Raw genomic sequence first — 72,089 nt, forward strand, 5'->3', positions numbered from 1 at the left:
CACCACTTGTCCAGCCATGCTGAGGCCGCATCCCACATACAGCAACAAGAAGGATGTGCAAATATGACATACAACTATCTACTGGGGCTTTGGGGAGAAAAAGGAGGAGGATTGGCAATAGATGTTAGCTCAGGGCCAGTCTTCCTCAGCGAAAAGAGGAGGATTGGCATGGATGTTAGCTCAGGGCTGATCTTCCTCACACACACACAAAATGGATGTGTTAAAAACATTTGCAAAATTGATAAACCCCCAGCTAGATTAATCGACAAAAAAGAAATAAAGCATAAATAATCAGTGCGAGAAAATTTAAATGGACACATGAATAAATATCTTACAGATAACATTAAGATGAAAATGAGATATTATGAATAACATATGCCAATAAAGTCAACAACATAAGTGAAATGTTAAAATTTCAATGAAAATGAACACAAGAAGAAATAGCAAATCTGAAAACACATAGAACATATATATTTACATTTTAAAAAGAGACCTATAAACAAAGACAGTTTGAGGTCTAGTTGGCTTCACTAATGAATTCCATCAAAGATTTAAAGAGAAATATTACCATTATTGCACATTTTTCTTCCAGAAAAGGGAGGAGGAGGAAGCATTTCCCAATATTTTTATGAGACCAGAAACCTGACAGAGACATTACTAAAAAAGAAAATTACAGATTACAATCCTTCATAAACATGGTGATATAAACAGAACAGTAGTTTCTTTTGTAGGATTAATTCGTGGAGAGAGGATATTTTCTGGGTGTGGTAAGGTTCTATGTTTCGATGTTCTTGGTAGTTACGTGGAGGTATACAATTGACAAACTCAATGAACGATGCAGTTAAGATGTCTGTATTTTATTACATGAAAATTATACCTCAACAAAATCAAAATGAAGCAATTATGAAAATGATGTAATTTTCAACAACGAGAAATTCTTGTAGAGTCTTCATAAGCACACGGCACTTAATAGTAATATGTGTAAACTGCTTTATTAAGCACTTTCACATTAATGCTCTAATTTAATTCTTAAAATAAATGCATTACATTTGTGGTATTATTCCCAAGCTCTGAGAGGATAAATGGCTCACTCTTGGCTTTAGACAGTTAATGTGTGACAAAATCAGGACTGAAACTCGAGTTCCTTGCCTCTTAGTTTTTGCTTTTCCAAGAAACAACAGAAACTTAGCTGTTGCACTGCCTTTACCTCAGAAAACTCCTGCTGTAGCAGCTTTTGTGTTGACATCTCAGAAATACCTGTCTTATTCTGAACCTCTGAAATGTATTGGCTCAAAATTGCGATGACAGGGCCGGCCCCGTGGCTTAGCTGTTGAGTGTGCGCGCTCCGCTACTGGCGGCCCGGGTTCGGATCCCGGGTGCGCACCGACGCACCGCTTCTCTGGCCATGCTGAGGCTGCGTCCCACATGCAGCAACTAGAAGCATGTGCAGCTATGACATACAACTATCTACTGGGGCTTTGGGGGGAAAAACTTGCGATGACAGCCTCTAACACATGATTATAATTTTATAATAATGAGTGAATTTAGATTTCTGACTTAATTAAGATTCACCCAATTATCTGAATTAAAATATTTTCTTTGCCTTCACTACCGGGCTTTGGGGAACCACCGGGAGCCACCTCACCCCCTTCCCCTGGGAAGGGGGTGCTTCAATATGCCCCACAGCACCATGAGCTTCCCACCACCGTAATATCCATCACACGAAACTGTACTTTTCTGTTCATATGTCTGCCTCTATCCTTCACTAGTCTCAGAGCATTCCTGCTTGTGGGTAGAGGAGAAATTATTCTTATTCATGTTGTATCCTAGTGCTTATTAAAGTGTCTGGTCCTCAAGAGCCAGTCAATAAATATTTACTGAATGACTGAACAAATAGTGCAAATGCCTTAGAAGGAATAGTCACCTCCTGCCCCGCCACATTTCACCACGATTACATTGATATGTTGATTAATAATTTGTATGGAAATAAAGATTCCTTATGATGGAGTTGATGATATTAAAAGTAATATTTTCCTTATGCTTTTAAGTGAAGTATTGTTCAGCCTGCCTGCATATCTGTTGATACACTGTACAGGGCAGAGATTGTGTCAGTTTTTGTTATACGATCTACAGTGGTTTGGAGAGTTATCGGCAGGTTGTATTTGCTCAGCTTGTTGAAGGAATGAATACATTTTTATGTTGATTATATGGTACATGTATAGTTCTGCAAACATAAAATGTATGTATTTATATAAATTCAAATTTATCCATCTTTTTCTTCATTGATGATAATTTTTGTGTCTTGTTTAACAATTCCTTTTTTACCCTAAGGCATTGTCTTCTATATTTTTGGAAAATTTTAGGGTTTGCTTTTTACATATTGATACCTAACTATTTAAAAAATTATTTTTATTTATGGCATGACTTAGGTATCAGTCTTTTTACATATGCATAATCAGTTTTATCAGCACTGTTTATTGAATAACTTAGCATTTCCCTTCTGAATTGTAATGTCATTTATCAACGTTCTATATATTAATAGGGAATTTTCTGTACACTTTTTTCTTTTCCATTATCTTTATCGGCATTGATATCATAGTGTTTTCATCACTACAATTTTGTAATTAAGTCTTGATACCTAGTAAGAAGTTTTTTGTTCCATTTCTTTTTTCTTCTTGATCTTTCTTCCTAGAGGTTTTAAAAAAGCAAATTTTTGTTTTTTTGAAGCTCCTTTATTTCTTTCTTTTTCCATTTTATTAATTTACTACCTATTATGTCTGCCCCATTTTTAAAAACTTATCGTAAATTTTTAACTTCTTAAGACATTTATTTTTAGAGTCTTTCTTTGATTAATGCACAGGTTTCCCTTTTTTTTGTCCTACTTTAGAGGACTATGATATGGTACGCTTCTTGTCATTCAGTTCTAAATATTTCATAGTTTCCTGTGTGAATAACTTTTAACTCATGAGTTATTTGAGAGAGTCCATTTTTAAGTCTACGTTTGTTGCTGATTTCTAATTACTTGCATTTTGCTCTGAACATCTGATCTGAATGTGTATCAGTTACAATCCTAACAGGAAACAGATTCCACACTCAAGTGGGCAATTGAGGAAAGCTTAATGAAGAGGCTAGTTACTAACGTGTAAGCGGGGTTACAGGAAACCAAGAAGGGACAGTGGAGACACTCTAAACCTAGTGACAGTGGGAAGAATTACCACCCTCAAGACTGAAGGTTAAGAAGAGGAAAAGTCGACCAGAACTCAGCTGTTGTTGTGGGAGAGAGTCTCCTGAGAGGGGCTGCGGTCTTGGGAGAGAAACTTACTCAACCTATAGCATCCCATTATGGAGGAATCCAGAGAATAAGAACCCTGATTTCACTCTGTTCCCCAATTCAATCTCCCGCCAATATTTCCCATTAATCTAAACCAGCCAGAAGCCAGATGGCAAGGAAGCCTTAGATGAAGTCCATACAGTTCAGCCTCCCAGGGTACAGGGCAAATGGAAGGAAGACAGAGAATGGATTTGGATGCTGTAATGAAAGTGTCCAGTGCGGTTCATTCCTTCTGTTCCCTCAGAACCTTCTCTTATACATCTGTCATTCAGATAAAATAAATGTGTTCCCAACACAGGGGACAACAAACTTCCATGAACTGTCATTTCATTAAGGAGTGATGTCAATAACTGAAAACTAAAATATTTGCTAACCCGAACTGCCCACCATCAACTGCATTTTTTTCTGATCTACCAAAACATGAGGTCGGATATTAACAGTAATATTGAATTACTGCTTGGAAATGGTCTATAACAGAATAGGCACAAGTTAACTGTGCAAGTAGCTGGGTTGTTCGCTCACCTGGTACCTGTCCCTGTCGCTGTGTCTACTGCTTTGCCCTCAACACACAGATGTGGCCTCATGGGGGTTCCCTATGAAAAGTTAACAAAAAAGGGTAGATCTGGTTTGCAGATGGATTTGCATAATACGTACATAACCAACCAAATGTAGCACAGCTCCACACGGGGATGGTAGATCAGAAAAACGCAGTTGATGATGGGCAATTTGGCTTGATCACTCAGTTGATGGCTTATGGACAAGCATTAAGTCTCTACCAGGGTCAACAGGGGGCCAGAAACTGCTTACCAAGTTGAGGATAGGTGCTGGCAGAAGAGGGCAAGCTTCATTCCAAAACCCAAGGGACCATGCAGTGATTCTCTCAATGAGATTTGTCAGAGTCTCTATAAAATATATTATCTGTCTTACACACAGGAAATACCATGGCATATGTTGACGCACAGCCCTAAGTAACCACAGCTTGAACTACTGACTGGACCTGATATGGAGATCTAAGCAGTAGACCTTCTTTCTCTTCACTCTCTCTACCCCCCAAACTGGCCGTCTTAAAGGTTACTCAGTAATTGTGTTATAGGAGCACGCCTACATAGCCTATATCTAGCCTCCAAAATGCAAAAAGTCCATTGAGAGTTATGTCTATTTCTTTGAAATGGGTGCTACAAGGTGTAACAACATATCTCTCACTTTAGAGGGGATATTCTGACTTAGCTATTGCATCTCTAGAAACTTTACCAATATAGTAGGTCTCCAAACTTCTGTGAGGTTTACCTTTCACCTTCTCTCACGCTTGCTGCCTCCTCTCATCAGATCCAGTTAGCAAAATGCCATCAATGTAATGTGATACTTGATGAGATACTAAGACACACAATTCTCTGGTCTGTCTTATGACAGAAGCAGGAGAGCTAGCACAGCCATGAGGTGGGATCATGAAGATGTGCTGATGCTCCATCTGTGTGAAGGCAGATTGTTTCTGATCATCTTTACTGACAGAAATGGGGAAAATTACATGCCAGGTCCACAGCTGCATACTTGGTGGTGGGGCAATGTTGATTTGCTTCAGTAAAGATACCACGTGTGGAATCACAGCTACGATGGAAGTCACCACCTCATTAACTGTGTGGTAACCCACAGTCATTCTCCAAAACTCATCTGGTTTTTGCACCGTTCAAACAGCTAAGGCATATGGGGATGTAGTTTTTTTCACCCTGCAGGCTCTGGTGCTCTGATGCTTAAATTCCCCTGGGCAGGTGGTACTGCTCTTGGTTTACTGTTTTGGCAGAGGAGAGGCAGTTCTGGGGCTTCCTCTACCATATGGCTTTTGCTACTGTCATAGTCATAGTCTTCACGCTATAGGTTGGGGGATCAGAGTGGGGATTCTGCCAGTTACAAGGCATACTTACTCTCGATACATCTCCCAGGACTGCGGAACTACACACAAAATGTGTCCGTTATTCCACTGGACTCCCGTGATAAGCATATCTATGGCCTGACCTCCATAATCCTCCCAGGGGAACATTTTTTAGCTTATCTGATAATTAGCATCAGCCCAGAGCCAGAATCTAATAACTTTCAGAGGGCTCTCTGTCTTGCTTTTGGGCCAGTGAATAGCCATCCTTGTAAAAGTGTTTCAAGTCCCACTTTCATGGCTCAGAGATAATTTTCTATATATTCCTGTGACCACACATGTGTAGGAGGCCAGGAGAGGCAACAGAGAGAGCGCACATCACACTGGAGTGCATGTGGCTTTAATTGAACATCTCACGTGGGAGTATTCCCAGACTTGCCCCTTACCAGTCCATCAAAGGGTCTGACATTTCGGGTGGGCTCTTCCCCCTCCCCACACTGCAGAGAGTGTCTTCCAGGCCAGGCAGGAGCCTTAGGCACTGTGAGCACAGGTGAATGAGGAGAGAGATGGACAGGACTGGAGCCGGGAGAAGAAAGATAGGACAGAAGGAAATGGGTTATCTTCACAAATAAGACCCGAGAGGGAGGAAGGCCAGGGTAGGTCAGGACTGAGAGGTGGCAGGGGGTGAGTAGAGTGGGAGGGAGTGTTATCCTGTTGGTTTTGGGACATGGGAGTGGAATGAAAGAGAGTAGTATCGGGGGCAAAGGATGAGGGAGAATTTTGGAGGAGGTAAAAAGACATATGAGAGGCGTTATGAAGAATCAGAAGTTAGTTTACCTTTAACAACCTTTGAGAGTTGCCAGTAAAGACTAAAGTTAACTCTTCCTCAATTAATTTTCCTCCTGTTTGCACAATGTTCTAAAAAATATCTGTGATGGAGTTTTCCTGGCGTGAACCACATGGGTTATGGCTTCAATAGAAGCCAGAAGTGGTGGATTCTAGGTCCTCACTGGGAGAAGGTTTGTATATGGGGGGAGACCCTAACTGGGGGATGGGCAGCATCCCCACGTGGAGGTGAGGATCAGAACAAGGATGCCGGGCACCAGAGCCAACTTGGCAGACATCTCAGCTACACTCACAGTTTGTCCTTCTCCTCTCCACCTTTATTTCCCAAAGAACTGAGGGAACTGTCTGTCCTTTCCCTTTCTGAATTGATAGAGTGGGACAGACTGGTTTGCCCCTCTGTAGAGCCTCGAGTTGGCCACCAGGAGGCAGTGTTGTCTCTTCTCATAGGTGAGGTTAGAGGGTACCACCTGGGACCTGCCAGGGAAGGCTGGGTCTCAGATTATTACTAAGAGAGAGAAAGGAAGAGACGAGGGAGCCGGGATCCAAGGTAAGTGCCTGGGTAAAGTGCGGGAAATGTGAGGAGAGAGAGAGATGGAGACAAATTACGGCTTTCTTTAAGCATTCTGATGTAATGAAATAGGCTACCTCCAACACTGGAGAGTTCTGATCTTAAGAATTTAAGCAGAGACTAGATGCCCCCTGTCAGGGGATGGAGAACAAAGTCTCCCTCGAGAAGCTGATACCAGAAAACATCTGAGGTTCAATGGTTTAGTTGAATGAGTTCCATAAAGGCTACTGCCTCTTGATCTTTCTCCTAGCATTTGCATGTGTCTAACTTCCAAGAAGCTGTCCAGTGAGTGATTTAATAAAGCATCAGACCCTTCCTGAGATGCTACAGGTGGAGGCACGGAACCCGGGTTTTCATGTCAACCCTGCACCCTTAGCTGTGTGTCCTTGAGAAGTAACTTCTTCAGTCTGGGCCTCAGCTCCCCATGTGTAGCATCACTCACAGACGTAAAATGCCAGGACACAGCTATTGATGTACGTTTTTGAAAGGAAAAAATGGTTATAAATGAGAAGTTCAAGTTTCTTCTTTTATTACTTTAGACCTTATGGGGTAAAGTAAATTTTATATGTGAGGGCTCTTAGGTATTTGCCCAATGAACCCCAAAGGTGGGTTAAAACCGTAACAAACCATCGTCTGAGCTGAGGAAGCAAAATGACTGGAGAACCCGTCCAGGGAGTTTATGCCCCGGACAGCTGCCTTCATGCTTCATGAGGAGGCTTCCCTGCTGACCCATTGGAAGGCATGGCTGGGTTCATGCTGAACATCCCCAACTCTCCCTGACAGCCCTCAGGTCATTGGAATCCTAGATTGTAAGATTCTTGGGGGGTAGGAACAACGTGTCGTCCATCCCGACTGAGCTCTTGTTCAATCTCCTCCACAAACTCCTTGTCCACCTGACATCTTTGATTATCCGGAGTTGTGTCCTCCGGGTAAGCACACCACAGTAATCTCTCCATACTCAATAAAACCCATGCATGTGCACCACCAAACATGGATCTCAGGTCTGTATTTCTCTTTCACCTCAATCTGCTCCTTTTCTTATAATCCCCACCAGGAGCCACCATCTATCCAGTCATCCCACGCACGCCAGAAACACCACCAAATGCGGCTGGTACTTCTCGACTCCACTCTCCTTTCTGTTCCATTGTCCATTCCACTACCTTAATGATGGCTTATCTTCTTTTTTCTTCGGTCTGGAATATTGGAATAGCTTGTGACTTGACATTTTACCATCCTCTCTTCTTACTTTTCCAGCTCCTTCAGTGTTCTCTGAGCTCACTGAGAGCAGGAAATATCTTTGTATTCCCAGGGTCCTTTACTGAGCTGGCCACATAGAGCACTCAAATAAATGTTGGTAAAATAATTAGTAAAGGAATGGCCCATAAGCTCTGCAGCTGAGAATAAGACTGGATCCTAGGAAAACCATCTCAGTCAAGGATGTTTATTTTGTCCATTTTTGTTTGTTTTGATTTCTGGGAGAGGCATGCAAATGCCTACTTTGGGGAAAGTAGGTATTTTCATAGGCACTTGCTTCCGTAGAGTCATCTCTTAAATACATATAAAATTTTAATACATGTAATCACAGCCTTGTGAGGCAGGCAGAGCAAACATTACTTTTCTAAGGCTTTAGTTGTAAGATGAGAAAATTGAGCCTCAGATGGGTTAAGTGATTGCCACGGTCACGTAGCTAATGCCTCATAGTGCTCAGAAAGAAACAGGATCTCTCAGCTTTGATTACATTGCCCTTTCTTCATTGTACCTCATACTCATGACTGGTGGAATGAAAGATGGATGGATGCCTGCCCATGGATGCTTATAATGTGTATCTCTGACCACTGCTCCAACAATTGATGGGGCAGAATCCTTTGAATTTGGGCTTAAGAAAGACAGATACTAACTGGGGTGAAATTAAGTTCTTTAAAATGCACGTTGAGATACTTCACCTGGAGACATGCTACTGACAGGTAAATAAAATGAATATGGAGAAACCTCTTCCTTGCTGATGAATAACACATTGCTTTTGGGCAAGTAGGTAAATTCAAGGAGGTTGTCTCTCCTTGCTACGCTTAAAAAGTTTAGTACATGAATAATTGAGCAACTTCCTGGCACACTCAATATTTATTTGTAAGTCTGCTCCAGGCAGAAAAAGAGAAAAAACATTTTGAAAACCAATTTTGCATTAGCTAGGAGTTCATTTGTTTGCCAGATTGCACAATTACATTTGCAAAGGAACATATTGGTGTGTCTCGTTATTTTCTTGTTGATACATTGATGGGAAATATATTAAACAAATTAGAAGGGAGAAGGGTAAAAATCTGCCTTGTTGTGTGCATGTGTGCACTGCAGGAGATTAGATTAGAACTTGCAGAAATCTGTTTGCACATCTATTATGATCCTTATCACAGTCTTTTAGCACTACTGTGTTAGAATTATTTTTGCATTTGCCTTTTCTCTCCAGTTAGGCCAGTAGCCAGTACAGCAGAGGGCACAGGGCTTTATGGGAAGTGGATACTCAATAACTGTTGAATAAATGTTTCCTATTCTAAAACGTTCATGACGTCCTCTTTATTAAATCTAAGTTATGGGCATGTATAGAAGTAGAGAGCATTACATATGTCCTCGGTCTAGTGGGGTAGGAAGTCCCATCTACAGAACTGCCTGATTCTGTTGGTTCTTTAGGTGCTTGCTGCGTCTGATGGAGAGCTAAGGTCAAACTTGTGTGGGGAGGAGACTGGCTGCTGGTACCATGAACCAAAAGATGGGATTCTGGGTAAGTCAACATTAGAGGTCTGGGAAATGGATTCTGCACCTATTATAGCACATATTGTAAACAATGTGCCTTAGTTAGACCTGGGGGTCTCACTGATCTTGCATTCATTTCATCATTCCCTGAATTGATAGTTTTTGAATTGCGTCTATGTGCCTGGCGCTGTTCTAGGTGTAGGAATACAGTGGGGAATGGAGGAGACAAACATCTCTGCCCCAGTGCAGCCTACATTCTATGGGAGGAAGGCAGCCAACAACAACACCAGGCATGTGTGATGCAATGTGATTGGAGACTGTATAGAGATTTGCTGTGAGACGCAGCTCATTTCCCATTGACTGGGAACACTGGTGAAGCAGGATCATGCAGTTATCTTTCTAGGGCAGGAATTAGACTTGAGTCTTCTGGGACTACATTATTCTCAGGGGGAAATCATCAGAATTGTTGCATTTATTTAAACTTTGATTAGAAAAAACTAACTTGCTTCATTTAAATAGCTTTAACCAAATGCAACTTGGTTTTTTTCTCATAGGAGGGTATTCAAACACAGTTCTGGTGCTAACTCAGGGCTTTGCCAAGCAAACTGCAGCAAAGAGGTTCAGACATGAGAAAATTGTTCCTTATACCTATGTGGCCATCACGTACTTTCTCTTCCTTTCATTTCCTCTCTCCTCAATGCTTGGCCCTGACTATGCTCTTGGCATAGGTGTTGACTCCAATTAGGTGAATGTTAGTGCATTTGACTTTTTTCTTTAATCTGAATTTACATTTCTGATAAGTGTGGCAGATAGAGACAGAATAGGAGGCAGATTAGCAGCCTTTCCTATCTTTTCCTTTCCTATTATTTCTAAAAATATAATAAATATTTGTGCTGATTATTCTTCATCCCTGACACTCTCATCCATTTTTTTGCCTTCTTGATCTTCTCTGTGTGCATATTGGGTAGGATGTGTGCATGCATCTCTGTACTTGCTTGCCCTGAGGTTATATCACTTGGTTCAGACACAGGCATGGCTGGGGGAGACAGACTGGGGGCTTGTTCTCCTGCCCCGCACCTTGCTCCTGGTTCTGGTAGTGGCTGGTCCCTCCACAAGTTCAGCTCTGTTGGGCGGTCCCCCTTCCACAGCTCCAGCTCTCACCAGGATGCACTGTTTCTTCTTTCCCTTTGGGTCTGGGAATGGTAGCCCCGCCCCACTGTAGTTAGTCTCTGGGGGTTTCGATGTTCTCAGCAATTCACTTCACCCTGCCCAGTCCTCTGTACACGGTCCCTACAGTCAGGCCTCTCCAGAATCCCATCGAATGTGCCTTCTGTTTCCAGCTGGGCCCCTGACTGGTGTTGTAATATTTAAGTAACTAAGCATTGAAAAATAAAAGTTACTATTTTGAAAAAAACCTCATGATTTAAAGGAGAAAAAGCATGAAGGTGTAATTCGGGTGTCCTGATTTTCCTTAATCGTCTTAAATTATTGCCTAAACTAACTCCATTTTCTTCCAGCTTCAAGGGATCACTACTTTAAAATCACTCTTCGTCTTTTGATTTAAGATCAGAAACCCTCCCCAAAGGATGTATTTGACTCCGGAGCGTCTCAGCATCAGAGAAAATTGAAATCTGAAATTCTTTCCCGACTTTGCTGAGTTAGGACAGGGTTCTCTCCCAGTTTCCGGTAACTGCATTAGCTGAGGAGACAGACACGCAAACCTCTGTAACAGGAAGTAGAATGTACAACCTTCACTGGGGAAAATTCACGGAGAAGTTGGGACAGGACCTGGAAGATGCAGAGGAAGGAGCGTGAGAAAGGCTATGTGTCTTCTACTTCACGACCTTCCTCCTCTGCAACCGGAGAAGAGGCAGGCAGAAGCAGGTGTACTTGGGGAGCGGTGAGCCGCAGTGAAATCGGAGCTGGGCTGGGGGAGTGTGGGGGCAGGGGGTAGCAGCAGGAAAGCCAGGTCACTTCTGAACTCACAGCCTGCTATTAAGGCAATTTTCCGAAGCGTCCGTTTCCCTCCTCAAGAATGCCGTTGGCTCTGCCTTCCCCTTACCGAACAGGAGGAGAGCACGTCTTCTACCTGCTGGTGCTGAAGCCTGTTATTAGGAAAAGAGTAATCTGAAGAAAATTATTTTCACATTTCTGATTAAAAGAAGCACCAAGGTACAATTTAGGTATCTACAATTCTAAATCTACCATTTAGAAAAGAGAATCTTGACCTTTTAAAATGTAGCGTTTGGGTTAATGCTAAGATTTAATGGATGATTCCACTAACTGACCAGTTGTCTCTCTCAGCATGAGCTCCCTCCTGAATTTCAAAGGTAAGTTTGGATGCATCTGTTTGATTTTGGAGGGTGAGCATAGCATTTGTGAAGAACATCTGACAGCATGAAAGCGATTTCTTACTCTGCCTCTGGCCTCGTCTGTTTGTCTCGTGTCTCCCTTCCCGTCCTTGCTCTTTTCGATTCCCTTTCTTGTTTCTCTCCTACAAATCCTGGCTCCTCCTCACCGTGTATCCCCACCTGGGGCATCTATCCTGCTGGCCCCGGAATGGAAGCACTTTCTGCCCTGCGCACTCTGTCCACTTGTCTTCACCAGCCTTTCCCTGAGCGAGCCCTCCACAGGAGTTTTCCTGGCCTTCCTGGTGGCACTGAAAGTGGACAAGGGCTGATGTAAAGGAAAAAGTGACTGGTGACAGGGCTCGGGCACTGACTGGGTGAAGTGCTGGGGGAAATTTGGTTGACCCTTAGCTGCTAAACCTTGATAAATAAATGACAGGCAATAGGATGTATTGGAGTATATGCAGAGGCCATTTGGGTTAAAACTAATCTGACCTGAACTTGTTTTTCCAAAAGGGCCTGACGTGGCCTGTTGAGCACACATTGTATATCTGCTTTAAGTACTTACTATGTCCCAAAGACAAGAACAATGCCCTTAAAGATAAGGATGTAACTCCCCCCACATCAGCATTTCCTTCAGGATAAGCATCTCTTCCTAAACTAAGGATTGATTGCTGACCTGCTGCACTCACCTTGTGACCACCCACCTTGCAACCACCGACCTGCTGTGTTCACCAAATTGCTGTGCCAGCAAAGCAATCTTGTGACAACTGTAAAAGGGACATTGCAATCATATGTGATACATGCTCTTTAATGGTATATAACCACTCTGCACACCCCCACTTCTTTGGAGTGCTCCATTCCTTTGTGAAAGGACTCTCCCGGGCTATATGGTCCTCAGGGTTGGCTCATCGTAAACTCACCCCAATTTTAATTTATAGATTGTTTATGGATTATTTGTGTCAACAGTCTCAGAGAGGAGGTTTCATTGAAAGGGAAGGGTGGTAAGAGGATGAGGACAGGAGGGTTGTTTGGAGTAAACATCACTTCAAATTCAGATACAGTAGTTCTAGCCAATCCTTGGATTCTAGGATTTATCTCAGGTTTCTCTCCCCACCATCCTCTACATGGGCCTGAAATTCTGTCTTGAAATATTCATCACACCTCTAGGAGCTTTGGGTTAAAACGCACCTTCTCCAGTAGGATGGCATCCTAGTAGGATGGTATGAGAGTAGGAAGGCACGATAGCACTTGTCATGGTAATGCTGGTTAGTCATCCAGCATGGCTCTGTGAGAAAGAGGCAGCAGAAGAAAGGAGGAAAGATCCGGGTTGACCCCTGGAGCCTGGAGGAAGAGGATGGAGGTAGGGGTGGGGCTGGCCTCAAAGTTTCATTCCTTGCACAATGGAGGATGGTAGGAATTGATGAGCATCTGTCTACTTTGTCCCAGAAATTATCCTTGAAAATTACTGCACACTTAAACTCTTGTAATAATACTATGTGGATTATATGATGAGTCTCATTTTGCAGAGGAGAAAACAGAGGCTCGTGAGTAACTCGCGTGTCAAGTGTCAGAACCAGAATTGGAATGCAAATCAGGCTGGTTCCAAAGCCTCTGCTGTTCTTTTTTTTTTTTTGTGAGGAAGATCAGCTCTGAGCTAACATCCCTGCTAATCCTCCTCTTTTTGCTGAGGAAGACCGGCTCTGAGCTAACATCTACTGCCAGTCCTCCTCCTTTTTTTCCCCCCAAAGCCCCAGTAGATAGTTGTAGGTCATGGTTGCACATCCTTCCAGTTGCTGTATGTGGGACGCGGCCTCAGCATGGCCGGAGAAGTAGTGTGTCGGTGCGAGCCCGGGATCCGAACCCCGGGCCACCAGTAGCGGAGTGCGTGCGCTTAACCGCTAAGCCATGGGGCCGGCCCGCCCCTGCTGTTTTCAGGAGCTCTATGAGGGCCCCTGGCAGGCAAGTCCCCCATGAGAAGTAGGAGGGCGGCTTTGTCACCTTGTGCCTCCTGCCCCCACCTCCCCACCACCCAGCAGCCTCCCGGCCACCACTGTGGATTCAGAACCACGGCCTGGTGACTCAGTGCAGACAAGCGGGAGTGGCCTGGAAGAGACCAAGGGATCATGGAGGACAAAGATCAGTGTTCTGCGCTTCTGTTTCTGAGTGAAGTCAGACTCCACTTCCACTTGCTAGTGAAAGGTGAGCCCACGGCAAGGGGGAGGGGTGCGCATACCTCCCACAAGGGCGTCACTTGGTGGCACTGGTAGATGGGCTGTAAGCTCCAGCCAGTGGATGGGATAAAAATAACCGGGCCTGATTCCTTAGGAAACAGAACAAAACCTAAAGATGCCCTTTGTGGCTCAGATGGGAAGTCTTCCAGATAGAAGCAGGCTTCACTGTGGGGTGGGGCTGTTTCCCTGGGCTTCTCCTTATGAGAAGTCAGACACTTTTCGTCTGGAAGGGTTTTCTGATCTATTTTCTTTTCCTGAAGTAGATGGTGTTTTTCCCCCAGTTTGACAAATGTGGAAACAGAGGCAGAATTATTACATGATTTTTATGAGAAATAGCAAAACTAAAACCAGATCTCAGGTCTCCTACTTCGTAGCCCACCTTGCCTCTGTGTAGTATCATAACACTAAAGTCAGACAAAAGCGCTCTCAGGAAAAGTATCTTGCTGCACTGCAGTAAGAGGGTCTCATTCCTCTTGGAAAGTGAGGAAGAACTGAGGCAGGGGAGGTTAAAGGACTGGATGAGATGCATGGGCTCAGGGCACAAGTCCTGCTGCTGGAATTCACTCCCCCAACAAGAGAGAGAACTGGTCAGTGCCCACCATGGCTACAGCCATCACCACAGAGCCCTCGTCCTCATGGAACTAAGGTTTTAGGGGAAAGTTTCAAAATAAACAAATTAGAAAATTTAAGACACTGGTAAATGTCCTGGAGAAAATACATTGTGGTGAAGGTATGGAGACGGGCTGGGTCAGTCTCACAGGATAGTTCAGGAAGGCCTTTCTGGGGATGTGACTTTTGAACCAAGACCTCCATGACGTTTGGGGCCCAGGGATGGAGAGGTCTGGGGAAGGTTTCTTCAGGGAAGCACAGGGGCAAGCCCTGGCGGGGAGATGGAGCTGGCTGGGCTCAGGGACAGAGAGAAGGCCACTGTGGCTGGAGCCCAGGAGTCAAGGGGCTACAGAATGTGGGCTGTGGGTGCGGGGAGGGAAGCACTGGTGTGTTGACTGGCTGTGTTCTCACTACCAGGGCTCCAGGATCCTCCTGTGCTCATCCTTGCCACCTACCTCCTCTTACCTCCAAACTCCTGACTGCAATGGGTCCTATTTTCCCTTTAGACAGAGATGAAGCAAGATGCTTTTTGCTGTCATTCGGAATGATCTTTAAGCCACACTGTGCCATGGCCCCTCCTTCCTTCCCCTTCCCCAGTCTGCAGCAGGCTGTTGACACAGGACCAGGTATGTTATAGGCATCTGTTTTTTGTTATTTTTTTTGTGATTGAGCTTGAATGGAATATTTGAAAACAAAACAACACTCGCAGATATTAACTATGAGTTTGGGTCTCCCAAGAAGAGGCTGAATCTTGACCCAAATCCCTCTCTTTCAGTTGGGGGGCAGCATATGGCGGCATGTTGCAAAGATCCCCTTTATGTGTTCCAACTCCTAAAAAAAGAGCTTGTTTATTGCTTCATTGGAGAAATTCATGTTAATCATAAAAATTAGGGAAACACAGAAAAGTAGAAAAAGCAATCATTGTTAATTACAGTTAACTTTATATTTACTTAAAAAAAAAGAAGCCTGAAGAAATAATGAGAAGGAAATATATCAAAATATTAAAGCTTGGCAAAAATTATTATACCTATCATTTTATGACTGCAAAATAGTCCATAGAACTGATGAATCATACTTTATAAAACATCTACCCTACTGTTGTATATTTAAATTACCTCCAAGTTTTCCATTATTAAGAAATATATTTAGTAATTACACTGCCCCGTGCATCCCCACCCCCGGCAATATCCTTAGAATCTCAGGGCAGATTCTCAGTAAGTGCCATTACAGGACGAAGAAGGATAAATGTTTTTAAAGCTGCTGATACTTTTTGCCAAAACAAGTGCCAGTTTATACGAGAGCCGCTGACTGACTTGTGAGGTGGATGCTGCCCGGGACGGCCGGGGCCGGTGTCTGTGCCTGTGACGGGGGCACCGTGGAGGGAGAGGTGAAGCAGAGAAACAGGCGCAAGGCGCGGAGGGAAGTGGCGAGAAGCCATCAGGTGGACATTGAGACCCCTGGCCAGAGGTCCTCGAAGGCAAGGTCATTCAGCGTGGGGACTGTGCTCATGGAAGCATCTGGAGGAGAGTTTCGACTGTTTCTGCCTGCAGAGCCCAGTGAAGTTCACTGGGTCTGGGAAATGTCTGGGGAAGAGACTCAGTGAGCTTTTGCCTGTCCTCAGGGCCTCTTGTCCCCACTCTCTGTGTGGGTGTTTCCACAGCAAAATGAGGCAGGTGTCCAGCTGTGCCACCACAAGTAGCAGTAGCGTCTACCTCCATTCCTAAAATCCAATCAACGTACGACTAGGATACACGACTAGATGCTGGGGCTGTGGGGGAAAAACATTGTTTGCTTGTTGTTGCCTCCCCACAAAAACACACTCATTCTTCAAGAAGAAATCCAATCAAACAATGAGAAATAGTTGATTGGGACCATTCCTTTCATCCGGAGAATTATGGTTTGAGCATTTTCCTTCAATTTTTCCTTCCATTTGGGGCTGAATTCTTGTTCCAGAAACTATAAAACCCATTCGTGCCAACACCGAAAATCACCCCCAAATGGCAGGATTCCACGTACGTGATATTATACCACTTAGGGAGAAACTGGTGTCGTGTGTGTCACCCTCCTGAGGCAAGGCTTTAGGGCTGTTTACCTCTGCACCCTAGAAATGGAAAGGAAGTGAGCCTGGGTGACATTATCCCCTCACCCCCGTGAGGGGAGTTTAACCACTGTCATATTGTGTGATGGTGTTTACTGAGGTCTGCGTGTGTTCTGCTGGTTGCTCTGCAGAATAGAAACATGCAGGGATAATGGCCATGACACACTCTGGCCAGGGCCGGTCCTGAGACTGACCGCAGTCTACATGCTCCATCTTCACTCCTTTCCTGGGCCTCTTTGTCTCTTTCTCAACACTCTCCTTTCTCCTGCCTGCTCGCTTCCTGGCTCTGAATAAAAGCCCTAGGAGGCCGTGACTCCCTCTCCACTCAGCTCAGGCAACAGTCAAGTCTGTCGTCATTTTTCATAGCAACAGTCTTGATTCAGAAATTCCAATGTGTGTGCCAAGATATTAAGGTAAATCTTGATCTTCCACCCCCACCACCAGCACGGATCCTCCCCCCTCACTCCTCCAGTCATGGGCTGTATTGAGCTCCTGTGGGTGGGGGGCGAGAAGGAAGTGTAAGGAGGAGGCTGGAGGGCCCTACTGGAGAAGTTTAAGGCTGACTGAGTCCTTCTTGCTCATCCCCTTACGCTGGGCCTTCTGAGATCCTTCAGCCCTCCACACAATCTAGTGTGGGGCCCAGACCCCAGAGGACTGCAGTCTAGCTCCTGCCCACTGGAAACACTCACCACTGGGTCAGCCAGCTGGCGGGGGGGGTATAGGCAGTCCCCACATCAAGGGCACTCTGGGCTCTGCGTGCCCCCCAGCTGGCCTTTAGTGTTCGGGTGGCCAGGAGGTGTCCTGTGAAGTCTTGGTCTGGATCAAACAGCAGACCTCCTTCCCTCCTGGGTCTGGGACTGCCTGTTGAAGCCAAGCGAGCACTCTCTTCCCCTGTCACCCCTGTGCTCTGGCTACACTGGTCTCAGGGCTGTCCTGGGTGCACTGGGCACACTGCAGGCTCTGGTCTCAGGACCTCTGCAGGAAAAGCAGTTCCCTTAGGGGCGTGCAGGGCTCATTCCTTTCCCGCTGCCCTTGTTCTTTGAGCAAGTTCTACTGACCACTCTTTCCCTTACTCCAGCCCCACGCCCGTCCTTCCCCCATGATCTGCTTTATTACTTCCACTTTCCAACCTACTAGAGAATTTATGATTTATTACATTTATGTTGATTATTCATGTCCTCCCGTCAGAATGGAAGCTATGAAAGGGCAAGGGTGCTTGTCTGTTCTGCTCACTGCTGAGAACCAAGTAATTACAACCATGAATGACATCAATGCTCAATATTCGTTGAGCTGCAGTCTTCTCTCAAATCCTTCCCTCTCTGTCTCTGACTCTCTACCTCATAACCTTTTAAAATGTTTGAAGTCCTGGATATTTCCTATTAAAATTTGCATAGTGTGTGGAGGTGACATGAGCAACATGGCAGAGTGAGCTGTTCCCTTTATCTCTGCCCCTTTGAACTACAACTAAGTCCACATTCATTGACCAATGGAGGATATCCATGCAGCATAACAGGATGCCTGAGGGACCCACACAGCTATACAACTGAAGGAGGGAGGACTGGGCCCCTTGGAAGTAGTGGAGATAGGTGAGCACTCCCCTACCCTTCCCCAGCAGCCCTGCATGTGCACGAATGGTTTCCCAGCCAGTGGGAGCACCCATCGTGCCACTGTGGTCCCACAGTGGGAATGTGCCTTAGTGTGACTGTAAGAAGAGGCGGTGGCAGCCCTGAGCCTGCATGTGAACACTTTCCTGGCCAGCAGGAGAGCCCACCATGCCACTGTGGTTCCAGTGAGTGGCCCAGGCTCAGACCCCACAAAGAAGCCCCATCCACCAAGCACAGCAGCTGGCATGACTGAAGAAGAGGCGGTGGCAGACATGAGCCCATGTGGAAATGCTTTCCTGACTGGTGCGAGTTCCCACTGTACCCCCACAACTTCCAGCAGACAGAGTGGGATCAGAAACACAGCTCCTGCTTCCCCCAGCAGGAGCAGGTGGAATCTGTGACCTGATACTACCACAAATGAGCCAGCAAAGGATTAGTTCATCAAACACCATGAGAAACTACAGCTACAATTCTGAGCAGAAGGAAAATGACAAGTCTCCAGAAACCAATTCTGAAGTCAAAGAAATTTATAATCTAAATGACAGAGAATTCAAAATAGCTGTCATAAAGAAACTCAATGAGTTACAAGAAAACTCAGAAAGACAGTTCAATGAGCTCAGGAATAAAATTAATGAGAAGAAGGAATACTTCACCAAAGAGATTGAAACTACAAAAAAAATCAAGCAGAAATTCTGGATATGAAAAACACAATTAATGAGATAAAAAATAACCTAGAATCCTTAAAAAATAGAGTTGACATTATGGAGGAAAGAATTAGTCATTTACAGGATAAAAATATAGAAATGTTTCAGGTGGAGGAGGAGAGAAAATTAAGATTTAAAAAAAATGAAGGAATTCTTCAAGAAATATCTGAGTCAATTACAAAAAGCAATGTAAGGATTATAGGTATTCCAGAGGGAGAAGAGACGGAGAAAGGAGCAGAGAGCTTGTTCAAAGAAATAATAGCTGAGAACTTCTCAAACCTGGCAAAGGAACTGGACTTACAAATACATGAATCCAATAGAACTCCTAATAACATCAATGCTAAAAGACCTTCTCCAAAGCATATAATAGTAAGACTGGTGAAAGTTGACAACAAAGAAAAAAATATTAAGGGCAGCAAGGCAGAAGAAAATAAAAGAAATAAAAGCTTTCCCAGATAAACAAAAGCTTAGGGAGTTCATTGCCACAAGACCTTCCTTACAAGAAATGATGAAGGATGCCCTCATACCTGAAACAAAAAGGCAAAGGTCTACAAAGGTTTGAGCAAGGAAATAAATAGACAGACAAAATCAGAAAACTGTAGCTCTCTTTCAGAACAGGGTAGCACATAAATAAATATAACTTAAAAAATAAAAGGAAGGAAAGCATCAAAAGTAACTATAAACACTTCAACTTAGTCACAAACTCACAACACAAAACAGAATAATTTGTGACAACAATAACTCAGAAGGGTAAAAGGAAAGGGATGGAACCTGCTTAGGCTAATGGAGACAAGAGGCAATCAGAAAAAGGACTATCTCGTCTATGAGATCTTTTAAACAAACCTCCTGGTAACCACTAAACGAAAAATCAGAGTAGAGCCACAATTCATAAAAAAAGAGAAAACCGAGAAAACCACCACAGAAAACCACCACAATGAAATGGCAGTCAGAAATACCAAGGAAGAGAAATAATGGAAATATAGAACAACAGGAAAACAAGAGATATATGGCAGAATTAAGCCCTCATGTATCAATAATTGCTGTAAATGTAAATGGATTTAATTCTTCAAGCAAAAGACACAGAGTAGCTAGATGGATCAAAAAACAAGACCTAACAATATGCTGCCTCCAGGAAACACATATCAGCTCTAAAGACAAACATAGGCTCAGAGTGAAGGGATGGAAGATGATACTCTAAGCAAATGGCAAACGAAAGAAAGCAGGTGTTGCCATACTTATATCAGACAAAGCAGACTCCAAGATAAAAAAAGACAACGAGAGACAAAGAAGGGCAGTATATAATAATAAAAGGTGCATTCCACCAAGAGGTGGAATATATATCCACAAAACACAGGAGCACCAAAGTATATAAAGCAACTACTAACAAACCTAAAGGGAGAAATTAATAGCAACACAGTAGTAGTAGCGGACCTCAACACCCCACTTACATCAATGGATAGATCATCCAGACAGAAAGTCAACAAGGAAATAGTGGATTTAAATGAGACACTTGATCAGATGGACTTAATAAATATATATAGAACATTCTATCCAAAAACAGCAGAATACACATTCTTCTCAAGTGCACATGGAATATTCTTAAAGATAGACCATATGTTGGGAAATAAGGCAAGCCTCAATAAATTTAAGATTGAAATCATATTAAGCATCTTTTCTGACCATAATGCTATGAAGCTGGAAATCAATAACAAGAAGAAAGCTGGGGAAGTAACCAATATGTGGAGACTAAATAATATGCTACTGAACAACCATTGGATCAATGAGGAAATCAAAGGAGAAATCAAAAAATACTTGGAGACAAATGAAAATGAAAATACACCATACCAACTCTCATGGAATGCAGCAAAAGTGGTTATAAGAGGGAAATTCATAACAATACAGGCCCATCATAACAAACAAGAAAAATCTCAAATAAGTAATCTTAAACTACACCTAACAGAACTAGAAAAAGAAGAACAAACAAAGCCTTAAGTCAGCAGAAGGAGGGAAATAATAAAAATTCGAGCAGAAATAAATGAAATAGAGACTGAAAGAACTGTAGACAGGATCAATGAAACTAAGAGCTGGTTTTTTGAGAAGATAAAATTGGCAAGCCCTTACTCAGACTCATTAAGAAAAAAAGAGAGAAGGCTCAAATAAATAAAATTAGAAATGAAAGAGGAGAAATTACAATGGATACCACAGAAATACATAGGATTATAAGAGAAGACAATGAAAAACTGTATGCCCACAAATTGGATAACCTAGAAGAAAAGGATAAATTCTTAGACTCATACAACTTCCCTAAACTGAATCAAGAAGAAATAGAGTATCTGAATAGACCAATCACAAGTAAAGAGATGGAAACAGTAATCAAAAACCTCCCCAAAAACAAAAGTCCAGGACCAGATGGCTTCTCTGGAGAATTCTACTAAACATTCAAAGAAGATTTAATACCTGTCCTTCTCAAACTGTTCCAAAAAGTTGAAGAAGATGGAACACTTCCTAACTCATTTTACAGGGCCAACATCACCCCGATCCCAAAGCCAGACAAGGACAATACAAAGAAGGAAAATTATAGGCCAATATCGCTGATGAACATAGATGCAAAAACCCTCAACAAAATATTGGCAAACTGAATACAGCAATACATTAAAAGGATCATACAACATGATCAAGTGGGATTTATACCAGGGACACAGGGAATGATTCAACATCCGCAAATCAATCAATGTGATACACCCCATTAACAAAACGAGGAATAAAAACCATGTGATCATCTCAATAGACGCAGAGAAAGCATTTGACAAGATCCAACATCTATTTATGATAAAAACTCTCATTAACATGGGTATAGAAGGATAGTACCTCAACATAATGAAGGCCATATATGACAAACCCAGAGCCCACATCACACTTAATGGTGAAAAACTAAAAACCATCCCTGAGAACAGGAAAAAGACAAGGGTGCCTACTCTTGCCACTCCTATTCAACATAGTACTGGAGGTTTTGGCCGGATCAATTAGGCAAGAAAAAGAAATAAAAGGAATCCAAATTGGAAAGGCAAATATGAAACTCTCGCTATTTGTAGATGACATGATTCTATATATAGAGAAGCCTAAAGATTCCATCAGAAAACTATTAGAAATAATCAACAACTACAGCAAAGTTGCAGGGTACAAAGTCAACTTATAAAAATCAGTTGCATTTCTATACACTAATAACGAGCTAGCAGAAAGAGAACTCAAGAATGCAATCCCAGTTATAATCGCAACGAAAGAATATAATATCTAGGAATAAATTTAACCAAAGAGGTGAGAGACCTCTACACTGAAGACTGTAAGACATTATTGAAAGAAATTAAAGGAGAATGGCACATCTCTTCCTGGTCGCCTTCCTCCACTCCCACTGAGTCAGTCTCTCTTGGCCCCCCTGGCACCTGGCCCCCACCTCTCTCACAGAGTTATTGTACTGCACGGGGCACTGTACAGTTTGTGTTGCTAAGCTGGGAGACCCTGAGGGGAGGGTCTGTGGGTCTCTCCCCCTCCTATTTGTAGGCCCAGAAGCTATCACAGAGCCTGGAAGGTACCCAGCATACCTGAGGGCGGAGTGTAAGGCTTGTTGTCATCTGTGTGTTTCCTGTACCTATCACGGTGCTCAGTTAATCTCCAACAAATAACTGACTGGGCAGTTTGTCCTCAGAGACCGGGGCTTCCCTAACTCCTGTAGAACTATGCTGGCTGCTGTTCACAGGATTTCACTCCATCTAACCTTGATGCTTGACCCTGTGTGTGTGTTGTGTGTGTGTTGTGTGTGTGTCTGCTGTGTGTGTTGTGGGTGTTTCCTGTGTGTTTGCTGTGTGTGTGTTTGCTGTGTATGTTGTGCATGTCTCAGCCTGTGTCCAGCTCTGTTGTTTTCACAATCGCATCCTTGCTTGGCAGCACGGTACTGAGACTCTGGTCTCTCACTGGACTGTGTGTCCTTGGGTTAAGTCACAACCTCTCTGAGCTCTGGATTTTCATCTGAAACATGGAGAAAAGATTCACGACCTTGTGTGGTTTTACAGCAACCTTGACAGGTCAACACTCAGAAGGGGTCTTTTGACCTGTGAAGTGCTATTGAGATGTCATTACTTTTCCATTAAACTTGCTTCCTGTCTTCGGCACTCCCTCCTCCCACCTGCACCCCTCCCAGGGCTTAGCCCGGGCTTCCATACCAACATGGCAGAGGCTCCCTGAGTGCCAGGATTAAGCCAACTGAAGTATGTACCACTTCCCTTCATCTGAGCTAGCCCAGGGCCCTGGCTGCCTTGTGGCCCAAGACCACAGTCAGGGGAGAGCACCGTCACCCCTGGCTGCTCCCTATCGCTCACCCAGCTCATGAAAGGCACTTTCCAGGGCCTGCAGGTTTACTACACAAAGTCCTCAGCAGCCTTTGTGAAACCGGCTCCAGGAGAGATGAAGTGGCCTCGGCTCCCTCCAGCTCACCTCTCTTCCTCACCTCCCTCCAGCTCACCTCTCTTCTTTATCTCCCATATCTGCAGCTTGGTTCTTCCCTCCAACAGGAAACAGGACCGCAGACTGCAGAGAGGGCCTTCACAGCACTTTTCTCTCTGAAACATTTTGAGCTGTTCACTACACATTTTTTTCCCTAGAAAGAAAAGCCTCTCCCACCTCCTTTCTCAAAAGACATGGCTTCAGATGAAGGCTATTTTTGATGTCCCTATTACGTACCATGTATCTTTTATTTGGGTTATAAGCTCTGGAAAGTGGGCACCACCAGGCATAAAGCACAATTTCTGTGTTTGAGAAAAACGACAGAGACCACATTACTTACGTGGCTTTATTTGTACCTCAATGACAGGTAGCACATCCTTCTCCGTGGCATCGCCCTCATCTGACCGGGGACATTGTGTTAACCGGTGTAGGGCCTGCATCCACCACAAACTGAGAGATTAGAGATCTTCCGGAAAAAGGAGCTGCATCTTTTTAGATGCTAGGACACAGTACATTGTAGACCCAAATATTTGCAGTGTTGGAGTTTTGAGGAAGGAAAGGTGAGCTTGCATTTGGCCTGTTAGTCCTGCTCTCCTACAAAAACTGGAATTTGAGCAGGATCTTGAAGTAGAGGGGGCTTTTCATGGGCACTGAGGCGCCAAATTGAAACCCAGGTAAGCTTGACTTTGTGCAAAATCAACATTCTCGGTGACAGGAAATCTGCGCTCTGCAGTCTGGAAAGAGCAGGAAAGGTTCCTGCTCATGGAGGAGAGGCCTCGTGTTGCCTCTGCCTGGGATATGTGTACCCTCGGGGCCTCATTCTGCTCTTCAGACCTCGCTTTGGAGAAGTCTGCTCTGCACACCCTATCTACCATCCTATCATTGGGTTTTCCTGGTTATTCTCAATCATAATACCCTTTCTGAGAACCTCCGGAGCACTTACTATATAATCTGTGATGATCTTGCTCATTCACTTTTTCTTGATTACTGCACGTTTTTCCACAAGAAGGTAAGCTCCAAGTGGACAGGGCGGGAGCTTTGTTGCTGCTGCATCCCGAGTCCCTGACCCAGTGGCTGGCCTGGAGAACTCATGGGGAGTCAGCCGTGCCCACTCGCAGCCACAGTGCCGAGGCCCACAGGTGTTGTGACATACGACCGTTGGCAGGGCCCGGTGGCACAGCGGTGCACACACTGCTGGGTTCCTGCACTCTTACTTCACTCCCATAACAGCAGGCTGGCTTTGCAGCACCCATTTCTAGAACACACAAGGTCCTTTCTGGAAGGTACTCAAGATGATGCTTAGGTTCAGATTGAAATGTCTTTCCTCAAATCTTCTGAAGCCCTCAACCTCTTTCTGAGGTAGACAGCGCTCTCTGGGGGCATTGCCTAAGTCTCCTGTGCAAGATGATGCTCTTGTCAAATATAGCAATAACCCAGTGATTGTTTCTGACTATTTCTGAAAACTGTGTAAAGTGATCCCCACCTCACCCCAGCAGTGGACATGTGAGTTGACCCTCATAGCCATTAGTGCCATAATTTGTCCTTAGGAGTGTGGATTGCATTGTTTGGGTTAGAAGACTCACTCACCATGTGAACCTGCGTTTTGTATCTCAGTTGCTCTATCTGTAAAATGGGACTAATCACAGTTCCCAGCCTTTCAGGAAATCTTTGAAAACTACAAATGTGGTCATGTCACTCCATTTCTTGAACCACTTCAGGGGCTTCCCGTTTTCCTGAGGATGAGATCCAGGCTCCCTTGGAGAGTTAAGGAGGCCTCCTACACCCTCCCCCCTCCTCTACTGCCTCTCTCCTATGCTGTGTGCTCTGGCCGCACTGACTGCCCTTCAGCTCCTGGACCAGATCCCGAAGGCACCGGTGTGTGCCTTCACCCAGCACCCTATGCCCACCACTTAGGTCTCAGCTTAGACGTCACTTTTCCAGGGAGGCTCCTCTATCCAGGAGGCTCCGGCGGGACCCCTGCTCTGTGCTCTCGGCAGCCTGTGCCCCATCACAGCATCATGACTTACTACTGTGACCATCTCTTTAGCATTTACCTTCCCTGTCTGCTCTGAGAGGAGGGACACTGCTCTTCTCCGTCTCAGTGCCACACTCTGCACGGTGCCTGGTGTGGGGAATGTGCTCAGTAAGTACTCGGTGAACGATGAATAAGGAAGAGATGAATGAGGATAGGAAGCTGGAGTAGGGGCTTCTGGAGGTACTCGGTTTTAGGATCCAGTGACTCGGCTCCTTTGATTCACGTTGGGAATTCCCTAGTTCTTCTACACCTGGCTCACTCACTTCCTCAGTTCTTTCTTCTATTTTGATTTTTCACTGCTGCACTCAGGCTCTCAAATTATTCTTTGTCAACCATCCAGCTCCTGGCTCTTTACCCACAGGCCACGTGTACAGGCCTGGACGTTTGTACCACCGAATACATAACAAGGTGTAGAGATGAACTCCTCAAACCGTAGGACAGGGGCTCTCCACACTTCTTTTCTCTGCATATCTGAGGGAGAAGATTAATTCCCGTTAAGTGTCAGTGCTTTCTCATAACAGCGATTCTCAGGGAGACTGAAAAAAACAAGCCCTCCAAAGGGACTGCACTGACCCCTTCCTCCTCCGAGAATCTCTGTTCAGTTTTTCTAAGAAGAGCATCTGCATTCAGAGTAGATGCTGTGTGTTTGGTAGCATTGAGGGTGGTCAAGTGCCCTCATTTGTCTCTGAAACAGGACCCCACATAACAGGTCCTCGCAAGGGAGAAATATTCTTGATACAATAAAATCACTTTATTTGTAATTTTTATTTGTTGATCAATAACTGAATTGTATTGTCTTTTTCTAGCAGGGTTTAAAATCTGATGCGTCTAAGATAGCCTCCATTCTCTTATGAAGCCTTGCCAACCTGTGGCTTCCTCTGCTCACCAACACTCAACGTCCCCTCCCCTCTGCTGGCCTGGGGAAGGGCCCCCTCAGGGCTGTGGCCCCTGGCAGCAGCCTCACTCAGATACACTGACCCACACGTGCTGGGGTCGCTGTCCCACCCCAGGCTTTCTCTCCCACACCGCCTGGCAGTTTCTTTTTTTTTTAAATCAGGTTTATTGAGGCATAATATATATGCAATAAAGTTAATCAATTTTAGTGTATAATTTGATGAGCTTGACAAATGTGTAATTCAGCAAGTATTTATTTTATGTAATTGCCAAATGGTTTTCCTAAGTGGTTGTATAATTCTGTAACCTCACCAACAACGCTGAGAGTTTCAGTTGCTCCACATCCACTCCACATCCACTCCAGCTTTAAAAGGCTGGTCATGCAAGACATTTGTCTGTTTTACCTAAGTTTTTGAGTTTATTTAAAAAATTGTTTATAATACTTTCCTTTATTATCCTTTTAAAGAATGTAGGATGTATAGGGACAACCTCCCTTTCATTTCTAAACAATTTGTAAATTTGTTTCTTCTTGCTTTTTTCTGAAGAGTCTGAGTTTTATTTTATTTTTCTGTTCAATAAAAATCAACTCTTGGTTACATTGATTTTCTCTGTTGTTTTTCCTGTTTTTCATTTCTTTGATTCTTTGTTATTATTTCCCTCTTTCCACTTATTTTGGATTTCTTATGTCTTTTAGTTACTTCAGGTAGAATCAGTGATTTGGGATCTTTTTTCTAACATAAACATTTAATGCTATAAATTTACTTCTAAGTACTGCTTTATCTGCATTTTATAAATTTATATATATTGCATTTTCATTTTCATTCAGTTCAAAATATTTTCTAATTTAATGTGTGATTTCTTTTTTGACACACATATTGTATAGAAACGTGTTATTTAATTTTCAAATATTTGGGGATTTTCCAGGTATCCTTCTGTTATTGATATCTAGTTTAATTCTGTTATCCGATAATTTGATCTTTATGATTTCCATCTTCTTGAACAGGGGTCAGTAAACCTTTTTCGTAAAGGCCCAGATGGTAAAAAGCTTAGGTTTTCTGGGGCCGTATATACTTGCTGTAGCTACTACTCAACTTTGCCATTGTAGTACAGAAGCACCATGGATAAGACATAAACAATGAGCATGTCTGTGTTCCAGAAAAATTTTAATTACAAACTCAGGCAGTGGGCTAGATTTGGTCAATGGGCTATAGCTTGCAGACTCCTACTCTTAAATGTATTGATAGTTGATAATTTTAAACTCACACAGAAGTTGCAAATTTAATACAGAGAATTCTTATATGCCCTTTACCCAGCTTCCCACCCTGTGTAAGATGACAACATCTTACATAACCACAGCACATTTATCAAAACCAGAAAAGTGACATTACAACAATACTACTAATTAAACTAAAGATTTTATTTGGATTTAACCAGTTTTTACATGCACTCATTTGGGCAGACACATGATTCTATGAAATTGTGTCCCTTTTGTAGATTAGTGTCACCACCACCACAATCAGGGTTCTCTTTAAATTCCCATGCTGTCAACTGGAAAATGCTTCCTGTTGTAACCCAGGATAATTGTTGGGCTCATCTTATTTTTTTATTTTTCAGGAATCGTACTCCTGAGCTGTCAATGTCCAGTCTGAAAATTATTTAATATATATTTGTCCTGTTTTCTAGTTAATTTGATGAGGAGATAATTAGGTACTTGTCATTCAGCATGGCTGAAAGTGCAAGTATACATCTGGGAGCACTTTAAGTGCTCACTTAGCTTTCTCAGGCAAAAGGAGTGGAGTTGATGAGCTGTCACACCAGTACGTCTCTTCAGTGGGAAGAGCACCAGCTTGAACTTTGAGTTTCTTCTTCTCACAGGAGCCTGCATTTACATGAGTATTACCTTCTTAAAATGACTTGCTGTCATCTCCTGAATAACTGTGTCAATATCTTTCCTCCAAGGGGAATCAACTATCATTCTTCACCAGTCATCTCCATCTTCTGTTCAACTCTCCTCACTTTCTACTGGCTTCCTTTTAATTCTACTATTTGATCAGTAGGCTGTTTTTACACATTCTTATCTTTAGAACTGTCAGCTTTAACATGGTCCCAGGCTTGAGTGCTTTGTTACATAAATTTTCTCTATCCAATACCATTGTGTCACCAGGCATTTACAGAAATCAAATCCGTAGAGAATGTCAGAATTGATGAGAGTAAATGTTATGAATGACAGTCATTTGGTTTTAGAGCCAACAGAATTAAGCATTAAAGGTTATTAAATACCCAAAAATGTTTCCTGGAGGATAGTTAATGTCAAGGTAAACAACCTGTTGTGGTGAGATTGTTGGAGTTGTGGAGGGGTCATAGAGGGAAAAAGAGCCACCACATTTCCCTCAAATTTAGCTAAAATTGGCAATAAACAGAATGAACAAAATAATAGAGATATATTTATTGTTTATAAGTCTAGGTCTGAATGGTTCTGAGAAACTTATTTTTCCTTCCTGTTTACTTACTGTCATTTGAGGATGATAACTCAGGACTTATCTATGCTATAGGGTCAGTGCAATAATGAATATGAAAGTGATTTGAAAAATATTTTGAAAAAAAGTTCTTTCAATGGAAGAAGGTAGTTATAAATATCAGCTAAAGCCATGTGGCCAAAATACCTTCACAAGAACACCTAGATAGACTACTGTTTGATTGAATAACTGGGGACTGTGGCTGAGCTGATGTCAATAGACCATCACAATCCAGTTCACACCCTTGTGGACTTGGCACCATACATAATTCCTTAAACCATACTTAATCTCTAACTAAAGACCATAACAAAGCCACTCCCACCCAACATGATACAACTATCCTGTGCACAACCAAAACAAGCTAACCTTTCCCCAGAAGAGGATGCAGACTTCTTGGGTAGTCCACTCTTCTCCTTTGATATCCTGTAGCACAAATACTATGATATAAAGTTAACTATTATTAATACATCTTATGTTAGATGATATGGGGATGACAGACAAAAAAAAGAAAATATGTGGTCAACATATACAAACATACTCACAACAAAATAAGGTGGAAATTCTTCTAACTATTACAATCTGCAATTGGCTACATGGTTGTAGCTGGTGTTTATAACTACCTCTTCCACTACTCTTTCCACATTCCCTTTCCCCCACTGAGCACCTCAGCTGGTCATGGTTCTTTGCCTAGTGAACTATTCCAGATCTTCATTCCTGAAGCATCTGGGCTATTAGTAGTCCCCCCCAGAATTGAATGGCTGTGGTTTTCCATTGACTTTAATCAAAGGACATCGTGGTACTAAGAGAGGCATGACGGGATATCCAGTATTCAGATAGACTCTTTTTTACCTTCACTAGGTAGTATCTACCAGATTTCTGCTTGGTAATCAAGGTCATCACCCCACTCAGTGTAGTAAACCCTTTTTTTGCCTGTTGATTCAGAGGGATGTGGAGCCCAAAGTGTCTGGGTGGCAATCTCAACTTCTAGTTCAGTGGAATCATTGTTTTTCCCCTGGTGAAAGCAATCTTTTATTTGAGACTAAGATTTCTGGATGAGCGGAGCCTAAGGTCACAAGGATGGGAGGCAAAAATTTTGCTAGTGGATCACTGTTAATAATGAGTAGAGCCACTCGCATTTCCTTGTCTGGATTCCAGGGCATGGAACCCTGGCTCTGGGAGAAACAGCGCCATATATTAGCTCGTGATTCAGAGCACATGCATACAACCTTCTGGAGAACCTTGCCCCAGCCCTGCAAGGTATTGCCATCTGCTTGGTGCTGTAACTGAGTCTTCAAAAGGCTATTCCATCATTCTATGAAGCCAGCTGCTTCAGGATGGTGGGGAACATGGTAAGACCAGTGAATTCTGTCAGCATAGGCCCATTGATGCACTTCATTTTCATGAAGTGAGTCCCTTGACTAGAAGCAATGCTGCATGGAATGCCATGACAGTGGATAAGGCATTCTATAAGTCCATAGATGGTAGTTTTGGCAAAAGCATTGCATGCAAGGAAGGCAAATGTGTATCTAGAGTAAGTGTTTATTCTAGTAAGGACAAAATGCTACCTCTTCCGTGATGGAAGTGGTCCAACGCAGGTAGCTGGCTGCTCACCCAAGGGAATGGTGCCATATTAGGGGCTCAGTGTTGGTCTCTGCTGCTAGCAGATTGAGCACTCAGTGATTATTATTATGAACTTTACCACATCTACAAAATACCTTCACGAAAACACCTGGATTAATGTTTGATTAACTGAGGACTGTTGTCTAACCTAAGTGACACATCAAAAGACCATCACAATCTAAATCCAGATTCTTGGATATTACCTCATATCTACTAAACAAAGAGGATTTTTCGTGCTGGGTCTAAAATTCTGTAGTTTTAACAATTCCCTCTGCTAGTTTCCATGCCAGCATTCTTTTTTTTTTTTAAACAGTTATTTATTTATTTATTTATTTTTTTGTGAGGGAGATCAGCCCTGAGCTAACATCCATGCTAATCCTCCTCTTTTTGCTGAGGAAGACCGGCTCTGAGCTAACATCTATTGCCAATCCTCCTCCTTTTTTTTTTTCCCCAAAGCCCCAGTAGATAGTTGTATGTCATAGCTGCACAGCCTTCTAGTTGCTGTATGTTGGACGCGGCCTCAGCATGGCCAGAGAAGCGGTGCGTTGGTGCGAGCCCAGGATCCGAACCCGGGCCCCAGTAGCGGAGCGCGCGCACTTAACCGCTAAGCCATGGGGCCGGCCCTTACGCCGGCATTCTGATAGAAGTCTGTGGCAGGTGTTTGAGATCTGCAAATATAAAATGTATACGGAGAAAGAAGGCTCTTTCTAGTTAAAATAAACATTGTTCCCTTAGTCGAGCTTGTAGATATGATGGTTTTAATTTTTGTTTGTGTGTGTGTTTCATTATTCGGAATGGGATGGGATGGACCGTGCCAACATTATGTGGTGTTCCTTGGATGTTTTGGACAGTGTTCAAGAACCTTAGGATGGAAGAAATGAAGGCTGATGTGTGGGTCTGGCAGAATCCATTAAGCCCTGTAGCTGCAGAGCAATAAAGTGTGAGGTTGGCAGAAGACAGAGAATGTAATACACCGGAGACAGAATGAGCGAAGGGCCCAATCCCCAGTCAACATTTCCCCCAAATTAAAATACCCACATACACTTGCTAGAGTAAACTGACACAATCTCATAATTTCTAGGGTTGCTTTCTGTTTTTCTCTCTTCCACTTGACTGGCCTGGGGATGGTGCTTTTGAGGGTCTGTCCTCAAATCTACAGCTTCTGTGAGTTCAGTTAGAATCTCACTTCCTCTATGAAAGCTTCCTTAATAACTCATCCTCTTTATTCTCCTCTTTCTCTAAACTGTTGGGTGAACAAGACAGGGAGTACTATTTTTCTTACTGCTAGTTTTGTCATCCAGTCTGAAAGCACGATATATAGTTTTGGACAAAGACTATGTTCCTAATAAATATTTGTTGAGAGGCTAATTATCAAAAACAAGGAGGACGGTAAGTGGCTTTCATTTTTTTGTGATAAATGAAATAATGGAGTTGATGATCCATTATCTGATTGTCACCCACAGTATTAATGAGGGCCATTGGGAAATCTATTCTTAGTGATGCAGGCTTGACTTGTAATTAGGATCAGGGGAGTGAATTCAAGGTTTGGATATAAGCAAAGTGAGTGCTTGGGGAATATGGTAGAATAACTGAACGTGGAAAACCTCCACCACCTCGAAATACTGGTTATAATTTATGAGATAGTTTCTGAAAAACACAGGGAGTTGAGCCATTCAATAAATGTGTCACTGAGCACCAAGCTGGGGATAGAGTGACAAACCAGATATGGTTCTGTATGAAGAAACACATGGAATAAAGGAGCACTAAAATCAGGGTGGTGATTTCCTTTGGGGTGATGCCAGGGTGAAGTAGAGGAGGGAAAGGTAATTTGAGAAGAGTTTTTATTTCTTCACCTGGATGATGAGTTTGAGTGTTTAATATGTTACATATTAATATGTTGTCCATACATTTTATTAATTCAGGAATATGTAAAGGAAAATTACATTCTTTATATGTTAACTGAATAGCTCTATAAATATGGATATTTCTGATACATGGTATGTATGTAAGTACAGAGTTGTATATCATTTCTAGGAAAATACAGGAGCTTGACCTCTGAGTGGTATTCTACTGATCTGATGCTTGTTGGGATCATCTCAAAAAATTAAGGATGAAGAGTTATATCTTTTGCTCCTTCCATCACTAAGAAAAAGGAAATATTTGTTAAATTGAAATGTACTAGTCCAACTAATTTCACAGGTAACTGGAAAAGCTATTAGCCTTGAGTAGAGTCCAGAGTAAGTGTGTGCGTGGGGGTGTCCTCCAATTAGTCCCAGCTGCAGCGTAAGGAGTTCTGCCTTCAGCATTATGGAGGCTGATGCCATTGTACTTAAAGAGTCTGAGACATTTGGGGTGCTGTATGGAGCCTGTGACAAGCCCCTATGCGTAAGGAGCAAATCTCTGCCTTCTTTGGCAAATGGCATTCTCTTTTGGAGAAATGGCTTCTAGTTTGCTGCTAGGCTGACCATGGGCACCAGGTGATCATACGTGCTCTTCAAGAACCCAGTAACATCTGAGCCATCTAGACAAACTGGCCAACAGCTTTCCATCATCAAATGGAAGTGGCATTTGTGGTACCTGTGGCACCTGTGGGAGGAGAACTTAAAGGTAGAAGATGTCTTCAAGAATACCTCTCTCACAGACAGGTGTCTGGTCCTGATGCACTGCTATTCCTCCCTCAACAACCACCAAACCTATGAGGAGTTACTCGTGGACGTTGACTGTAAAGGATAAAAGCCCAGTTTGGGATGGTTCTGCACAACATGCTGGCATCAGTCAGATGGGGACTGCTTTGGTCTTGTAACTCTCTGAAGAATAGAGAGGAAGGGAATTTTGGCCTCCTCCATCATTCGTAGGCCTAATATCATAAACTTAGCATCAAATTCCAAACTTTTTGGTCTTTATTAAGAGATTTTCTTTACAGCAGAAGAAGTAAGGCAATGAGCAGATGCTCATGGGTTTCCCTGATCTTATCAAATACCCTGTCATCCAGAAGTTGCAGACCTGATAGTAATAGAATGACCATTAAAGACAAGTATGATGCCAAGGAGATTTTACCTTATAAATCTGAGGTACTGTCCTTCAGAATGTCACATAAACTCCGATACAGTGGAACAGTGAACACTATGTAGTGACTTTTCTTTTGTAGCCCGAATACGTTGGTCTAGGAATCAAATGGTAAACATTGGGGGTGGGTCCTGACACGGTTACATCTGAAGACCCATTTGCAATGAGTTTTTATTTCCTGCTCCACTAACTATGGGCTTTGCTGAATTAGGGGTTTTAGAAACTAAGAGAGACATTTTCAACTAAAGAGAAAGTAATGATTCCTTTCATTTGGAGCCTGAGACTAATACCTGGCAGTTTTGGAATCCTCATGTCGCTAGGCAAAAGGAACAAAAGAGAGTTAAAGTGTTGGTTGGGTAATTTGATTCCTATTATGAAAGGAAAAGGGATTCCACTAAGTCATGGAGGCAGGGAAGAGGAGGGATGAAACTCACTCTTTTGGGAAATGACCCTAAATCCCCATCAGCAATGGAAAAGGCAGTGAAGACTCTAAGTCTGTAAAATTTGAAAGGAAGTCCCTGGCACTTTCTCTTGAATTCTCCTTCACGCCCAGAATTTCTTACCACTTATGATACTGTGAATCAGGGGCATGTACACAGAACTGAAATAGAGAAGGTAGTGAAGACCTCTTAAATTCTTGCTTGGATCGTGGATAGACACAGGACTTCACAAGAAGACTTCACCATCTGTGCACAGATGCATCCAAGGCTGTTCAGACTGGCTTATGATTACCCATATTTATGGTATTATAACGGCGCTATAAGTTTTCTGAATTTATTGGATAATCATGTCATGTAATACAATACAGACATTTTGTTTGTATTTTGACAAAATGATCTCCAGATTCCGTTTTTCTTCTGGAAAGTAGATTTATTTTGATTGATCATGGGAAACAGCAGCAGGCAGGGTGAGACGCTCACAGTGACACTTGCTGGGATCAAGGCTGTCTAACAATTTTACCCTGCAAACTCTTTTTGGAGGACTTATAACATGCCAGGCACTAGGTTAAGAGCTGGGGATTGGAGCACAAATCAGTTACCTCTGTCAGCTCAGCCAGTGAGCGGCACGCACCACAGTGCTACATTACCTTTTAGATGTACTTTCAAAGCAGCGTTTTTTACGTGTGTTTTGAGATATTCTGGTGCATCACATATTCTTTTATCCTGAGTCACAACCTTTCTTTCATGTCTATGCTGAGAGTGGTGACATAAGTGTTGATGCAATCAGGGAAATGGTGGTGAAATGGCATATAGGTTTTAGAATCAGACAGACCCGTGTTCAAATGTAACTCTTTGACTTACTGGCCAGGGGAGAGCTTTGGTTCTTTCAATTGTAAATGTGACAAATGCTATTTACATCGTGAGATTGTTGGAAGAGTTGATGGAGAACTTCTATTAAAATACCTAGCATAAGTAGGCAATCAATAATTCTTCATTTCTCATTCCAAGATTTTTATTTCTTTTACTGCACCACGATAAACTTACCTGGGGTGGAGAATTTTAAATAGTTAGGAAGTGCTTCTATAAAGAAGGTGGAAGAGAAAAGAGTATCTATTTAAAGGTTTGATAACTTACTTGGTTGTTCTCAGAGTCTTCCTGTTCTAGAGAAGAGGGCTAGTCAGTTATCATTTCCTTCCAATTATCATTTCATATCATTTCTTCAAATTACATTGCACCCATGAATGAAGTTTGTGTAATTAATGCGCTGGATCTGATCATATTGACGCCACTGTGTACAAGAAATAATCAAGAAGTTAATAAAGCAATGATGGAGTCTTTGGCAAGTGTGGTGCTGCATCTCAGAAATAAAAGTCAAAATACCATTACATCATCCCAGCAAAAAGACTCAAAAAAATGACAGACGGTAATGTTCCAGGGAATGGAAGGAGATTGTCTTCCCTCTTGTGAGAACACACACCTGTTCATTTGTAACCTGTTAAGTCGAAGGTTACAAATGTCCCTGCTTTATCTTGTTGGGCCTTTGTACAAAGCTTGGACTCTCCCAGTTCAAACTTGTCAGCCTGTGGATAGGTTAATAGAGCAGATCAGTTCTGATTTGTGACCTTGGCTTCAATTCAGGGGGCAAAAAAGTTGTTCCACCCCTTGATTCAGTTCCAAGCTTTGTTCTCCAAAGTACTTAGCCATCAGGTTAGCTACTATCATATTTCCCATTTGGCTCAGTTGTTTGTATTTATATTTTAGCAGCCAGAGCTCTGGGGTTGGGGCGTGGGGTGCAGAGATTGGTGAATGGGAGGATTTGAGATCCAAATCCAATGTTACTTTCAGCGTTCTGGAATATTAAAGCTGGAAGGAATTGAGAGTCGTTATATTGATGAGAGAAATTAAAGCCAGCTGGATGAAGTAAATTACCCAAGGTCGCACAGTGTGTCAGCAAGAGGCACAAGTAGCACTCAGGATGTGGCACAGTTTAATGGTCTTTTCCCAGGTCATGCTGCCTGTGACTCTGGACCATATGCCATTGCTCTGCTTTTTCCTCTGGGTTAAAAACGTCCAGATTTTCCAACTTTTTTTGTCTTATCCTCTAGTGTTTAGCATCCTGAGTACTGTCCTTCAATCATGCTCCTATTTGCTAACGTTCCTTAATTTTGTTGCATCACGGAGAGGCACTGCGCCAGACACACTGCAACTTACTGAGAGGAATCTAGGATGCTTGCTCTTCAATCTGGATGATGTACTTCTATTGATGCCATCTAAGGACAGATTAACTTTTGTGGTTGTTGATTAACAGTGAGCTTAATGTCAACCAAATCCTATGTGTCTACTTTATGCCTTTAAAATCCTAGAGATTCACCGTCAACTTCAACATTGATTCTTAAAATGATAGCTTCCTATCTTGATGTTAATAATAATAATCATAGAACAGTAATAAAAATTAAGAATTTTTGTTTACTGTGTTCCAGACACTTTACACATTATGCTTCATATGTATTAACTCACTTAATCATCACAGTAATCTTTTGAGTTAGCTACCATCATTTCCCCTAATACACAGATGAGGAAACTGAGGCCAGGGAAGGGAAATGTGTACTCAAGGTCACACACCAGTAAGGAGCAATGTCAAGATTCAAACCAAGGAGGTTTGTCTACAGAGCCCACAACCCTTATGGGTCCTTAATAAGTGCTGCTACTTATTAAGGACTCAAGGAGTGTCTTGCTCTTTCTGCCCTTCAGGGCTCTGAGCAATGGAGGATATACTTAAATTTTATAAATCATATGAGAATAGAACTACTGAGCAAGAATCCTGTAATTACCCAAATGTAGGCTTACAATAATTGGTAAAAGAGAACCCAGGTTAGTGAATTCCAAGTCCATTTTCTCAATCAGGTTCATGGAGATAAAGTTGGAACTCTTTAGCTCATTTGAAGAGACAGAAACGAGAGAAAACGGGGGGAGTGGTGGTCAGAGCAAGGCGTTCCTGCTTCCTCACCCCGTGGAGAGAGTCAGAGGACGCTGCCCGCTGGCCTGAAGGCAGACAATGGAACAGAAAGGGTCTAAGTGTAGGGGAGCATTCTGTGCACAAGCACCGACTTATAACACAATGACATCACCTATATTAAAAGTATGGTTGAGGAAACGTCAAGTGCTGGCCAACACACTAGCCACTCTTTCTTCCCTGGGGAAGCTAAGGGAGGGGCTGGAGAGAAGGCAGAAAAGTGGGAAGAGGAGTGGAATGTTCCCTTCCAAGAGGCTAACGCTGCAGCACACGTAGAGGAAATGTAGCAGACCTGAGCTCCTCGGGCCCTCCAGGAGAAACCAAGGAAGAAACTATAAGGCAGTTTGTTTGTCTACTTTCTCCTACCTGGCCTGGACTGTTTTCTAGACTCATGGGGCCCTCTTCGGCCCACGGAGGAAGCCTCAGTATTAGGAAATCTGCCAGGAATTCTTACATTAGGCTGCTGAATGTCAGTTCTAATCCGGAGCCCAGGAGATTGTTACCCTTCCAGGGCTGGGCAGGGGCTCCAGGTTCAGCAACCTCTTGACATGAAGCCCCTAGAGTGGTCCAGAATCAAGGGAGCTAATTTCCTGATCGATCATCATAAACACTTTTCCATATCTTCTTGTTTTGTAGTTACGGTCTCCATGGAACTATCTACCGAGTGCTTGTTTCTGTTGTCATAAGAAACCATAATTTACAATCCATTTGGGATCTCCTCCAACTTAGGTATTCCTGTGATTGTTACTGAAATTGGTCACTCTTGACATAATATGGAGAAAGTAGCCAGTGGTTAGAAATCATGTTTCCTACTTATAATCTGAAGAGCTTATTCGTCTTCCCCTAATTACCACTGGAACTGTCAGTTCCTGGACTCCAGGGGCTCTGTGCTTCAGAGGGTTAAATAACAACTTTTTTAGAGCTTTTATTGGCTTTCTTTTTTTATTTTGACAGGGCATAAAATGAATTTGCTAATTAGTTTTCTCTTCCTGAGTTGCATTATCTTATTGCTTTAATCTGTCTCCGATGAGACAAACCAAATTTGTCAAGCCCACACTGCTTCTCAAGACCCAGGATTCAAAAAACCTTTAAGATAATATGAAGTTCAGTGGAAGTTAGCCAGCTGTGTAAGCTCTGTCACCTCATGTGCACAAGGATAAGAGGGGGTATATTATCTCTAGATGCCCTCCACCTACAGCTTAACAGAATCTCCCAAATTTGCATAGAAAACTTGTTTACAAAACAACCTAGATATTCCAAAGTAGAATCAGGGAAGACATCTAGTTTCTGTGTATCACATTTAACAAACACCACAGGGTAGTTCTCATCATCAGGGAAACTGTGGAAACCCTGGTCTAGGATGATTCTAGGCTCATATTCAGAAATGTGAAACGAGGGCCATGGAGCTCCCAAGCATGACCATGAGTTACTAGACTTGTAATGTGTAATTCAGGTGTGTTTATTTTCTAAGGGAGTGCTGTCCCTCTTCGTGGTCACTTATGGGACCACAGTGCTGCTATTGTATAGCCTTTAGTCCAGTGTCTATCCCATCTAGTGACTTATAATCTGGAGATGGAGCCCAGGAACTCACATTGTAAGCACGCGGTCCAGGTGACTCTTTTTGATACTAGAGTTCAAGAACTCCTGCCCGAGAGGAAAGTGATAACAGCTACAAACTTACAGATAAGTCAACACTAGACCAAATATACTGTAATAAGATTTTGCACCACCATACACAATCTTTTTTTTTACCTGGAAGCATAAATTGTAGATATTTACAGCTAGAAGACCATCTGCTAAGCCATTTAGTACATTCTCAATAATGCAGACACCCTTTAAAAAAAAAAACTCACTATTTTTCTCTTCTCATAGTAAGAGGGTCTGCCATCTCCAGTTGAGAAAATCTAAGCTAGTTCAACGATCCCTAAACCGTCGGATCATCTGAAGTAGCTTATATAAAATACAGATTGTGGGCCCTCACCATATGCCCACTAATTCATAACATTCATGGATATGGCTTGGGAATCTGATTTTAACACAGAATAATGAGCTAATCAGTCAAATTTAAGAACCACTGATCTATTCCACTCTTGTTCAACAGATGAATGAACTTGGCAATAGAGTTGAAGTGACTCACCAAATCAAATTGTGGGAAGCCTTCAACTTGTCTGCAAAGCTGAAGTCTGTTTTGTGTGAATCACATATAAATTCTCTTACTCTTTCAGAAAATCTGATGAGGTGGTCCTATCACCATGAGTATTAGAAGAAATTTGGAGGTTAGATAAATTTACTTAGCAATGATTCAAATTCTTCGTTAACAATGCCATCCATTGTCTCTCCCCACCTGTCAATCAAGATCAGCTCCCAATCAATGGATTGTAATCTCTGAACCATAGGCGAAAGAGAAGGATAGGGGCTGGGGAAAAATTGTCATGGCATTGCAGGTGGGAAAGTAAGGAGTACAAGTAGGACTGTCTTACTGTGGATTGATGATGAAATCCTTAGGACATGTCAACTGAAAATAGAGAGTGAGGGTATCTTATAAGCCGCTAAATCCTGGCTTTATCTTATTTTGCTTTTCTAAAGTTGGAGTAGCTAGCCTCCAAAATGATCCCAATGATCCTCATCTTCTGATATCAATCTCCCCACCTGCCACAATAGATAGAGATGACCTGTGCAACCAAGAGGATATTGTGGAAATGATGGAATGTGATTGCCAAAGTTGGATCGTAAAAGGCATTGTAGCTTCTTCTTTGCTTTCTCTTGGATCATTGCTCAGGGGGAAACCGGCCACAATATTGTGAGGACAGTTAAGAAGTCCTTTGGCGAGGTCCACATGGCGATGAACTGAGCCCTCTTGCCAACAGCCAGCACCATCTTGCCAGGGGTGTGAGTGAGCCATCTTGAAAGAGGATCTTCTGGCTTCAGTCCAGCCTTCAGATGACACCGTTCCAGCTGATGTCTGACAGTAACCTCATGATGGGCCTTGTGCCACGACCTCTGCCAAACTGTGAGATAATAAATGTTGAAGTCTAAGTTTTGGGGCAATTTGTCATGCAGGAATAGATAATTAACACAAATATATTGAGTGGGTTTCCCACAGATAAAAGATGGTTGTTGTATTTGCTAAGAGATAATCATGACTCTTCAGTGTCAGAGGCAGGGGAACCACTACAGGTGAGATTCACAGGCTGAAAAAGTCAGGGCCAGTGAGCAGTGCTACCAGCAGTGGGGAGATTCCTTCCACTGCATTTATATCATTTTTTGGAGGATTGTAAATAGTGCATGAAATGCCAATTTAAAAGGAAGAATGTGAGTGAGAACAAGAGGTAGAAAGAGACCCTCACCCTGATGGGAACAAGTTTAAGTTAATTTTCTGTCTTTCTCTGGTCTAGGCCACAAAACTATCCCTTTCATGAATCAAAGGGGACCTTGCTATTCCTACTGGGTAATTAGGGGAACAACTGTGCTGTCTGAACAAAATGGAAAAGCACCTTTTTATCCCAGTGGCAGAGAGCCGAGACATCAGCTAGGAAAGGCACCCAGAGGTTACCTCTTCCTTGCACAGACTGTTACTGCCCCTCTCTGTTTAGCCTGAGGCCTCCATCTCCATTTCTGAGCAGTTCCTGGATTCTATAGGGAAGTTGGCTTGCTTCTCTTTGGCTTCTCACTCAGCATTCCTCTCGGTGGGCACTCGGGCTTCCTCTGGCTCCCTTCTTCCACCCACTTTTCATTACCCACAATTTTCTTATTTTGTCATTTTTTATCTTCTATTGTTTCCTCCTCTGTTCTCCTTTATCCTGGAATTTATTACAGCTTTATTCTTTTAGTTACATTTTTGGGGCAGAGCAAAATAAACACACGCCAATCCAACATGTTTCAGCAGAAGTTTGCCTGGAGTTTTGTGAACTCTTGAACTGCCAGGGAGAGAGGTAACAGGCCAAGAACATGGGCTAAATGTCAGGAGGCTGTGATTCTCTCCCCAGAGCCTCCCTACCTTGCCCTGGAACCCTGGGTAGGAATGACATGTGAATGTCATATCTGCCTCAAGCCACTACTTCCCTGGTGCCGCTTACGTCTCTGAGCTCACGTCCTTCTCCTGCACAAACTCATCTGTAGCTTCCCAGTGCATTGTGCTCAAACCCCAAATCCTTCATGTGGCCCTGGAGGCTCTACGTGGATTGGCTTGTGTGTTTCTGTTTCCTCTTGTGTGACTCACTCACTTGGTTATGTTCCAGCATCTTGGGCTTTGTTTAGCCCCTCCCAGGACCCCTCTCCCTGGACACTTCCTCTTTTGCTATTCTGCTGGCCAACTCTTAGTCGTCTTCCCAGCCCTGCAAACGTCACACCCTCTGAAACACCTGCTCCGACTGCCGGATCCACGTCAGGCCCACGTGCCATCACACTTCATGAAGGAGAATGAGAGTTGGCAAGTGCTGCAAAGGGGTGTTGTAAACCCCACAAATGTAAGTATGTGGTCGGTGTCTACTTCACTCACTGCTTACCAGTGAAGGTAGAGGCCAGGTCTACGCTGTTCACTGACATGTGTATTTCCTGGCACAGGGGTTAGCACACAGCAGGCAATCCATAAATTGCATGTTATGCACATGAATGCCAACTTCCTCACCTGTAAGTGGGTTGCTGTGAGGCTGCAATCAGAGGACAGATGTAAAATGCTCTGAAGTATTCAATATGCAGTAGTATGTGAAGCAATGTTAACATTCTCAGATGCTTGGGAGTTGACGTGATGAGAAGCGTCCTTGCTCCTTGTCTCAATGTCCCCTCTGACTCCCAGGCAGAAGACAAAGGAGCACGGGCAAAAGAATAGAACTTGTCACTTCTCTCGTCCATCTCCCCAGAAGGCCCTGAGGTGTGGGGCTTGAGTTCTCTGCGAGTGAGAACCCAGATGCTGTTGCTCTGCCCAGAGCCAAACTCGGGAGGTTGGCCAACAGCATGGGACAGCCACCTCCTTGCTCGCCTTCTGGGCTTGAGGGAGAACATCATCCTCTTTTGTCCATCATTTCAGGACCCAACAAGGTCCCTCACCATCTGCCGTGTGAGCCCACCACAGGCTGAGTTAGTGGGTTCTCCTCAGGGGACTGCCTCAGCTCAGACAGTGTTATAATTAGGAATCAGGAAAGTCCCTCAGACTAGACCATGTTCTGATTTTTGCTCTTTTGGAAATAACTGAAGAAGAAGGGACTTGGCATGAGTGCTGATTCACTCTGTATGGAGCCCTGCGCACGGATGAAGGACAGGCAGTAGGGCCTCCTGTAGGAAAGGCTGTGAAGTGTAGTCCAAGGCAGGGAGGATTAACTAAGCGTAAGAAGCTGTCCGGCCAATAACACAATGCCCTTTCTCATTGTCCTTCATTGAGACATTTTTTTCCTATGGACAGATAGTTTCTACCACGTATAAGAAATCAATTTAGTATCTGCTATTCATTTACTAACTACTGGCATTTTTGTATTATTTTTATCAGAGGGACTTTCCTTTCTTTTAATCTTTTTATATGGAAATAATTTTAGACTTCTAGCAGAGTTCCAAAAATAGTACAGCGAGCTCTCTTCACTCACCTTCCCCTTTAGTCAACATCTTATGTAATCATAGAACATTTGTCAAAACTGGGAAATTAACCTCCATGTAATGCTATTAAATACAGCACAGAACTTATCTGGATTTCACCAGTGTTTTCAATAATGTCCTTTTTCTGTTCTGAGATCCCACATTCCACCTAGCCATCATGTCTCTGCAGTCTCCTCCGCTCTGTGGCAGCTCCTCATTCTTTCCTTGACTTTCATGGCTGTGATGCTTTTGAAGAATACTGATAGGTATTTAAGTTTGTCTGATGTTTCTCATGATCAGATTGAGACTATCCCTTATTAGGAAGGATTCACCCAGGTGACATGTCTTTCTGAGGTCATCTTACCAGATGATACAATGTGTCCATAGGTGGTACTGGGGACGTTAGCCTTGATGGCTTGGCTGAAGTCTCTGCCATGATTCTCCCCTGTAAGCTAATTTCTTTTCCTAAATATTTTGGGGAAGATACTTTGGGACTATGCAGATGTCCTGTTTCTGCTTAAACTTTCACCCACTAATTTTAGCTTTTACCAGTGGATCTTGCCTGCATCAATATTACTGAGTTGTTCTAATGATGAATTCTCATTTCGCTCCCTCTTTTTACATTTATTAATTGGAATTCTCCTGTAAGGAAGAACCACCACTTCTTCCATTGATTTATTTATTCGGTTATTTATTTCTATCAGTGTGAACTCATGGATATTTATTTTATTCTTTGAGTTATAGTCCACTCCAATACTATAGTTGTTTCATTTAATTATTTGCTCAAGTTGTTCTAACTTTGGCTGCTGGGAGATCTTTCAGGTTGGTTTCTGTCCCTGTTCAATTTGTGTGCATTTTTATTCAGTGCTTCCTTGTTTTCTAGCTCCACAAGATGCTCCAGGCTCATCTTGTATTTTCTTTTTCTGGTCCTGGAATCAATCACTTCACTAAGGAGCCCTGGTTCTATTTTTGTTTTTTTTTGTTTCATTTTTTTGAGAGTGGCATTCAGGAACCAAGTAATGGGTGATAATTGTGCTCATGGACACTGGGGTGTCGTTGCTGCTTCTAGCCACCTTCAGCGGATACAGCTAAGAGTGTATGAATCCATATAACACAGGCATACACACATCTGTGTTTATGCCTCTGTCTATATTTCAGTACATATATTAAAATAAAACCATGAATCCATATTGATACCTCCAACTCCAATCCAGCACCACAGACTTTTTTTCTAGCCTCTCCATTTCCCTATTTGTAAATTCTTTCTCCAACAGTGAGAAACTTAGTTCTCATTATCTGCAATATATTTGTTTGTTCAACCCTAGAACACAAAGCAAAGTAGTTTCAGAATTCCTGACCCATGAGACTTTCCTTTCATTTGCAACCTATAAGGATTCTTTATCTTTTCTAAGTCTATTTCTTTGCTTCTTTCTGTCTCCAAGATATTTTCACATTATAATCTCCAAGTTGATCATTTACTTCTGCACCTCGTTTTCCAACATTCGTTTTGCTCCTTTGTCCTGCTTCTCTGTGTGCCTCGCTGTATGTCAGGCTGACCCCATTTAGGAATGCTTCTTGTCAGTGTCTTCACTTGGTCTCTGGACCGGGGGGCAGGGGAAGGGTTCTCTGTTCATTCTTGTGGACATCGCTTCTTGGAAATACCTTTGTTGCATTTTTCTAGTCATAACTCATTTCTTTTTTCCCCCAAAACCAAATTCCTCACTTTCTTATCCAGCCTTCTCCCTGCATGAGTCCTATTTCTTTTAAAGAGAACGTGTAGTGAACACACAGGACTTGTTTCAACCCATAATGATGATTCTAGGAGACTTTCTGCACTCCCATGCCAGGTAGACTTCTGTTTTGAAGCCGAACGACCCTGGGACTTTTTAATACAGGGAAATCTAAAGGAATTTGTGATGACTTAGCATTGGAAAAATGTTTATAATTTCTCCTGATTTCCAGTTGGGCCAAGGTCTATGGGAAAATATTATTTTGGTTATTTATATAGGAGGAGGGGCTTTTAAAAACCAGAAGTCATTCATGAGGAAATGATAAACTCTTCAAGAATATCAAAGTATTTTATGTTCCTTGTTTTACTGTAAACTCTGGAGGGCAATTGCATAAACATGTCCACACCCACAGCCATGCCTGCATTATATATGCACATTCAGCAGTATGGTAGCCACAATAATAAAACAGGATTAAAAGAAACGTTATTGGGAAGTAAAATATGAACTTCCAAATTAATGACTTGTTAGTATTTGGAAAATTAGCCAGTAGTCACTAAAAGCCAACACTTGCATTCAATTTTTTAATTGAAATTTGAAATGGGAAAACCCTGAGGTTCTTTCCAGCTCTGAGAATCCGAACCTTCTCACAGGGACCTGTGGGAGCTCACCATCTTGTTATCTCCACTCCCAGTGGGTCACATGTTTCCTGTTGCGCCATCTGGAAGCACCCTGTTCTCGTATCTGAGAACTCAGGCCTTCATCTAGGCCACACTTTATCCTAAAGCAGAAGATTTCCACATTCGATTAATACTATCAGTTTGTCACTTATTCACTGAGTGATTCTGCTTTGTTTTTTGCTGGGGTTTTTGTTTATCCTAATTATGATCTGTGAGGGATTATCTCCCCCTCTGTATTTGTGTCCAGGGTGCTTATTGATGAACACCTCTGCTGGAGAATTTTATTGCAATCCCCGGGCTCTGTCACACCTTTCTGGATTGGTAACGAGAGCCGAGGCAGGCGGATCAGAGCGGCTTTGGCGTTTGTGATGTGCAGCTCATCCTTTCCCTCTCCTCCAAAGTGGGGAACAGGATAAGCTGCTGTTGACTCTTCCTGCTGCTCTCTCGGGGGAGGTAGCTCATCTGTGCCTCCCCCCTGGAGAGGCATAAAATATTTACTCTTCCTGCCACCTACATGCCACTCAACAACTCCTAGAAAGAGACTGTGCATTCCACTGAGGGACGAGGCCAGCGAACAGAAATCTCGGGACCATCAGGTGGGCAGGATAATCATGCGGGCCCACCTGCCCAGAACCCAGTGAAGAGATCCTAAAGAATCCAGGTGACTGAGTGTGCTGCGTCTGCTTTAGCTGCCCCCAGGGGCATATGCTTCATCACAACAGTTTCTCAGACCTTCACCAGATCACTCATTTGGTCTCAGTTTAGATGCAGTTCTAATAAACTTCCTTACTGGGTTTCCCAATCTGAGTCAGAGATATATGGAGAATTGAGGAAGTACCTTTTCTCAGCTTCATCACTGAAAGCCTGTGTGAACCTGAGCAAACAATCCCAGCAGACTGGACTTTGTGCTCCTCATCTGTAAGTGGATGGCTGGATTAGATGATGCCACAATCCCTCTGGTTTAAACGCCCCATTTTTCTGAATTTTATAAATGCTCTAAAGGCCCAGCCCGGTGCTAGGCACAATGGGCCACTCAGTGAACACTGGTGGATGAAGTTAGACTTGCTGGAGAGAGGAACTCAACATGAGAATCAATAAGAGGCACTTCTTGTCTACAAGACCACAAGTCACCCTGAGATCAGGTCATGAGGGGGTAAACAGGGACAGGGGAAGGGGTGTGAAAGAAAAGGACCACCCAAGAGAGGAAGTCCTTGCCACCCAAGGAAAGAACTCTGGGTTCCATCTGACTTGGTGAAGGCTTGTGCCCCCAGAACCCTCACGGGGCAGAGTGGCAACCCTGTTCAGCTTTCTTTGCTTCCTTTGAGGAGACTCTCCTTTTGCAAATGCCCCATTAGGAAGGGAAGCAGGCTTCCTGGAGATGCCTGGGCTCCTTTCTTGGGGCTGCAGCATGAACCACTAGGAAGGATGGCTGATTAACGAAAACTGCAGGCAGCTGGATCCAGGATGCCCCAGCCCTATGCTGAGTGCGAAGTAGGGAAAGGATTTTAACATTGGATCCTTCTTCCAGAAGGCAGATGCATCTACCGACAGTGTAGAAATGAGACAGTAGGAGGATCTGGCCGTATATTAGTTTTTGTAATTTCCATCCCCATGAAGCACAAAGACAGCTCACTGCCAGGTCTCAGAGAGGAGCCTGGATGGTAACAGGCATCTCCAGGTGGGCTCTGTATCTTTCATGTGTTTATCACCCAGGCCTCTCTGCACGGTACTCCACACGTGGTAGGTGCTCCACATGGCTGCTGCTGCTGCCACTAAGGGCAGTGGGAGGGGTCCTGAATCTCCAGTGCTCTTGAATTTCAGAGTTGAGGAAGATCATCATGGGTGGGAGAGCCAGGAGAGACTTTATGAAGGAGGTAAAGTGTGCGCTGACAGGAGAGGTGCCACTCAGCTTTGTCCCTTCCTGACAACAGGAGAAGAAATCCAATGAGTGGGAGGGGAGTCGAGGACAGAGGGGACGAGAAATGGAATGAGGAGACCAGAAGGAAAGTAATAAAAGCTGTGGAGGCAAAGTCGAGGACACAGACAGAGAGGAGACTTCAGGCCTTCTTCTCAAGCTGCTCCTTACCGATGGTGTCACGGGATGTCTTGGGCTGAATCATTTTGATGATCTCATCAGCGCACCTGAGAACTAACCAATATAATGATAAATCACACGGAAATCACCCGCAAATTAAGAAGAGACCCAACAGTCCTTGTTTAGACAGAGGCTTCAAGGCAAGACAAGGAACATTCAGAAACCCCTGGGTGGTTCAGTTTCCCCAGCAGGCTGACAGGGAGAGCATCCCTTCCATCATGTGACCCTACAGTTTAAGCCCTCCAACGACTGAGCCCCTCCCCGCCGCCTGACCCATGAACTCACCCAGAGCTCTAACACACCTCTCCCCATCACCCCTAAAATGCTATGTTCCGTTTCTCCCCAGCCATTCATCCTGCCAGGAAGGTCCATCGCTCTCTTGTCCCCACAGATCTAACCCCCCATCCTTCAATCTTCTAATTCTGTCTTCTACATGAGCCCTTCCCCGAGTCTCCCGTGAACTCTAAGCTAGCAGTCACTTCCGCTCAAGCGCTTTATAATTATCTCAGGAGTGAATTGTGCTTCCGTATCTCTGTTTGAAGCTTCTTGAGAGCAGGGATGATGTCTTATGCTACTCTGGATTTCCCACAGTGATGTGTCTGGAGCTCAAAGACACTGGACATTCAGGATGTAACTGTCTTAACCAGTGGTGGCTGCACTTGCCTTTTGTCAGATGTATTAGTGGCTTCCTAAGATGATCTTGTTTTTTTTTAAATATTTATTTATTTATTTTGTGAGGAAGATCAGCCCTGAGCTAACATCCATGTTAATCCTCCTCCTTTTTTTGCTGAGGAAGACCGGCTCTGAGCTAACATCTATTGCCAATCCTCCTCCTTTTTTTTCCCCAAAGCCCCCCAGTAGATAGTTGTATGTCATAGTTGCACATCCTTCTAGTTGCTGTATGTGGGACGCGGCCTCAGCATGGCTGGACAAGCGGTGCGTCTGTGCGCGCCGGGGATCCGAACCCCGGGCTGCCAGTAGCGGAGGACGTGCACTTAACCGCTAAGCCATGGGGCCGGCCCCTAAAATGATCTTGAAGATTAATGGCTGAGTCAAATTTAGAATTCAGATTGCCTGCTTCATCCTTTAGGAACATTTGGATTCTGGACAGCAAAAGCCCTCTTAAGCTCCAAAGTCCTCATTTGTTAAAGCAATGTTTTGTAAGCTATCTTTCACTGCAGAACAGAAATCCTTTTGAAAAGGGTGGTGTAGCATAGGAGGGTTGGGGGTGGGCGTTTACTAGCAAGTTTGGGGAAAGAGAGGTGATATGTTTCTTCATTTGTAAGATGGGAATCACACCTAACTCTCAGGGTTGTAGTGAGGATTCAGAGAGACAGTGCTCACAAAATGCCAGACATATAGTAAATAGCCTGCAAATATTAGCTATTAATAATTAGGGTTTATTAAGGAATCTCCAGACTCAACGTCTAGCCAGTATCTTCTGCCTATTGTAAATGTTAATTTTTCCAAAATAGTTCAGGTCTAGTTGGAAGAGAAATTGAGCTGTATTGCCCATCAGGTTGTCAGTCAAATGCCACTGGTGACATCCAGGTAACCTAATCTGAACTGGAAGGTAATATTGGACCTGGTCTTGACCAGTTGTCTTTCTGAGAAAACTCTTAGCATGGATGGATTCTGGGAAAATTCTGGTTAAGTGATTATAGAAACCAAGTTGTCAGGCTTTGCTCAAAACTCAGAGGAGAGGCATGTCCAAGGCAGACAGTGAACAGTAGATTTCCACCAGGAGCTGTGCAAAGGGAAGTTCCAAGATCCAGCACCGAGAGTGAAACACTGGACTGGGAGAAGATGGCCAGCGTGGGCCACACTCTGGCCAAGCGATCAAGGTTAACAGCACCAGTGACACACAGAGACATCATTACCCCCGGTGTGGCACCCCAAGTAGGGCATCACCTTTGTGCTGTTCTTCCCAATAATGCAGAACCCCAATCTAGTCATGAGGGGACACCAGGCAGCTGGGTGCTGTTCTGCCTTTTTTACTGGGTTTATGACTGAGCTCACCCAGGTATGTCAGAGGGCATAGCAAGGTCTTTGAGAGTAACCAGCTACAGGAAATATAAATTTTCATTAAAAATGATTTAGATATAGAGACTCCCTGACTTTCTCTCCTGAAGCAGACCTCTCTGTAAGCTGGTAGCCACACTGAGTGCCTTGGGAAAACACCCCTCAAAGGGATCCATGGAGAACTTCTGCTCTCCTCAAGTTTCAGAGGGCTTCATGGCCTTTTCTTTACTTACGTCAAAGGCTCAACCCGCTTGGAGACTAAATTATTCACATCCACGACAGAAGCCTTCTTAGCTGCCATTGCCGTGGGTATTTGGGGTCCATACTGCAAATTCTTGGCTGGTTATTTTGTATCCTTTTTGCCCGTCTTCCCCCAAGTGCTCTGGAATCCTCCTCAGTAGCTCAGTAAGTGCCCAGGTGCCCACTGTCTGTTATGTACAGAGCACCATACCGTGGGTTTGGAGCCTAGAGAGAGCAGTGCACTCAAGTTTCCTGGAGTTCTGTGGGGAGAGTGAACCAGCAAAATAACGCTTAAGGAACGTGAAGGCGGAATTTGCCCTGTGGCAGGTGAGAGGTCAAACTTGATGGGTGAGAGGTCACTGCTGGCTGGAGTGATCAGAAAGGCTTAATGGACACCCAGGACGCCCCTGGTCTTCGAGGGAGGGGGGTTGGGTGGAGCAGAAGGGTGCTCCAGGGGAAGGGAGGGACAGGACAAGGTCTCAGGTCAGAGCACACAGGGCACGCTCTGAGAACAGTGGGTCCATGGAGCTGACTGTAGGGAAGGATGCTTCCTGGAAGTAAGCTTAGAGAAGTAGGTAGGGACCTCCTGTGCCCGAGTGTGGTTTTATTTTATAGATAATAGTGTCTCAAAGATTATTTTTAGGAGGGATAACTGTGGTAGGAATGGATACATGTTGGAGCAGGGGGAAGTATGAGACATGAAGAAATCATGAGGACTATTGTGAGTATTTAAGACCAGATTTAACTGGTGACAGTAGCAATAGAACGGAAAGGGAAAATAAGAGAAATGTCACGGCGAAAGCTTGAGTAAGATTGCTGTTCAATGAATACAGACAGAAGAATGAATAGGAAGCATAACTGATGTGGGCCAAGAGGCTAAGGTAGACACGTGTGACCAGAGATCTAAGGTAGACACGAGTGACCAGAGATCAGGAGACCAGAGTTCCGGTACGACTTTTCTCCAACTGCCAGTTCTGTGAACTTACGAAAGCCAGCTGACTTCTCTGGGCCACCATTTAATCACAGATGAGAGAAGCAACAATAATATCAGGGCTTGCTTCTCAAATTTACTTGAGAATGAAATAGGAATTTAGAAGAAGACATTTGGAAAAGTTAGAAATATCATTCAAGCCATTATCCTCATTAATATCACTGAGCAACTGGAATCCTTGTGACTCATATATTTTGCAAGTCTTGCCTAGCTTCAGAGATTTGGAGGAGGCACAGCTCGAGAGCATATGTGTGCTTCTGGAGGGAGATCAAAAGACTGCTTGGCATCACTGCAGGAAGGAAATTTCCTATTTCCAGGCAAAACAATAAAAAAGAGCAATCTCTCCCCAAGAGCTTGTCTCTGAAGACATCATTCTCATAAAAATCATAATTGAGGCATAACAATATGTGGTACATGAGCATTATCCTCAGTCCCCCTGCTGGGGGAGGAAGTTTCCACTGGCCATAATAATCATAAACGCTAGATAACATCACAGGCTGTGTGATTACTGGGGCAAGGCGTTCTGCTGCCGCCACTGTGTGTCCAGGCTTCCAGCCCACGTGGTAATTCCCAAGCACCCTGCTGGTGCTGAGAGGAGTACCCACCCTGACCCTGTGGCTTTAAACTAGACAGACTTCCTATTAGCGGGTGGGGATCCTGGACCATCTTGTTGGCTACTTCGTACTTATAACCTATGTTTTTCTCACCCAGATGGCAGCAGGAGTTGTGGGACTGAGAATTGGAGGGAGGTTGGAGCAGTCATAGCTCTGGGCATCAACAGCCTTAAAATGGCTGATGAGATCAAAAGCCGTCAAGTGTTCTGCAGATTAGTATTGTCATTTTGCTAATTCAGCATTAATTCGAGGAAGTGATAAGATCTTAGTACGCGTCAGGGGTTAGGGCTATGCAGCCGGCTCACTCTGTAATAGATGCTTCCTATAATATACTACCTCGTTTAATCTCCACTGGCACCTTCCAATGTAGGCCCTCTTTATAATGCCCATTTTTAGGATGAGAAAACTCAGGCTTGGAGACGGTAAATACTTTGATTAAAGCCACAGAGCTAATAAAGGATAGTTCCAGGATCACACGAAAGCCTATACCAGCCCAAGAATTTCACTAGTTTTGTCAGCTCTCTCACATCCTGGGAATGAAGTCTACTTCTGTACTTGGCACATACTTAGCCCTTGCTACATATTTTTGGATTGATTCATCACGAACGCAACGAGGGTGGAAGTGTGGCATCTGCAGCCCAGCGAGAGAAGGAAATTAGCTGGACTAGATCCTCAGAGATCAGAGAGGCCCTGAGGCTGACACTGTAAGAGGAGACAGGGAAATGGAAGCAATGGAGAACCAAAGAAGTGAGAAATAGGGGAAAGTGGAAGAAGATTAATCAAAAAGAGTTAATATAGTAGAGACAAAAGGCAGAGCCAACTAATAGAAACTAGCGCGAGGCCTTAGAAAATACTGCATGATGTCACTTACACGTGGAACCTAAAAAAGCCAAACTCATCAAAACAGAGAGTAAAGTGGTGGTTACCAGGGGCTGGGGCTGGGGGAAACAGGGAGATGTTGTTTAAGGGGACAAACTAGCAACTAGTAGATAAATAAGTCTTGGGGATCGAATGCACAGTATAGTGAATATAGACAACATTATTGTATTATAATCATCAAACCTGCAAAGAGACTAGATCTTAATTATTCCCCCCCACAAAAAAGGAATGATTACTATGTGACAGTGTAGAGGTGCTGGCTAACACCACAATGGCAATCATATTACAAGGTATGAGTGTATCAAATCAATATGTTGTACATCCTAAACTTACACAATATTATATGTCAAATATATTTCAATAAAAATGTAATCGTCTTAAGACTGGTAATGGCTTTCTTATATAGTCTTTTGAAGTATAGAAATGGATCAGTTTAGGCAGGTGAGATATTAAATGTATGCTCTGCAGATCAAAGTCCTAGATTTGCCCCTGAACAAGCATGCTAGGCACATAGGCTGTCTGTTCACTTTCTCAACCTGTCCACAATGCCTTTGCCCTCCTTCCCTCCGAGAAAGGAAATGGAGCCGTCACTAGGAGGACACATGCTTCCTCCAGTGTCACTCATGTGGCAAAAGCCCTCCAGACCCAGGATAATTTGTCTCTTAAGACTTGGGAGCAGGTGCTGTGGCCTATGTACCCTTTATGGACACTCCCCTGCCCATTGCCTTCATTTCACTTCCAGGGTCCCAGGGGATGACTTCAGTCTTTCCTTGCTCCTATTCCTTCCAACCAAGATTTCTGACTTTTGGGCCATTATGGAATAACATTTTATATTTTATGGCCGTGAGCAAGCATGTTCCTTTTGTTTCAAACTGTAGACAATCTCAGAGAAGACAATAAATTAAAAGATGTCTACATCTGCTCCCTCTTTTTTTCAGAGTCCTTGAAGGGAAACTCAAAGGCATGCTCAGGACCCTTGAGACTCAAAGAATTTTTCACAAATATTTAATTTTAAATAAAATATGTCCCCACATAGCAGAGGAAAACAAGCTGTATTTCAGTCAGACGTTGGAAGGGAAAGGAGGAGAATGGGGAAGCAAGTGGCAAGAGCAGGAAGGGAAGGGTTCCTGGGTGCTGAGCCACTCCTGAACTGTGTGTGTAATGAGGGGTTAAGGCTGTTGTTCTGCTAGCCTTTCTCCTCCACATCTCTCCACTCCCGGGTCTGCTCCCATCAAAGTCCCTGGGGTCTCCCTTTACCCTGCCCTGCCTCAACCCTGATGGCTCCAGACCCAAAGACCTGGTCGAGTCCTGCATGTTGGGATGTGTCTGCAGGGGAGAGGGTGGGAATATTGGCCAAAGAGGGAGCAGTCAGCTCAGCTGTGATTCTTATGGGTTTGTCATTTCCTGTACACTGGCTTAAAGACCCAACACCAGGGTGATCTAGGGGCAGGAGCGGGGGTTAACTTCCAAAATATATAAAGAACTTATACAATTCAACAATGACAAAATGAACAACGAGATCAAAAAATGGGCAGAGGATCTGAACAAACATTTGTCCAAAGAAGATATACGGATGCGCAACACACACATGAAAAGATGTTCAACACCACCAATTATCAGGGAAATGCAAATGCAAACTACAATGAGACAGCACCTTACACCCATCAGAATGGGTATAATTAACAAGAAAAGAAATAACAAGTGTTGGAGAGGATGTGGAGAGAAGGGAACCCTCGTACACTGCTGGTGGAAATGCAAATTGGTGCAGCCACTATGGAAAACAGTATGCAGATTCCTCAAAAAATTAAAAATAGAAATATCATATGATCCAGCTATTCCACTACTGGGTATTTATCCAAAAAACATGAAATCAGTAATTCAAAAAGACATAAACACTGCTATGTTCATTGCAGCGTTATTCACAATAGCCAAGATGTGGAAGCAGCCCAAGTGCCCACCAATGGATGAATGGATAAAGAAGATGTGGTATATATATACAATGGAATACTACTCAGCCATAAAGAAGACAAAACGGTCCCATTTGCAACAACATGGATGGACCTTGAGGGTATTATGCTAAACAAAATAAGTCATACAGAGAAAGACAAACCTTTATGATTTCACTCATATGTAGAAGATAAACAAACAAACACATAGACAAGGAGAACAGATTAGTAGTTACCAGAGGGGAATGGGTGGGGAGGGTGAAAGGAGTAAAGGGGCACATGTGTATGGTGACGGATAAAAACTGGACTGTTGGTGGTTAACAGAATGCAGTCTATACAGAAACTGAAATATAATAGTGTACACCTGAAATTTACACAATGTTGTAAGCCAATATGACCTCAATAAAATAATTTTCTAAAAAGTGCATTCCAAATAATAAACAATTGCTTGAAGAGAGGAATTCCTGAAACATACTTTTTTTTAAAAGCTTGGAATTGTCTTTAAGCTGAGCACTAAATCATGTTTTCTTCCTTTTGGGCTAGAGTATATTTCCCAGTCTCTCCTGCAGTTAGGTGTGGCCAAGTGACCGAGTGTATCTGGTTGAATGTGGGCATAAGTCAGTCGTTCCACTGCCCACGCCCAGTCCTCCACAGTCCTCCTCCTCCCCCATCCTGATGCAAATGGAAGCGTGGTCCTCAGAGCTGTGAGATGAACACGGCTGCTTCCCAGATGCAGGAGCTTGGATGTCCTTCTAGACAAGAAAAGCTACTTGCAGGCCAAGGACACTCCTATCGAGTTTTATGTGAGTGAGGAATCAATCTAAAAACACATAGTGCAAAAACAAAGATTTATTTCTTATAGCAACAAATGGAGTTGAGAGAGAGCTTTCTGTTTCTCAGAAACAGTCTTTCCCATTAAAAAACAAAACAAAACTGAATCTAGATTAAAAAGAAAAAGTAATATTCTGGGACAGACCATATTTCAGAAGGAGAAAATAACATTAATTTATTCTTTAACAAGTATTTATTGAGTAGACAATTATTTATTTGGGTGATTCCAAGCAAAGGAGATGTCCTTAATGGGAAAACAGACACACCCCTGCCCTCTTGGGGCTTACAATCGAATAGGGAGGCAGAGTAAAAATAGTTATAATGATGTAACTACTGTGACTTTAATATATTAAAGGGGATGTGCTATAAGACAGTAAAACAGGATGACCTACTCACTCTTTGGGTCTCAAAAACGGCTTCGCTGACTCCACAATTTCGAGTTATAATTTGCATGGGCTGCTCTAACTTATTATCTGGTGGAGGCAGCAGCATGTGCGAGGGTCCTGACTCTGAGGAGATCTTCGCTGGAGCTGAAAGATGACTGGTGTGACTAGAGCACAGCGAGCCAAGGGCAGGGGTAGCTTGGGGCCCGGTCACACAGGGGCTCTGGGACCTTGATAAGGATTCTGTATGACAACCTGTTTGTATCGTAAGCCACGTTCACACCCCTTTGAACAGGAAGTGGTACACAAGTAACACTTTAAGGTGAGCGCTTTGGCTGCTACGTGCGGAATAGATTAGCGTGGGTCACAAGTGGATACCAGTTAGGAGCTAAAACCAGTTAGGAACTAAAACTACCAGTTTTAGTTCAGGGGAAAGGCTGTGCCTACCCTGGACAGGAGCTGGCAGTGAAGATGGAGATCATTTGACACAGTCCAGATATTTTGGTCTTTAGTAAAGTTCTTAGGGAATTTTCTTCAGTGTTCTGGTGTTTTCTCAAATAATACTCTTCAGGAGTTACCAATAGATGTTTACTGAATAGATATAGTCCCATGGCTTCTCAGAATTGAGAATATGGTAATGACAACATAAAAAAAAAAGCCCAAAATGTAATCAATTGTTTCTCCAAACAGTGGTTCATGAATCTGACAGGAGAAAGGACTATTTCTCAGTCATAAAATTTCTGTCCATACCTCGTACACTTAGCAGAAACAATTTGCAGAAACAGTGTGTAGCACTCTGTAGAAAAAGAAACGCAAGGAAAACATACAACAGTAGCACGGCCTGCAAGTGTTCAAGCTCTGGGTCACGCTCTGTTACACGTGACTACAGTGTGAAAGAATGGAAGTCTTTGAAGGAAAATAAATGTATGAGACTGAAAGCCTGTTATTTGCTTTAATACCATCTTCAATGTACAAATTTTGTACATATGTAAAGTTTCTTAAACTGTAAAATATTGATTCTTGTTTTAATATAAAGAGCACTATTATATTAAAAAAAATAGAAGTTTAGAGGGGACTCTCAATCATTTTGTCCTAGGAATGGGTGAATTTAACCAGTCGTTTTTGTTCCGAGTTGCAGCTGAGATCTGCTTGAGAGCGGGCAGAGGATAGACTCACTGGGTAGTCAGAGGGCAGTCAGCAAAAGTAGAGAGAATAGAGAATGACATGGGAGTTTTCTTTACAAATGAGAATGTCTCCCTTCCAGATTGTGAGCCCGAGAGGGCAAGGCCACCATCTCCATCTCTACGTCCACACAGAGGTTGGCACAGCACATTTATGTGCTTAGGAGATATTTATTGAATTTAGAAGAGGCCTGGAGGGGCCGGCCCCGTGGCGTAGCGGTTAAGTGTGCGTGCTCCACCGCTGGTGGCCCGGGCTCAGATCCCGGGCGTGCACCGACGCACCACCTGTCAAGAATGCTGTGGCAGCGTCCCATATAAAGTGGAGGAAGATGGGCACGGATGTTAGCCCAGGGCCAGTCTTCCTCAGCAGAAAGAGGAGGATTAGCATGGATGTTAGCTCAGGGCTGATCTTCCTCAAAAAAAAAAAAAAAAAAAAAAAAAAAGAGAGGCCTGGAGAAATACTTTGCCTATTTTAATCCTAAAATTGGTCCCAAATTGCAGAGACCCAGACAAAAGGACTCCTATGCTGGCTCTTTCATGGCTCCTCTAAATGCTCCTGAACTCCAGAAGGGCCTGGAAGGAACCCCAGCCAGAGAAGCTCTCTGGTCATCATTGACTGGACAACCCAACAGAGACATTTGGTGTTGGCAGTGGGTGGAGGTGGGAAGAAATCTCGATCTGCTCACCCTCTTCTGCCTGTGTGATAAAGCATATGTTAGTTCGTGTTTTTTATTTAGGGACTTTGATTATTCTTTAAAAAAAATACTTTATTGAGATATAACTGACATGTAAAAAGCTGCACATATTTAATGTATACAACTCGATGTGTTTGAGGATAAATATACACCTGTGAAACCATCACCATCACGAAGGCCATAAACATATCCATCACCTCCCAAAGTGTCCTCTTGCTCTCTTTATTATTATTATTATTATTATTATGGTAAGAACGCTTAATGTAAGGTCTACCTTCTTAGCAAATTTTAAGTATACAATGCAGTCTTATTAGCTACAGGCTCTATGCCATACATTAGGTCTCCAGAATGTGTTTCTCTTGCATAACTGAAACTTTGTACCCTTTCACCAACATCTCCCTATTTCCCTCAACTCCCAGGCCCTGGGAACCACTATTCTACTCTCTGTTTCTATGAGTTTGGCTATTTTAGATCCTCGTATAAGTGAGATAGTGTAGTATTTGTCGTTCTGTGTCTGGCCTATTTCGCTTGGCATAATGCACTCCAGGTCCATCTATGTTGTCATAAATGGCAGGATTTCCTTCTTTCTAAGGCTAGATAATATTCTATTGTATGTATATGCTACATTTTCTTCATCCATCCATCAGTCGATGGACATTTAAGTTGTTTCCATATCTTTGCTACTATGAGCAATGCTGCAGTGAACATGGGAGTGTAGCTATCTTTTTGAGACGCTGATTTCAATTCCTTTGGACACATACCCAGAAGTGGGATTGCAGCTCCAGGGTTGTGTTCGATTCTCCTCATCAGACTTGCAGAGACAAGCAGTACAAAAACCACTGGGAAATTTGTACTGAGAGAAATTATACCAAGAGCTGACTTCTGATCATAGAGAGGAAAGGGTTTCAGACATACTTAATAAGTAAAAAACAGAAAAAATTTTCCACTTTTCCTGAAGAGCTTTATAGGTCTATCTATCTGTCTGCCTGTCTGTCTGTCTGCCTGTCTGTCTGTCTATCTATCTATCTATCTATCTATCTATCTATCTATCTATCTAGAATAGATGTGGCATGGTGGAGTTACTCTTAAAGAAAAAGAGGAATTAAGTTTTTGGGGCTTGATTAAATGAGAGAAGGGACTTATCATTAATGGATTTGTGGAAAAATATGGGGGCGGCGGAGTCGGGAGGGAAAATCAAGAGTTAACTTTTGAGTGTGTTACGTTTGAATGCCTATCAGACATCCAGGAGAAGATATTTCTGCAGAACTTAGGGAAGAACATATATGTTTGGCCAACTCTGCATTTGAATGGAAGTCAAAGCCAGAAGAATGGATGAGATGACCTGACAGGTTAGTGTAGATAAAGAGAAGAGAGGTTTGAGAACTGAGTCCTCGGGGAATCCCAAGTTACTGGTCAGTGGAATTGTAAGGGGGGAAGGAGAAGGAGTGGCCAGCGTGACAAGAGGAGATCTGAGAGGGTGGTTTCCCAGAGGCCAAGTGAAGGCAACATTTCGTGAAAATGAGAGGCACTGGCGGTGACAAATGCTGAGGTGGGTAAGATGATCCTGGGGAAACGGCCATTAGATTTGATGACATGGAATTGACCTTGCCAAGGGTGATTTTGGTTTTATTGTGGAGATAACAGTCTAATTGGAGTAGTTTCCAAAGATCATGACCGGAAAGGATGTGGATTCAGGGACTGTAGACTCTCTTTTGATGACTCTTGATATAAACGGAGTGGACAAGTGAAGAAGAAGCTAGAGAGGCATATGAGTTCAAGGGAGGTTCTTTTATTACTGTTTTTAAAGATGGGAGCATCTTTGTATGATCTTGGAAATAAACCGTAGAAGAGGAAGTTTATGATGTGAGAGGAGATGGAAAATTGCTGCAGTGATATCTTTGAATAGACTGGAGGGCATTGAATTCAGGACACAAGTGGAGGGAGGGATTGCCCTTGGATACAAGCAAACAGATGCTATCAAAACAGCAACCTTCAGGAAAAGAGGGGATTGACCTAGTGGTCCATCGATGACTGTAACAATGACAGGTAGCTAGTGATATTGTCTAATGCAAGAGCTTCAAAGAACTGGGCTGATTTCATGTGAAAGGAGGGATGATGATCTAGAATCCACAGTGAGATACTGAAAACACCTTCTCTTACTCTCAGCCCACTGGTTCAAGGGGTTTGAAAGAACAGCCTGAAGGGAATGCAGAGTCCTCAACAGTCATCCGGGTTTCAGCTAGAGGAGAAAGGTGAAGGGAATGTTCAGAGAAGAGGTTGAAATAGAGAAGATTTTGCTAATGACCTTGAGTTCTAGAAAGCACATTGGAAGGATCTGGGCTACGTGGAGGCGTGAGGGCTGAGAGATGCACAAAGCTAAATGGGGTGTTTCCCTGATAAGGGATGACTTGTGAAATCAGTGACTGATATGCATATGATGAAGGGTATGGTAGGAGTATTTTACAAATTTTAGTGGTGAGGCTATGCATACCCGGAGCAGGGAGGAGAAGGTTTCTCCAGAAGCCACCAGGATTCTGTGTGTCTCCAGTCCCATTATTCTGATGGAAGTGTGGAGCTAGAGGAGGGCAGTGACATGCAGGGCCCTGAGCGTATTCCTGGCAGTTTTGCTGAACAGGGCTTCCTCCTGTGGTTGTGTCTGTTGTGCAAGCAGGGGAAGCTATTTACATTCATTCGATGTGAATGGTGCCCTGTGCACTGCTAGCTCTTTCTTCAGAGATCAGTGGCACCAGGAACAGGTGAGGCTCATTATTATTTCTCGTTTGACTGATGAGGAAACTGAGGAACAGAAGCTTTCAGTGTCTTTCCCAATTTCACACCACTTTCGTTAATGGAATCAGATTTTGATTCCAGCATTTTCGTGCACTCTTCGTCTTGATGCTGCCTCTTGAATACCGAGATTCTTTTGTCCCTCTGAGGCTACTGTTAACAGCCAAAGCCAAACAAACATTAAAATGCACTTGAAGGGAAGAGAGTCAAAGTATATAAGAGAAAAATTTAAAAACAAAAGCTGCCTTTTAATATTACAGGCTTGTCTCAAGTTTTTGGTGGTGTTTGGTTGTCTATTCTTATTTAAGAGTGAGGGACAAAGGAGATTGGAAGTTTCATGTGCAGGGCTGAAGCTTGTTGAATGGTGGGATTCCATTTAGGGTTACTGGGTCATTTTGTTGGAGGCACCCCACAATATCAATATTTCTAGGTCTTTTATCTTGTGCTAGACTGTTTCTCTTGGGAAGATTCTACAGTCTTTTGCCTGAGAGTATGAATATGGCCACCAGTGTACTGAAACTCAAGCAAGGGAAGTGGGCTGGGGAAGCCTCTTGTTAGTGTTTGGGTTTTAAATTAAAACTCTTGTTTTCAGCTCCTTGCTAAGACTCTGCACTGTTTCTTGAATTCCCAAGCCCAGAGCCTCCAGCTCAGTAATTGTGCTGGAGACCTGTTGTGTACTGCTTTAAATCCTCTCCATCTACCCGTTATTCCAGTCACTGCTGTGGTGACAAATTCTGTGCAAGTGTCACCAGTCTCATGCAGGTACACCCTGACAGCCTCTGGCCAGCGGCTCTCGACTCTGCCCCCTGGCTTCTTGAGTGCCTTGAGTGGAAACCCCGTAGGAATCGTATGTGTGCAACCTGGAGGGACAGGGAAACTGATACCCCTGATCAGTGGTAGATGCGGCTGATAGAAAAGTGCTCTCTCTTTCCCTCCCCAGTGCAGATGGTTCTGAGAACCACTTCACAAGCCTTCTCAGAAATCCCAACGAGATGGAGCAACTAGTCACCCACAGTGCTGGTCGATATGATGACGCATCCTGGTCACGGTGCTCCCTCCTTCCCTTTTTACTTCTGCTGTTCCTTCACTCCTGCCTCTTGGGATCACATTCCTAAATAAACTATTCACACACAAGCCCTTGTCTTAGCTCTGCCCATGTGGGTGTGTGTATGAAGAGTGATGTGTTTGTGTAGATGTGTAGGTTTTGGAGGGTGAGTTGGCCAACTGGCTGAGTGAAGGGGCAGAGGGACCTGGAGTTCTAAGTATTCCTTGTACTAACTTTCCCCCATCTCCTGTTTAGCCCCACCCCTCAGTGCCAATTTCAGTGGTACCTGGAGTGTAAGATTCCTGAGGACTTTTCACAGTTCAGTGGTGTGAATGACCTTGCTTTTTATTGCTTTCTTTCTCTGCAGGAGATTAGGTTTCAGCCTTTTCCACTCTGATATATTATTTACCACTTACGCATCTGCTTTGCCTCTTCTAGAATTTTGTTGACATCTCTCATCCGACATCATCTCCTCAAAGGTTCTCTTTGTCCTTGTTGGTTCATCCCCTAATGTCACCCACTTGCTTTCTGTTTAGTATGGCTTTCAGAGGGATTGTAGGGAGATGAGACCCGCATATCAGTGCCATACTCACCCTGGACCTCAGCATGATACCTGTGTGACATAAAGAGCACAAAACTGGAGCTCTAGTCTGTAGAACTGGTGACTAATGATGGGTTTTGGGGCAAGACAACGACTATCTCTGAGCCTCGGTTTCCTCATCCCTAACATTAGCCGTGTGAATTGATCTCTAAGATCCTTCCAGCTCTAAAGTGCTATTGATTATCTAAGCTGCACCTTTGGCCCTCCCTCAGAGAAATTCACAGAAGCTACTAATGCTCAGCATCTTAAGGCAGAATTGGATTAATCTTCTGGCTTAGGGAGACCACGTTCTGTTCTATACTTGCCTCCCAGGAAACGCCTGGATTGATGAGATTGTCATCTCCCCAGGGCCCTGGAGGCAGCTTGTATTAACTCTGCAGGAATGTTTCACATGGGTGTGTTTCTCTATCTAGATTCATGTGGTATTTTCTCCCCTTTGGCACCTTCAGAAGGCTTTGTAAAACATTGGCCTTCAATTATATGGAAATTCCTGGACTTTGTATTCACATTTTCTTCCCTTTTCTAAGATTACTTATACTTTCTGGAATGGATTTGGATGGAGGGGCCAAAAACTGGACTTTAAACCCTTAGCCTATATATATACACACACACACATATACACACACACACACTGATATATATGTGTATTATACACACGTGTGCACACACATAGACAGAGCTATGTGAATTCTTCAGTTGTCTGAAAGTCCTACATTCTCATGTGTCAGTGAAGCGTATTTGCATGCTGGGGGTGTAGCTCTGCTCTAAGTTCTCTGTTAAAATCTATTCCTTATTGTTCCCACTCTCCCTTTCCTTTCCCTACAAAGATTTGACAGCCACTGTGTGTCAGGGTCTAGAAACCATTTTTGCTTTTTTCTAAAGAGCAGGAGCTGTCACAGAAAGGGAAGTATTTGGCAATGTCAAACCTAGAATAGCACGCTGTCTCCACTCGGAACCTGAATGTCTCCTGTTCAACCTTCAAACTCAGCTCAGATATCACTAGCTTTGCAAGGATTCCCTAATTGTCCCAGACAAGGTTAGACACTCCCTCCTCTGTTTGCTCCTAAATTACCTTATAATTCTATTGCAATATAGACATGTTTTCGTTAGAACAAATATCACCTTGAATGATAATTATGTATGAGAAACAAGATATTAACATGAATTTGTGTCAGTTTTGGCTGAGGCCCTTGCCACATTTTAAAGAGAGGAGCTAGATATCTGATGCAGGAATTGCTTGGGGAATGAGTTAGAACTGGTGATGTCAGTGTTAGTTAATTTTCTACCTCCAGCCCATAAAAGAAGGTGAGGTTGAAGAGCGAGAGGAAGAAAGTTCCTTTTGGGGAGGGTTTTCAGAGCAATGGGGCGTCTCCCCTCCACTCTGCCACGGCACCATCCCCATGGGGTTGGGGAATGGGATGTTTTGTTCAAGAAAACCACAAGGAGGCTCCACAAGTTTCCACGGAATGTGCAGAATGTACAGCCTGGCATCTGATATCTCCTCGGTGGGCGTAAAGGCTGGAGGATGTGGCTGGATCTCCATGACCGGCAGCAAAGCTCCATATTTTCTGAACATTCCAAATGGAATATGCCTGGGGGTTGTCTTAAAACTCATTCATTCTAAGGGGACCTCCAGGAGAGAGGGGGATCCCAAGACAGAGGCAGTCTGTAGAAACACAGGGGTGGGGGGAGAATTGTAAGGGGCCAACTCGAGGGGAGGCAGCGCTCAGTTGGAAAAAGGAGCAATTGGAGCTCCCGGACTAAGAATCTTGAGAAAGGCACAACACACAGTCACACACACACACGCTTGCACACACTCACACTCACACACACGCTCTCACACATACACGCTCGCACACACACACACACACACGCTCACACACACTCACACACACGCTCGCACACACACACTCACAGACACGCTCACACACACACACTCGCACACACACTGACAGAGAGAGAGAGGTTATTCAGTTGTTTATACAACCCAGGGCTACTGACGCCACATCCCCGCTCTACCTGCCTTGCGAATGTAGAATGTACCTTCGCTCCTGATGTTCCTTTCCCTCTGTCCATTCTTGGAAGGATCAGAATAGGAGCTGGTGGGTTGGCGATGAAATGGTGTGAAGAAACGGCAAGAACTGACCCTGCTCTCCTCCTGGTCTTGCCTTGCCTGGTGACATTGCAGCAAGTACCCCTCAGTTCTTCCATCCCTCTTTATAGCCTACAGGACCACCCCAACCTTCTGAACTCAGCCGAAGCACACATCTAAGATGAATCCTTTCCTGGACGATTTCCATCTCTGAGATTCCTCATCTACAGTGAGTACCAGCAGTCTAGGAATGGGACACAAGGCACAGTGGCCCCATAGCGCATCGGGCCCAAGAAGGGGGAAGGTTTGCCCATGGTAGAGTAGGACGCTAGACTGGTCATCTGGAGGGTCTACCAGGTAGGTAGGGTGTAGGGTCCAAATGGCATGACCAGCTCTATTTGATTCAGACAGTAGTTAGTAGCAGAATGCCCAAATGAAGGTTGCAGAAATTGGGTCCAAATAGGGGAATCTGGGAATGGGGGGTCTTGGGTTAGGCTGTCTGCTGGGGCCCTGCTACAATGTAGACAGTCCTGCCAGTTAATGGCTGCTACCAGGCTGGGATTCAGAAGCAGAGTCTGGTGCCTGAGGAAAGAGCCCTGGGCACTAGAATGGGTAAGGAATGCAACACTTTCATTTATTCATCCGTATAATTCAGTTTTACTTTAACAAAATTCAGTGTGGCTGACATGATTCTAGACTGGTAGTTTTCAAACATTAGAGTGTGTAGGCGTCACTCAGGGAGCTTATTAAAATATCCAGATTCTTGGGGTTCACGTCCTGTGTAATTAGAGAGTTTGGGGGGCTCTGGGAATGTGCATTGTAACAAGTTTCCTAGGTGATATGACACATGGTCCCCAGACCACCAGGCCTGGGGTGTGACCGAACTCTGACCAGTTTCCATTTTGCTAAAAACTGAACACAGGCTTTGTCTTTTCTGTGTTCCTCCCTCCAAGTGTTATGTAATTAAAGCTGAGCCTGTGGGTGAGCAATTCGAGAGGGGCCGGGGGACCAAGGTTGCAATTAGATTTTTCTGCAGTGGCGTGACAACGGATTATTTCAGCCTGCAGAGAGGCAGGTGGGAACCATTCTAACAATGGGCAGAATGGTCTGTGAGTCATCCTCCCGTCTTACTAAATGTTTGCCCACACGGAAGATTTGCTCCATCACTTGGTAATGACGCTATGAAATTGTGCTTCCTACTTGGAACTGCCTACTGAGTAATTTATAGGACACAGAGGATGAGGAAAGTAATTAGGTTTTGTTTTTTGTTATTGCTGGGTGATTAAATGCAGTTGTTTTCTTGTCGTTCCTGATTTCTGAAAAGTATGCTGCTCTGTCACATTCACATGTGGAAGCCAGAGGATGTTTACAGTTTCTCTGCAAAACAACTTCTTTCAAAGCTGTTTTTCTTTCCGCACAAAGCAGTGATTAAAAATAGAAACCATTAGCCCCAGAGGGAGGTGTGTGTAGATCCTCTAGGTGCTGAACAGCTTAGGTAGTTTAGGAAAAAACCCGTTCTCTTCTTCATTTTTGGTAGAGGAGGCAGTATTTCCAACAGGTGGACTTTGGAGAAAAAACAAAAAAAAATCAAAGCTGTGGTGACTGTTTCTTAGTGGTGCAAATTATTCCTAGGACACTGATTGAACGGAGGACCTGAATGCTGAATTGCACGTGAAGAAGATGCTGTCTAGCAGATGCTCACGTGGTTTGTGTTGTGTTTTCTCAAGCAATGCATAGTTTCCAGATGACCTATAATGTGTATTTCTTTCCCTTGTAGATAACAACACTCTTGTTATCTGCAGCCTCAAGAATAGAACAAAGCAGATCAGCCTGTTGTGGGATTGAAATTATGCCTTAGCTTCATGAGCATTGTGGCTAAATGGCCTCGTTCATTCAACATATATTCATAAGGAGCTCTATGCCGGATACTGTTCTGAGCACTGGGGATACATCAGTGAATAAACCAGCCCAAATTTCTGCACTTATGCAGTTTACATTCTGATGAGGTTAGAGTTCGACTCCTGAGCCCTTAATATGTTGATTTAGGTATGACTTTGGAAAAGCTGATAAAACTTTCTGAATCTGAATTTCTTCATCTGTCAAATGAATTCATTGTGCTATTAGTGTTTACGAAATTTCCTTCTCAGAGGAATCACCAGGAATGCCTGATGAGCATAAATCTCCCATGGAGACTCTGATTCGGTATGTCTAGACCAGCCTTAACCAGTAGAAATGTAATATGAGACACACATGTAATTTCAAATTTTCTAGCAGCCACATTTTAAAAAAAGTATAAAGAAATAAGTGAAATTAATTCTAATATCTTCTGTTTAATCCTGTATATTCAAAATTGTATCATTTCAACCAGGTAATCAATATAAAAAATAGTAATGAGGACTTCTACATTCTTTCTTTGTACTAAGTCCTCAAAATCTAGTGTATATTTTACTTACAACTCGATTCAGAGTAGCCACATTTCAAGTACCCAGTTGCCACCAGTGGCCACCATATTGGACAGCACAGATCTACACAGAGCCTTGGAATCTGTACATTTAACAAGTGGTCCAGGCGATTCTCATGATTGAGCAAATGTGGGGGAGACTAAACCAGATGCTTGCTGAGGGAGCTCCCAATTCTAATATTCTGTTAGAAATAAGGAGGGGGGAGTACATCAATGGGCCTACCCCTCAGTTGACAATTACCACATATGCATATTTGCAGAACATCAATTTCATAACTTATTTACTCCACCATTGTCTCCCCCTCCCATCCTCTATGTCTTGAAGCTGACAGTTAGGGCTTCTTAAGAATGACGTAATGGTACTGGAGATGATCCACAGAAGAACATAGTAAATGATCAAGGGGATAGGAGGCTGTCTTATGAGGATAAAGTATAAAGAACAAAACTCTCCAAACTAGAAAAAGAAGGTTGAAAAGTAAGGGTGATCAAATCTGTAAAGTCATGAAGTAAGTGGAAAGGCTGAACATGAATGTTTCAAAATCCAAAAATAGCAGAACAATGGGGCCTATTGGATAGCTTGAAATAGTTAGCTTTAGGACAAATAATGAGGAAAAAAACACGTCTTTAGGCAGCAGACATGGAACTCAGAGAACTCATTCCCTATGGTATGGCAAAGATATAATGCAAACAGATTCAAGCAATGTTTTGGTTTGGGCCATAATTTCTTACAATATCTTAAAACTTTCCATATCTCCTTAATAAGTAGTTAGGTTTGGTTTCAGAAAGCACACTTTCCATCTGTCCATCCATCCACCCACCATGCATCTCTTCATGAAATGTTGTAAAGTCCTACTCTATGACATAGGTTTTAACATATAGAACTTCATTTAATACACACAACAATCCTGCAAGGTAGATACTATTATATCTGTTTTATAGATGGAGAAATAGGCTCAGAGAGGTTCAGTGACCTGTTCAAATTCATTTGGCTAGTGAGTCATGTTAATGCTTGGTTTAAGACTCTGAACGTTTTAACTACGTCCAGTGGTCTTCACAAAAGAGAGATGTCCATAAGGCTGATCCAGAGTGTTCTTAGGAGCAGACTGGGAAGGTCCTTCTCTCTCAGAAGATCTATCACCAAGGCTGAATTCAGCACATGTGCCAGGACCTCACAAGGCAAAGCCAGCACTGCCAGTGCCCTGTCATGGGCAGGTTGTGGAAATCCTCTGGCAGTGTTTCCGGAGCCTCTGGGTTGCTATTACGTGGTTGCAGATATGTTCAGTTGGGTTTGTTGAGCTTTCTTGGAGCAACACAGCATGACATCCTCTAGGAGATACTAAACCTTGTTAGAATCACTATAGAACACAATATCAAAACTAGAGGAAGCCATTTAGGTTATCTTTTCCAATCTTGTTGTTCACAGCAATGGCCCAACTGCTATGTCTTAGTGACCTTGGGCCAGAGCTGGGATTAGAATTGCCAGTCTGACTCTCAGTCCAAAACCAAGCTGGTAGGCTTTGCAAGCGATGCCTTTTCATTACTATCTTGTATGTAAAGTAACTCAGAATTTGACCTTCCATTTCTTGACATTTGATGGAACCTGAAATATGTCACATTGAACTGAAAAATCATTAGGACTAATAATATGCAAAAATGATTTATAGCTTGTAATTGAAGATTTAATGTTGGCAAAAATTATTCTGGGTGACTTCAGAAGAGAGGCTTAAATTTCTCCTATTTGTTTTTGCTATATTGTACTAATATATAGATCTTTGCACCTTCTATTTTCTCCATCCGGAATTACCTCCTCACTCATCTTTCTCCATTTGGGCCACATTCTGGGATACCCAATGTATATTAGTTAGAATAGAATAAGCTATGCTGCAGTAGCAAATAAACCCTAGAATCCCAATCCCTTTTATGTGTAAAGACCCTGTTTCTCACTCACAACACTGTCTGATGCGGATTGGGTGGGTCTCCTCATGGCTCTTGTGCTGGGTCCCCTGCTTGGGCTCTCTCGCATGAGGTCTCCAGCAGGGCTCTTCTGCAGGGGCCTCCTGCAGGGTCTCCAGCACGGCCTCTCCTACAGGGGACTCCAGCATAGCTCTCTTGCAGGACTCTCCTGCATCGCTCTGCTTTGTGCCTCTCTTATTGACATGGGCTCTCTTATTGGCAGTGACTTTGGGATGTAAACTACTTCCATGTCAAACCTACATCATCTTAGAGTCCTTTCCTTTTGGCCACATGGAGAGACAGAGATAGTGGGGAGAGAAAGAGAGAGAGCGACTAGAGAAGACACACATAACTTCTATTTGCCTCGGACTCAGACAATAAGAGGCACTCCAGGAGCGCTGGGTCTGGGAAATGAGGAGGATCATGTAGATACTGAGTGAGTAGCAACAGTCTCTGCCGTGTCAGATCTGGATTTTGTCCCCCTACCCCTGTCACCCTTCAAGAAGCCTTTCTTCCCTAAGAACTTGACTCGGTAAGATTGGTCTTAACTCTATCCTGGCAGTCTTTGTTCACTGACAGGACTGGAAGCTCTTTCAGGGAAGGGAGCTTGTTAATGTCTTTTATTATATGATGCTACCACATTTTCTGCTTCCCTTCAAACTTTGCCTCCACCCCTCCTCATTTTTCCCGCTCATCGTGCTGAGCGTAATGCTTTGCTCATCATAGGTGATCAGTATAGACTGGATAGTTAGATGTTATGCTTAATTGAAGACAGAGGATTGAAAGCTACTTTGATTGAACAAATGGGCAGGAATGAGAGGTGCCGCTTAACAGTCACATGAGTGAGAAAGGTCATGGGTTGCAATTCACTATAAGTGCACAAATCTTTGGTCAACAGTGTTGTCCTAATCATACAAGGTAATTCAGTCTTTGGCTGTATTGTGATTCCATAACATAGAAGGTGACCACCCCACCCCTCTTGGAGCTTTGTGTTCGTATCTGGGAACCATGAATGGAGAGATTCAAATAAATGATAAGGTGAAAGAAGTGGAGAAGAATCATGAAAAACATGCCACCTATTTTCAAATATTTGTAAGCCTATATTATAAGCTTTTAGGTTGACAAAAGGTAATATTTTTGACTCCAAGGAGCAAAGTATAATTTATGAAGAGGTAGGTTTGGGTTCCATGTACAGAACAAAGTTTCAATTAATAGAAGGATTCTGAAATGGAATTGGAGCTGTGAGTTATTGGCACAGAAATGTATGGGCAGAAGCTGGTATCTTGCTGGGGATGTGGTAGAGAAAGTTCTAGCATCAGATGCAGTGTAAGAATAGATGATGTAATTTGGGTTCCTCCCTGAGATTCTACCATTCCATCTTGTCTTTGAGTCTTAGGTGAGCCAATAGAATTGGCTCTCATGCTTACGTTGCTTCAGGAGGAAAGTAGTGTCCTTTTCAGACCCTTTGATAACTGTGAAAAATAAGTAAAGTACACCTGAAAGAAAACATTACTATTGGCCATCATCTAGTTGCCTAAATCTAGATGCTGCTGGTGCCCTAAGGCCCAGCTCTTCCCTGTGGACTGCGGACCCTGGGTCCTTTGGATAAATACTCAGAAGTGGAATTGCTGGATCATATGGTAGCTCTATTCTTAATTTTTTGAGGAACTTCCATACTGTTCTTCACATGACTTTACCAGTTTACAATCCCACCAACAGCGTACCAGGGTTTCTTTTTCTCTGTATCCTCACCAACACTTGTTATCTTTTTTTTTTTGCTGAGGAAGATTTGCCATGTGCTAACACCTGTTGCTAATCTTCCCCCTTTTTTTTTTTTCCTTGAGGAAGATTTGCGCTGAGCTAACATCTGTGCCAGTCTTCCTCTGTTTTGTATGTGTTACGCTGCCACAGCATGGCTGGTGGTATAGGTCCGTGCCCAGGATCTGAATCTGCAAACCCAGGCCACCAAAGCGGAGGGTGCGGGGCTTTAACCACTTGGCCGTGAGGCTGGCCCCTAGTTTTTAAAATAATATCCATCCTAACAAGCATGAGGTGATATTGCGGTTTTGATTTGCATTTCCTGATGATTAGTAATGGTGAACACCTTTTTATATTTCTGTTGACCATTTGTATGTCTTCTTTGGAGAAATGTCTATTTAGATCCTTTGCTCATTTTTTAAGTAGGTTATTTGTTTTTTTGCTGTTGAGTTGTATGAGTATCTTACATATTGTGGATATTAACGCCTATCAGATATATGGTCTTTAATTCACTTTGAGTTAATTTTTGTGTATGGTATAAAATAACAGTCCAATTTCATTCTTTTGCACGTGGATATCCAGTTCTCCTAAAACTATTTATCCAAGTGACTATCTTTTCCGCATTGTGTATTCCTGGTGCCCTTGTTGAAGATTACCTGATCGTATACACGTGGGTTTATTTCTGGGCTCTTAGTTCTGTTCCATTGGTCTATGTATCTGTTTTTATGCCAGAGCCATACTGTTTTGATTATTACAGCTTTGCAATATAATTTGAAGTCAGGAAGTGTGATGCCTCCAACTTTGTTCCTCTTGCTCAAGACTACTTTGGCTATTCAGGGTCTTTTGTGTTTCCATTCAAATTTTAAGACTATTTTTTCTATTTCTGTGAAAAAAAATGCCATGGAAATTTTGTTAGGGATTGCGCTGAATCCGTAGATCACTTTGGGTAGTATGGACATTTTCACAATGTTAATTCTTCCAATCCATGAACATGGAATATCTTTCCATTTATTTGTGGCTTCTTCAATTTCTTTCATCAATATCTTATAGTTTTCAGTGAGTAGGTATTTCACTTCCCTGGTTAAATTTATTCCTATGTATTTTTTCTTTTTGATGTTATTATAAATGGGATTATTTTCTTAATTTCTTTTTCAGGTAGTTCATTGTTAGTGTATAGAAACCCAATTGATTTTTTTGTGTTGATTTTGTATCCTGCAACTTTACTGAATTTATTTATTAGGTCTAACAGTTTTTCAGTAGAGTCTTTGGAGTTCTCTCTATATAAGATCTTGTCATCTACAAACAGAGATAATTTTACTTCTTCCTTTCTGAATTGGATGCCTTTTATTTATTTCTCTTGCATAATTGATCGTCTAGGACCTCTGGTACTATGTTGAATAAAAATGGCAAGAGAGGGCATCCTGCCCTTTCCATCTTGAGTAATCCCCACAGCACCAAACTTAGACATGGGAACAGAGCAAATATCTACAAATGCTTCTAGACTTACTGACATGTCAAGACGTGAATGAGACACGCTGTCTCCCCAAAACACACACAAATCATTCTTTCCTGATTCCCTGAGTTTCTGCTAAGTGATGGACACTGTGCTGAGCATAAGCACACCAAAGACCTCAGAACTTAGAGTACGTTTGTGGAGAACGGCAAGAATTAAACGAGCAAAGGAGCAAGTTCATGGAATGGCGAGTGGTATGGACTTTAAAAAAGAAGAATAGGGGAATGGAGGCAGGGATATGCTCAGTCAAGTGAGTGACTTAACGTGGAGGAAGGAGCCATGCGATGACATGGAGAAAACGCATCCCAGGTAGAGGATGCCACAGTGAAAGTGCTCTAAGATACCTGTGAAGATGCAGAGGAAGTTCATTCTAGGTATAGATGTCAGTGAAAATGCTTTCAGTAGAGAATGATCTTAGAGTTTGAGTAACAGCAAAACGTTTGAGTCTGGAGGGGTTGCAGGAAATGAAGTCAGAGAGAGAACATTTCATGATTTATGGTCTCATTGGCCATAGATGGAATTGTGATGAGAAGCAGGTGGAAACGTTTGAGTGGTGGAGTGGCTTGGCCTGTGTGATGTGGCATATGTGGAAAATAGGACTCAGGCGAGCCAGCGTGGAGCAGCCAGAGCAGTCAAGAGGCCATCACAGTGACCCAGGCAGGAAGGCATGGGTCTTGGGCTGGGTGGTAACAGTGAAGACGGTGAGGTGATTGGATTCAGGATACATTTTGAAGATAAGGCCAGCAGAACTTTCTCCTGGATTGGATGCGGGTGTGAGGGAAAACTGATTCAAAGATTATTCTTATGTTTTTGGTCTGAACATTCTGGGTGAATGAGAGCGCCCCTTTCTCATTTCTGAGTAGACCTGGATTCTGATGATTTCTCTAGTCACAGAATCTAGGTACTGTCATGTTATCGAAGTGAGTTGAATCTTAAAATTACCACCTCACCAAGGTTGTAACCGGGAAAATAAATGCTTTTACCTCCGAATGACCTTCATA

This window comes from Ceratotherium simum, chromosome 1 (assembly GCF_057802395.1).
Source record: "Ceratotherium simum simum isolate JZ-2026a chromosome 1, ASM5780239v1, whole genome shotgun sequence".
Lineage (NCBI taxonomy): Eukaryota > Metazoa > Chordata > Mammalia > Perissodactyla > Rhinocerotidae > Ceratotherium > Ceratotherium simum.